The sequence below is a fragment of the Hyaena hyaena genome, unplaced genomic scaffold (genome assembly GCF_003009895.1).
Source record: "Hyaena hyaena isolate Hyena2069 unplaced genomic scaffold, ASM300989v1 scaffold_372, whole genome shotgun sequence".
Classification (NCBI taxonomy): domain Eukaryota; kingdom Metazoa; phylum Chordata; class Mammalia; order Carnivora; family Hyaenidae; genus Hyaena; species Hyaena hyaena.
In genome coordinates, this window is record NW_024081004.1 from 202604 (window position 1) to 263551 (window position 60948).

The following is a 60948-nucleotide window of genomic DNA, read 5'->3' on the forward strand; positions in this document are numbered from 1 at the left end:
ATATGTATTAACTTAAAAAAAAGTTTTTGTTAAGACGCGCCTGGGTGGCTCAGTCAGTTAAGCTTCCAACTTGGGCTCAGGTCATGATCTCACAGTCCCTATGAGTTCAAGCCCCGTGTAGGCTCTGTGCTGAGACCTCTGAGCCTGAAGCCTGCTTCAGATTCTATGTCTCCCTCTCTCTCTGCCCCTCACCTGTTCACACTCACTCTGTCTCTCAAGAATGAATAAATGTTTAACAATTAAAAACATTTTTTTTTCTTTTTGTTAAAATTTACTGTGAAACCATCTGGTTCTGGAATTTTATTTGTTGGGAGTTTTTAAATTACTGACTCAATTTCATTACTAGTAATTGTTCTGTTCAGGTTTTCTCTTCTTCCTGATTCAGTCTTGGAAGATTGTATGCTTCTAGGAATTTATCATTTTTCAAGGTTGCTCAATTGTACACAATTTTTCATAGTAGTCTCATAATTTGTGGTGTCAGTTTTAACTTCTTTCTGAATTTTGGCTTTATTTATTTGGGCCCTCTTTTTTCCTTGATGAGTCTGGCTTAAGGTTTATCAATTTTATCATTTCAAAGAAAAGTTCCTTCAGTGATTTTTTTTCTATTGTTTTTTTATCTTCATTTCTGTTCTGATCCTTATTATTTCCTTCCTTCTGCTAACTTTGGGTTTTGTTTGTTCTCCCTTTTTTCCAGTTCCTTTAGTTATAGAGTTAGACTGAGATTTTTGTTGTCTCTTGAGGTAGGCCTGTATCACATTACAAACTTTTAGAAGTGCTTTTGCTGCATCCCACAGATTTTGGAGTGTTGGGATTCCTATTTCATTTATCATTAGGTATTTTTTTATTTCCTCTTTGATTTTTTTTCATAGACTTGGTTGTTTTAGCCTCCACATGCTTCTGTTTCTTCCCCAGTTTCTTCCCTGTAATTTATACCTATGTTCATACTGCTGTGGTCAGAAAAGACACATGCTAGGATTTTAGTCTTCTTAAATGTATTGAAACTTGTTTTATAGCTTAACATGTGATCTGTTCTGTAAAATGTTCCATTTGCATTTGAAAAGAATGTGTATTGTACTGTTTTGGTATGGAAATGTTCTGTATATATCTATTAAGTCCCATATTATCTAATGTTCCATTTAAAACTACTGTTTTCTTATTGATTTTCTGTCTGGATGATCTATCCATTGATGTAAGTGCAGTGTTAAAGTCTCCTACTATTTTTGTATTACTGTCAATTTCTCCCTTTATGTCTGTTAATACTGGTTTTATGTATTAAGGTGATCCTATGTTAGATGCATAGATATTTTATAAGTGTCATGTCATCTTGTTAGATCGATCCCTTTATCATTATGTAAGGCCCTTCTTCATCTCTTGTTACAGTCTTTGTGTTAAAGTCTGTTTTGTCTGATATAAGTATTGCTACCCCAGCTGTCTTTTCATTTCCATTTGCATGGAATATCTTTTTCCATCCCTTCCCTTTCAGTCTGGTATGTCTTTTGGTCTGAAGTCTCTTTTAGGCAGCATATAGTGGTCTTTTCTTCTTTTAATTTTTATCTATTCAGCCACTCTTTCTTAATTGGTACATTTAGTCTATTTACATTTAAAGTAATTATCAATAGTTATGTAATTATTGCCATTTTGGTCATTGTTTTCTAGTTGATTATGTAGTTTCTTCTGTTGCCATCTTCCCTTGTGATTTAAGAACTTTTGTTAGTGTTATCTTTGGATTATTTTCTCTTTATTTATTTATGGTGTATTTATTTGAGGTTTTTGGTTTGTGGTTACAATGAGGTTCATGTAAAACAACCTATGTATTAGCAGTCTGTCTTAAGTTGATAGTTGCTTACATTCGAAAGCATTCTAAAAACATATTTTTACTCCCCCTGCCCATTTTGTTTTTGACATATTTTACATGTTATTATTTTGCATATCCCTAATTACTGTAGATGTAGTTGATTTTACTACTTTTGTCTTTTAGCCTTCCTCTTAGCTTTATAAATGGTTGATCCACTACCTTTGCTGTATGTTTGCTTTTACCAGTGAGATTTTTTTTCTTTCATAATTTTCTTCTAGCTATGGCCTTTTCTCTTCTACTTAAGTAAGGCCCTTTAACATATCTTCTAAGGCTAGTTTAGTGGTGAAGTATTCCTTTAGGGGCACCTGGGTAGCTCAGTTAGTTAAGTGTCCAACTCTTAGTTTTGGCTCAGGTCATTATCTCACAGTTCGTGATTTCGAGCCCTATTTTGGGCTCTGTGCTGACAGCGCAGAGCCCCTTTGGGATTCTCTCTCTCCCCCTCTCTCTCTGCCCCTCCTCTGCTTGCACTGTCTCATTCTCTCTCAAAATAAATAAATAAACTTTTTTTTTTAAAAAAAAGAATTCTTTTAACTGTTGTCCAGAAAACTTTCTCTCTCCAATTCTGAATAATAGTCTTGCCAGATAGAGTTTTAGGCTTTCTTTTTCCTTTCATCATGTAATATATTGTACCATTCTCTTCTGGTCTGCAAAGTTCCTGCTGAAAAGTCAGCTTATAATCTAATGGGGAACATAACTAGTTATTTCTCTCTTGCTGCTTTTAAGATTCTGTCTTTTAGTTTTTTAACATTTTAATTATTGTGTCTTGGTGTAGACCTCTTTCGGTTCATCATGTTTCGGGCTCTCTGTTCATCCTGGACCTGGATGTGTGTTTACTTCCCCAGGTCTGGGAAAATATATTTATAGATATAATTATATAATTACATGTTTATATTTATATATTTATATATGTATATATATAAATAAATCAGTTATTGTTTCTTCATGCAGATTTTCTGCCCTGCCTCCCTTCTCTTCTGGGACCCCTATGAAATGAATGTTCCTGTACTTAATAGTGCCTAAGAGGTCCCTTAAATTATCCTCATTAAAATTTTTTTAAATTTATGTTCAGGTTGGGTGATTTCCACACCACCATGTCTTCCAGATGCTGGTAGTACTTCTGCATAATCTAAACTGCTGTTGATTCCCTCTCCGTGTAGTTATTTATTGTTGTATTCAGCTCTGATTTTTTTTTCTTTTTAAAATTTTTATTTTTGAGAGAGTGCAAGTGGGGTAGCAGGCTCTGCTCTGACAGCAGTGAGTCCGATGTGGGGCATGAACTCACAAACTGTGAGATCATGACCTGAGCCAAAGCCAGAGCTCAACAAACTGAGCCACCCAACTACCCCAACTGGTTCTTTATATTTGTTATAGTTCTTTTTTTATTTTTGTTAAGGTTCTCACTGCATTCATCCATTTTTCTCCCAAGTTTGGTAAGTATCTTTATGACCATTACTTTGAACTCTTTATCAGTAGATTTCTTATCTGTTTCATTTAATTCTTTTTCTGAGGCTTTGTCTTGTTCTTTCATTTGAAATATATTCCTGTCTCCCCATTTGCCTATGTTTCTTTGTATTATGTAGATCAGCTGTCTCCCAATCTTGAAGGAGTAGCCTTAGTAAGATGTCCTGTAGTACTCAGAAGGGCAGTCCACCTTTATCAACAGAACTGGGCACTCCAGGGTTATCATATGTTGGGGGGTATATGCTTTCCTGTTGTGGCTAGGGCAGAACGCTGTGATCGTGCTGCTGGATAGACCTGATCCCCAGCTCGGCTGGCTTCAGCGCCCAGCTGTAGTTGCTATAGATGCACTCATGGGCTGGGCTGCTCCCCCAGGGTAAGAGCTGCTTTGGGGAGGAGCACTGGATCAGACCAAGGCCAACCCCACTGGGTATGTTTGGTGGGATGGGAGCCGTTTTGGAAGGGCACCTGCTCTGGTAAGCTGTTTGGATAGCTCAGGTCTGTAAGGGAATGCCAGTGTAGGCCAAGGCAAGCAGTGTTAGCTAGGTAGAAGCAGAAATTGTACCTGCCACTACTAGGCCAGCCATGTCCTTTATCGAAGATTAATTGACCATATAACTGTGGGTTTATTTCTGGGTTTTCTATTCTGTTCCATTGATCTATGTGTCTGTTTTTGTGCCAGTACGATACTGTTTGGATTACTACAGCTTTGTAATATAACTTGAAGTCTGGAATTGTGATTCCTTTTTAAAGGAAGCTTTGCTATCTGGGGTCTTCTGTGGTTCCATACAAACTTTAGGACTGTTTATCTAGTTCTGTTAAGAATACCATTGGTATAAGCACTGGGTGTTATATGGAAACCAACTTGACAATAAACTATTTGTTAAAAGAAAAAAAAGAATACCATTGGTATAGGGATTGCATTAAATCAGCAGATTACTTTCAGTATTATAGGCTAAAAAAAAAAGTTATTTTGACAGCGCAAGTGGGGGAGGGGCAGAGAGAGGCGGGTGCACAGAGAGAATCCCAAGCAGGTTCTTCATCAGCAGCATGGAGCCTGATGTGGGGGTCACACTCACAAACCATGAGATCATGACCTGAGCCAAAACCAAGAGTCAGATGCTTAACCAACTGAGACACCAAGGTGCCCTGGGGAATATAGACATGTTAACAGTACAATCCATGAGCATTGAATTGAATGTCTTTCCATTTCTTTGTGTCATCTTTCACGAGTGTCTTATAGTTTTCAGAGTACAGGTCTTTCACCTCCTTGGTTAAGTTTATTCCTAGGCATTCTATTAGTTTTGGTGTAATTATAAATGGAATTGTCTTAATTTCTCTTTCTGCTGCTTCATTATTAGTGTGTAAAAATGCAACAGATTTCTGTATATTGATTTTTTTATCCTGTGACTTTACTGAATTCATTTATCAGTTCTAGTATTTCTTTGGAGTCTTTAGAGGTTTTTATATATAGTATCATGTCATCTGTAAAAAGTGAAAGTTTTACCTTTTCCTTGCCAAGTTGGATGCGTTTTTTTTTTCCTTGCCTGATGGCTGTGGCTAGGACTTCCAGTACTATGTTGAATAAAGGCGGTGAGGATGGACATCTTTATCTTTTGCTGACCTTAGGGGAAAGGCTTTCAGTTTTTCCCCATTGAGTATGAGGTTTGCTGTGGGTTTTTCATATATGGCCTTTATTAAGTTGAAATATATTCCCTTTAAATCTGTGTTGAGACTTCTTATCATGAATGGATGTTGTACTATGTTTAATGCTTTTTCTGCATCTACTGAAGTGGTCCTATAGTTTTTACCCTTTCTCTTATTGATGTGATTATATGTTGATTGATTTGTGAATATTTAACCACTCTCGTTGCACCCTGGGTATAAATCTCACTTGATCATGGTGAATTTTTTAAAATGCATTGTGTTTGGTTCAGTTTATTATTTTATTGAGGATTTTTGTATCTATGTTTATCAGAGATATTGGCCTGTAGTTTTTTTTGTTTTTTGTTTTTGTGGTGCCTTTATCTACAGAATGAATTTAGAAGTTTTTCTTTTTCTCTTCTATTTTTTGGAATAGTTTGAGGAGAATAAGTATTAACTCTTTAAAAAATGTTTGGTAGAGTTGACCTATGAAGCCATCTGGTCCTGGACTTTTGTTTGTTTTGAGTCTTTTGATTACTGATTCAATTTCATTGCTGGCAATCAGTCTCTTCAAATTTTCTATTTCTTCCTGCTTCAGTTTTGGTATGTTACATGTTTTTTGGAAGGCATCCATTTGTTTTAGGTTGTCCAATTTGCTGACATCTAACTTTTCATAATATTTTCTTATAATTGTATTTCTATGGTGTTGGCTGTTTGGTTTTGTCGCTTTTTTGATGAGTCTGACTGGAGGGTTATCAATTTTGTTGATCTTTTCAAAAGTAGTTCCTGGTTTCTAATCTGTTCTATTGTTTTTTTAGTTTCCATATCATTTATTTCTACTTTGGTTTTTATGATTTCTTACCTTCTGCTGGTTTGGGGTTTTATTCTTTTTCTAGCTCCTTTAAATATAAGGTTAGATTGAGATTTTTCTGGTTTCTTGAATAGGCCTATATTGCTATAAACTTCCCTTAGAACCACTTTTTCTGCATCCCAAAGATTTTGGACTATTATGTGTTGATTTTCATTTGTTTCCATGTAACTGCATATTTCTTTGATTTCTTGCTTTTAGTAGCATGTTATTTAATCTCCATGTCTTTATGGTCTTTCCAGATTTTTTCTTGTGGTTAATTTCTACTTTTATAGCATTGTTATGAAACTAGATGAAAATATGCATGACATGACTTCAAGTCTTTTTGAATTTAAGACTTGTTTTGTGCCCTAATACGTGATCTTTTCTGGAGAATGTTCTTCGTGCATCAAGTGAATATTTTTTTGATAACTTTGGGTTAACTGGTTCTAATGATTTTATCCATAGTTTGATATTTAAAAAGTGAAATGAATGGAAATTCTTTATACTTGAAGGCTAGTAAAACAATATGATTTACTGGGACCATGAATATAAAAAAATGTGGAACATCAAAAACAGTGAAAAGTATCTGCAGAGTCTGTTCTTACAAGGTAAGTACTTTATCCTCTACTTATATAACAAGTCCTAATTCAATGTGAAACATTAGCAGTGAATGAAGTCAACAGGATACAGCAGTATCCTGGGGAAAGTGTCTTTTCCAGGTGGAAAAGCTCTGAAACATACCATCTTGGGAGAATCTGATTTTCCATTAAGGATGCTGTAAGAGTTAAGCAAACAAATGTAGTTTAAAAAAAGAAATAGTAGTTTAATTATGTTTATTCACATAGTTGCCATTAAAAGGTTAACTCATTCATAAACACATTTCTTCTATTGCAATATCCTTTGCCTCTTATCTCTTAGATAAATCCCCAACACATAGCAGAAATGTTAGAAGTTATACTGCAAATGTGGCACATTAACTATTTTTTAAACCTTTAAAATATGGCTTATGAACAATTTTACAGAGCAGGTTGCTTATTAATGTTACATATTAACAAATCTATGGTACCATTTTGGATAGAGTTGGCATTTTTGTCAAGAAGGTATTTTAAACTTCTTAGAGGAGTTTTTATGGGTGTGGAATTTCACTTCTTTAAAAAGTGTTATCTTCAGTACATCATTTTTAAATCAAGCCAGAAACTAGATCCAGCTCTGGGAAAACACTAATTTTCATTGTACACATCATGTAAACACTGCTTTGAGGGTCTGTGCAGATACTCTTAGAAAAGAAAAACAGATTCTTATTCTGAATATACATCAAAACCTAGGTTACCTTTGTATAGTAACAATTATTTAAAAATTTGACAAGAACATATTAAGTGTTGGCAAAACTAATAGCACTCAATTTGATTATACATCCTAGCTCTCAGAGAAGTTGAGCCCACTTGTCTCGAGTTCTATCAGGATAGTCTGTGTCATTCATCAACAGAGATCCAGTGTCTGACACAGTACATGGCACAAGGTAGGTGTTCAATAAATATTTCAATGTTGAACTTTTTAGCAGCAAGTAAAACAGATACAACTTTGAATAAATGGCATGAGAATACCAGTTGTCTCATGATGCATCAACAGGTGCTTTTTGTGAAAATTCTAGGATTACTTAATAATTGATAATTTCCTCTCAAACTAAAGGAAATCTCATGGGGGGGGGGGGGGGAGAAGAAAAGCCGTAACATTTTATCTCCCAAAGCTAATGTGTGAATACAGGGAATATGAGCTAAGTGAAAACTACCAGGATATTAAAAGCAAGGCAATTCCAAATAATTGTGTTTTGTATATTTATTAAAGAATCCATTTTCTGACATACCTCATAATACTAGATGGAAATATTTTTAAAAGGCTTTATCAAACTCCGAATAGAGTAAGTCTAATCAGTTCATCCTTTTAGTCACTGATTCCATGTTAGAGTTTTAAATATGGAAAGAAAATATGGAAAGAATCTATTAAGACTCAAAAGCATTTAAAAAAAACTGTCGATACCCTACTATAGCAACTGGATAATTAATACATTTGCAACAGTATCATGATTTTGTCCAGATATATGTATTTCACCAGAACTGTCAAAATTAACCTGAAAGTCAATTAAATGAAAACATCGATAATTTCAAAAATGATTGTTTGAACTTCTTAAATCAATTGAGCCATAACAACATTGTCCTCTGAAATTAGAAAATTCTAAGCACATATAAAAAACACATTTGCCTACTTCAATTAGGTCAATGTCAGGATTTATCAAAATTCTCCATCATTAAAATTTTTTAAAAATCTCAATTTTTAGGTTCTATAAAAAATATACCCTAATCAAATGATATGTGTTGGTCGGACCAATTCCACAAAGTTAGGAAAGGGAACGGAAAAAAAATCTTGTACAGTGAGATTTCAAATCCTAAATATTTAATCCTTTATTTGAGCCTACCTCTCTAAATTTAAAAAGATATCAGTACTCTTGGATACCAACTGTAAGCAATGTAGAAATTTCACTGGCATCAATTCTGATCAGTTTAGTCCATCCATTTTCTAACACAGCGAACATCTTTTTTATCCAAATCCAAAAGAAGAATGCAAATCTCACTTTCTTGGTCACCTTTGGAGCCCAGGGCCAACCAGTCTCAATAATAACCAAAATAATGTAGTTTTATGACTGGTAGTCTGTTTCTGCAGTGAACGTATTTTCCCAGTAATCAAAATTTGTCATCTGAAGAAATCATTATTCTAGAATCACAGTTCGAAGCTCATCTTCTTTATTGATCATCATTGAAGCAATTGCTCCATCATTAAACTCAAAAGAAGTACCTCCATCCACAACCATGCAGGCATCCCAACAACGAGATCGAACACATACCCTGAGCAGAAAGAAATGGCTCATTAAATGTAATGTAAAGTTTTCTTAAATTATGATTTCTTTAAAACGTTAATTTTTATTGAAACTGGCAGATCATTCAGCCCTGATTTTAAGTTGATCAAGTTGTTCTTTGTTTGAGAGAGTCACCATGTATATATCGGTAGATTATCAAAATCTCAAAATTAAGATATTCAGGATAGTTCCATTCACCCAAACATGAGAGAACAAATTAAGACTCGATGGAACTCCCATGCTTCTTCATGACAAAATATTGAGTTATTACTACTATAAGTACTAATACTGAATAAGAATATAACTATTTTCATGGATAATTTTGACTTAATTAGAAGAGGCACAAATGAACAGCTCAGTGAACACACTTGTGTAGTCATTCATCATGAAATCAGGAATCAAATGTTCCCCAGCTACCCAGAAGCTGTCTCACTGCTCTCCTCCAGTCACTACCCCTGACCCCTCCTTCCCATGCGTGCCCACTACTAATTGTACTCACCATAGTGGTATCGCTCTCTCTGTTCTTAAATTTTATATAAATGGAGGAATACATAGGTTGCTCTGTGTGTAGCTACTTTTGCTTAACAGTATGCTTGTGGGAGCGCCTAGGTGGCTCAGTCAATTAAGTGCCTGCTTCGGCTCAGGTCATGATCTCATGGTTCATGAGTTTGAGCCCCGTGTGGGCTCTGAGCTATAAGCACCTGTTCTGGATTATGTCTCCCTCTCTCTCAAAAGTAAAAAATAAACATTAAGAAAAAAAGTATGCTTGTGAAATTCATCCATGGTTATTATAATGTAGCAGTATTGAATTCACTGTGTTCATTTTCGTTGCTATATGAAAACATTTCCATGGTGTGAAAATACCAAGAATTATGTACCTCCTCTATTCATAGACGTCTGGGTTTTTTCTACTGGAAGTAGTGCTGCTATGAACATTTTTTTTTTAATTTATTTTTTTTTTAAATTTATTTCTAGGAGATAGTGAGAGAGAGACACAGTGTGCGGGGGAGGGTCAGAGAGAGAGGGAGTCACAGACTGAAACAGGCTCCAGGCTCTGAGCTGGCAGTCAGCACAGAGCCTGACGCGGGGCCCGAACCCACGAACCGCGAGATCATGACCTAAGCGAAAGTCGGACGCTTAACTGACTAAGCCACCCAGGCGCCCCTGCTATGAACATTCTTAAGCATGTCTTTTGCTGCAGACATTTGTGTGTATACATTTCTGTTGCATATATACCTAAGAGCAGAAATGCTGGGTCACTGTGTGTGCTATATTCAACTTTGGTAGGTAACTGCCAAACAATTTGCCAAACTAATCCTAAAATTGCATGTAAGTTGCAGAAGTTGCAGTTATTCCCACCTTACCAACTAGCACCTGAGCTATTCTGGTGGGTGTGTATAGTATCAGATTATGTAGTTTTAATTTGCATTTCCCACATGAATAATAAGGTCACTGATGTTTTTCATATAGTTAGCCATTTGGATACCCTCTCTGTGAAATGCCTGTCCAGGACTTTGGCAATTTGTCTACTGAGTTCCCTTTTTCTTACAAAGTTGTAGGAATCTTTAAAATATTCTGGATAGAAGTCCATTGTTGCATACATATCACTCTATGGCTTGCCTTTTTTTCCCTTAATGGTGTCTTTATTAATAAAAGTACTTAATTCTAATAAAGTTCAATTTCTCCATCTTTTGTTAATAAGTTGTTTTTATGATATGTTTGAGAAATACTGTCCAATTGCCAAAGTCATGAAGCTTATTCTGTTTATAGAAGAAAAAATTTAAATATCTTAGTATTTTCATCTAAACTGAGTATATAGATTTGTTGATTAATCAAAATTAACTCTCAAATGAATAAAAGGAGTTTCCTTTGAGTGTTTTCCCTAAAAAAAAAAACAAAACTGTATTTTCAAAAAAGAAAATATGCACACTATATAAGTAGCAATTCATAAACTGTTCTTTGCCATGAGACAGATGACTTTTTTTTCATAGTTTTTTTTTTTTTTTTGGAAAATTGGGCAGCCTTTAAAATATATAGGTTTTTTGATAACTTCCCTTCAAAAAGAAAAAGCATTCAATAGATGGGAGGAAGGGGGGTCACTTTTAGGGAAAAGCTGAAAGAAAGGAGTCCTACTCTAAAAGTTTACTGTTTTGTATGAATATTTGTCCTGCTTTTTAATCCAATAGCATATTTAAAAAAAAGAGTTGCTTTCCAGTTTCTTTTAAAGTGATAATTTAATCTTATTCTGTCTTAATATATGAAAACAACAAACCCACATCACCCAACTAAATAATTATGCCCCTTCAATTCACTTATAGTTTCTCTAAAATGGTACAATAAGTTGGGAAAGGAGAAATATTTTCTCCAGGGTGTATAGCATGACGCCTCATTAGTTCCAAAAGTCCTTTTGGAACTTTTCCTACTAGATTAAGTGTGAATGAGTGAATTTCATCATACTGAATACTTTAAAACCAAAACCCGTTTATAATTACAAGAGATGGAAGCACAGTCACAGGTCAGCCTTTGGACACTTACTTGGACGTGAAGCAGCGCTGACGACTGCTGGAGAAAACTCTGTTTGCTATTGGTTCTCGAATACTGAAAAGTATTTTTGGTTCTTCTGGACTATAAAGCAGCGATTCATTATATTCATTTGTTACTATAAAGGAAAAAAAAGTATTATTGTATTCAAAGAAAGATGGTCACTCTGAGAAGTGCAAAATGAAAACTGGATGTTATCCTATTCCCAATTTAAATGCAGGTCTGTTCCAAAGGTCACTCTGGCAGAAACTTTCTTGGAGCTCACAACACATTCCATTGAAAGAACAAAAGACCTTATAAAATGAGGATATTGTTTCAAGAGAAGGCCACCAAAGCCCCTACACATCAACTTGGGGACATACTGGGGAGTGGGCTACAAAACCAGTAATTAAACAAAAGTAGAGGAAATAACTTGGGGCATTCAAAAATGGAATTTGAGGTGCCAAGTTCCTTTCCAAAATACCATGTCACTGTGTCCACAAGTATTAATTCTCTTGATATAAAATGCGGTCTCAAAAAATTACAGGCAACACACTTTCTCTAATAAAACTCTCACTACTCAAGACATTTTTAGAAATCTTTGGGACCTGTTTTCTAACCAAGAGGCACCTGAGAGTTGGTAGGCAAAGCATAAATTGGACAAAAACAATTGTACAAGGAAACCAGGCTTGAAAGAACGTTTAGTTGAACACATTAAAACAAATTCTAAAACTGTCAGATAATTCACCTTATTTATCAAAAATTTGTTTAAATTATTTGATTCTTTGAAAAAAATCTAATTCACTCTCAAAAATTTGCTTCTCTAGGAACACACACACTCAAAATGTGCTAGTTACAGGGGCACCTGGCTGGCTCCAGTGGGTAGAGCGTGCAACTCTTGATCTTGGAGTTGTAAGAGTTTGAGCCCCACTTTGGGCACAGAGATTACCTTAAAAGAAAATAAAAGTGCTAGCTCTGAAAGAAGTTTCAGAAATGTCTGTAACAGTGACTGTACCACTGGCATTCACTATTGTTTCTGAGGACAGTCAAATCTTCAGAGGAATAACATTCATTCAGTAAAGTGGAAACATCACTGTATTTTAGGTATACCCTTAAATTAATCTACATACCTGATATAAATTTCAGTTGTTTTATATGCATTGTTTTTAAGTTAAATTATTTTTTGAATTTTATTTTGAGAGAGAGAGAGAGTGAGCATGAGAAGGGGAGTGTCAGAGGCAGAGAATCCCGAGCAAGCTCTGCACTCTCAGCTCTGAGCCTGATGCAAGCTTGAACTCATGAACTGTGAGATCATGACCTGTGCTGAAATCAAGTCAGATGCTTAACCCACTGAGCCACCCAGGCAACCCTTAAGTTATATAATGAATCAACTACTATAAATGCCTAATTTACCTTTCTTTAACACAGATTTAAAGCTAATGCTAGCTCATAAGCTATGATCGAAATAATCTTTCGATTATCTGAAAAGTTTGTTTCAGACAGCTGAAAGGGACTTCAGAGATTTAGTCCTGTTTTCAAACTGTTAAAGGCCAACCAAGTCCCCCAGTAAAGTAAGTCTGATGTGGAAATCTAAAACATACACATAAATTAACTGGCACTGTTCAAATACTTTGTGGTGTATTGCTAAATTATTTTAAAGGGAACCAATAAGAGTGAGACTATTTTGATAACTCTTAAATTCAAGTGTGTTTATGGATGCCAGCTGCAGTCTTATATTTTTCAATATCTACTTTGTGTCTGTATTTGGTTTTGGTTGTGTATGTTGAACACCATTACTTAGATAAGCAGATGCACTATGAACAAGTTTGGATTTTTTAAATAACTAGCCTTGAAAACTTAGAATACTCTTCAATTGAACAGAGACGGCAAGAAATTCTGTAGTTTGAGGTCTGTACAAATGACTCTGGTATAGGGGAGGGGACTTTAGTGAGTTAATTTCATTATGCAAACCAAAGGAATGTGTTTTCCAATTTAAGAATTTACATATTTAGAAAAGAAAAATTTGAAGAATAAATTTGAGGAATCCCCTTATGCATTGCCAATCTATCTTCAGGGTAGAAAAATGGAATCAGAGTCTTGCTCATATTTCCAGTAAGTGACTGGCTGATCTCGGATTAGAGCCCAGGCCTCAAATTCCCTCATCAGTAGTAGTCTTTCCCAACAGTGCTGGTTCTCTCAAAGGAACCCTGAAGTGACTGGGCAGGAATAGATAGGAGAAAGTTAGAAGATTTCAGTGAATGTGAAGATAAGCATTCACAGCTCAGTGAATTCCTTTTCATTCAGAGGATATTAATGGCACACGGAGTTTAGGTAAGAATTTCCCATTTGCCAGATGTGTATTTTTCTATATTTTCCTATCCCCCAGAACATGTTTGAGGTTAACAGTTTTGACACAGAGGTTATATTTCATAGTGCACAGAAATCTAATATAAAGTCCAGCTCTTTAAATATATGTAAAGGCATTCTATCAAAGGCCTGTTTGAGTCAAAAAAGTACTACTGCTTGAGTCAAAGAAGTACAATGCTTTGCTAATTAGACAAGTACACTTCATAACAACATCCTAAAGATTGATACAGAACTTGAATGAAACTGTTAGTAATTATAATCATTACTCACTGACCTTTCTCTACCAATTCTCTGTTCAGTGGAAGGCTTAAATTTCCTTGTCGTTTTGCTATTGAAAAAGGAAAGAGGGGGAATATCTTGATTAAATATTTTATGTCCTATAAGAGCTAACATTCAATAAAATATATACATTATATAGCACGTTATAATTGTAACATATAATAGCTATTCTGGTACTCACCAATATTTAAAACATCTTCCACAGCCTGTGCTGCAACTCTGTTAATATTGAATGACCTAGAAAGAGACACCACATAAGTTCTTTGTTTTCATTCTAAAAATACACTTAAAATGAAAAAGGAATTATCTGCCTAATATACAAAGAACTCTTAGAAATTATCAACAAGAGGCAACCAAAAGATGATAGCTACTTCACCCAGTTTTAAAAAGCGGGCAAAATAAACGGTTTATAGGCCTATATGAAAAAGAGTTCACTCTTACTCCTACTTAAGGAAATATAAAAAACTGATAATGTATTGAAACGGGTATATGAAAGACATTCTCATACATGATAGCATTATGGAAGTTGCAGTTGAAAGGCAATTCTTCACTATTAAAATTTTAAATGAACATATTACTCATCCTAATTTATCCTAAAATATACTTCCATCTATAGTACACAAAGACATGTACAAAGACTTACTGAAGCATTGTTTATAATAGCAAAACAACTCCTATCCTGAGGAAGCTGGTTAAATATGTTACTATATAGATATTAAAAAGCATAAAATAGAACTGTATGTGCTGATAGAGACATACAGTTAAAACAGTTAAAACCAAGGGCATTATGTAGAATATGCATTACTTTATTTATATGCAGCAATATGTATTTATGTTGGTTATGCCTGGAGATAAGTACTAAAGATACGAAATGAAAGACCAGCTTTTCATTTTAAACCCTGTTGTACTACAACATTTTTTTCATATTTATTTATTTTGAGAGAGAAAGAGCATGAGCAGGGGAGGGGCAGACATACAGAGAGAGGGAGAATCCCAAACAGAGTCTAATATGGGGCTCAAACCCACAAACTGAGATCATAGCCTGAGCTGATACCAAAGTCAAACACTTAACCAACTGAGCCACCAGGTGCCCCTGTACTATATAACATTTTTGACTTGTAAATATGCCTTTACATGATAAAACAGAAAAGATGAGAAGTCTTTACCAGTGTGATGATGCCTTGCTTAAACACTTAAGAACGAATGTCAACACAAACATGAATCACTTAAAAGTAGCTCTGTCCTTGGGTCCACAAAGGTTAAGGAAAGTGTTTTTTTGTTGTTGTTGTTTTTGTGTGTGTGTGTGTGTGTGTGTGTGTGTTTTTTAATTATTTCCAGTGATTTAGAATTCTGTTGCTGCAGAATTACACAGGCTCAGGAAATCATCTCAGTGAACAGCAGCAAGATTACCCAAACCCTATAAACATAATTCAGTGGCTCTAAACCTTTCTGAAGAGGGGGAATAATAGATACTTTTGCATATGCTCCCAACCCTATGCCCATCACATTTTGAGAAATGTGATAACATTTAGGGCATTCTCTTTTATATTAAAAATTTGGGATTGTTCATAAACCAAATCCCTATGCTAAAAAAAAAAAAATCCCAAATCTAGCCCTTGCCTATTCTATTTCTCACCATATTCTATTTTTCACCAATAAGTGTCCTGACCTTCTTACTGTTTAGCATGAGGTTCCCAATACCTATCTCATTACAATTACCGTCACACACTGCAAGGCATTTGCGGCACTATCTGGCTCATGGCAAGAACTCAATATTGAATGAAAGTATCAAATGAAAGAGATATGCATGAGTTATATTCTAATTCTTCTGAATATTCACATTAGAAGATACAGTTTCAGAATTCTGGTTTAAATTAAAAGTCACATACACATAGACCAATGGAATAGAGAACTCAAAATTGGACCCACAAATGTATGGCCAACTAATCTTTGACAAAAAAGGAAAGAATATCCAATGGAAAAAAAACAGACTCTTTAACAGATGGTGCTGGAAAAACTGAACAGCAAAGAGCAAAAGAATGAAACTAGATCACTTTCTTACACCATACACAAAAATAAACTCAAAATGGATGAAGGACCTGAATGTGAGACAGGAAACTATCAAAACCCTAGAGGAGAAAGCAGGAAACAAACCTCCTTGACCTCAAACACAGCAATTTCTTACTCGACACGTCCCCAAGGCAAGGGAATCAAGAGCAAAAATGAACTGCTGGGACCTCATCAAGATAAAGCTTCTGCACAGCAAAGAAAACAGTCAATAAAACTAATAGACAACTAAAAAAAAAAAAAAAAACAAAAAAAAAACAAAAAACTAATAGACAACTGACAGAATGGGGATAGTTGCAAATGACTTATCAGATAAAGGGCTAGTATCCAAAAGCTATAAGGAACTCACCAAACTCCACACCCAAAAAACAAATAATCCAGTGAAGAAATGGGCAGAAGATATAACACACTTCTCCAAAGAGGACATCCCGATGGCCAACAGACACATGAAATGATGCTCAACGTCCCTCATCATCAGAGAAACACAAATCAAAACACACTGAGATACCACCTCACACTGGTCAGAGTGGCGAAAATGAACAAATCGGAGGACTCTAGATGCTGGTGAGGATGTGGAGAAATGGGCACCCTCCTACACTGTTGGTGGAAATGTAAACTGGTGCAGCCCCTCTGGAAAACAGTGTGGAGCTTCCTCAAAAAATTAACAATAGAACTTCCCTATGACCCAGCAATAGCACTGCTAGGAATTTACCCAAGGGATACAGAAGTGCTGATGCATAGGGACATATGTACCCCAATGTTCATAGCAGCACTTTCAACAATAGCCAAATCATGGAAACAGCCTAAATGTCCATCAATGGACGAATGGATCAAGAAGATGTGGTTTATCTATACAATGGAATACTACATGGCAATGAGAAAGAATGAAATCTGGCCATTTGTAGCAACGTGGATGGAACTCGAGAGTATTATGCTGAGCAAAATAAGTCAGGCAGAGAAGGACAGATACCATATGTTTTCACTCATAAGTGGTACAGGAGAAATTTAACAGAGGACCATTGCGGAGGAGAAAAGAAAAAATAGTTGGGGAGAGGGAGGGAGGTAAACCATGAGAGACTCTTGAATACTGAGAAAAAACTGATGGCTGATGGCAGTGGGGGAGAGGGGAAGGGGAGTGATGGGCATGGGGGAGGGCACTTGCTGGGATGAGCACTGGGTATTATTTGGAAACCAATGTGACAATAAACTAAAAAAAAAAGTCACATAAAATGAGCCATGTTTATTAGGGTTCCAGTGAAATAAAATACTGAGGACTTAATTTTTCTTTAGGTTTTCTTTTTATCTTGAGAGAGAGCATGTGCACCAGGGAGTGCAGAGAGGTAGAGAGTGAATCCCAAAAGCAGGTTCTGTGCTTTCTGCACAGAGCCCGACATGAGGCTCAAAATCACAAATCGTGAGATCAAGACCTGAGTTGAATTTGAGAGTCAGATGCCCAACCAACTGGGCCACCCAGGCACCCCTCGAAAACTTAATTTAAGGGAACAAATGTCTTACATAGTTTGATCAAATATTCCTAGAATTATGACTTATTAGGGATACCACAAGCCAACCCAAACTAACTCCCATGAATTGGGGTTAAGACAAATTTCCTATGGTCGTAACCTGGATCTCAGCCAATTCACTCTCCCTTTAGGAGTGGTTTATATTCTACACCAAAGACAAACTACATGCCTAAGCACATATTAGCTAACACATGATGCTTTTTCCTTTGGCCTACAACCCTTACCATTCTAAGAGTTTCCATCTGAAATCAGACATAACTTCTACTAAAGACAATCAAACTGAAGACACATTGAATCTCATATCTTCTTTAGCTAGTAAAGCTTTCTCTCTTCACTTAAGAACACTTAGCCTTAATTAAGTCAGCTCAAACAACATATGAAGGAGGGGGATTGGGAAAAATCTTAAAAAAAAAACCACACAGAAATCTATGTGATTGCACTCAGTAGTACTTCGTCCAGCAAATTGTATTCCATGCTGGGGAGAGGACTGAGATGACAATGGGACAAATCAGATACAACCTGCTATGCAACATAACCCCTACATCCTACATCCTGTGGAGGAATTTTTGGAAATGCAAAATGGGATAGCTAATCCTCAAGCCGTGTGTGTGTGTGTGTGTGTGTGTGTGTGTGTGTGTGTGTGTGTTTTAAGTCCCTAAGTTTGGGGGTTTATCAGTTATAACAACTATCTTATACAAAGTCATACACTTCCATATTTCATAGTCAAAGCAAGGACTGAAAGGTACACAAAGGAAAACTTTTATCTCCCTGTATTAAAAATTAAAAGAAGAGAAAAAGAAATAAGCTATTCTATTCCTTTCTTTCCAGTGATTCCTGAGGTCTACAGAATTTAAAGCCTGTCTTCGCCATTTATTACCTACGTGGCTTTGGGAAACTTCTGAGGCTTTAGTACTCTATTAATGAAAATAAAATCACATATTTCTAGGGGCACCTGGATGGCTTAGTCAGTTAAACACCTGACTTGAGCTCAGGTCATGATCTAATGGTTTGTAAGTTTGAGCCCCGCATCAGCGCAGAGCATGCCTGGGATTCTCTCTCTCTCACTCTTCCCCTCTCTCTGCCCTTCCCCCATTCACACACATGCTCCCTTTCAAAATAAATAAACTTTAAAAAAAAAAATCACCTACTTTCAGAGTATTTTTGAAAATTTAAATAAGACAGTTGTCTCACGACAAAGAAAGAGCTTAGAAATGGTAGTTTGAGAGGCATCTGGATTGGCTGTAGGTTAAGCGTCTGACTTGGTTTCAGCTCAGGTCATGATCTTATGGTTTTGTGGGTTTGAGCCCCCCATCAGGCTCTGTAATGACAGCGTGAAGCCTGCTTGGGATTCTCTGTCTTCCTCTCTCTGCCCCTCCCTCACCTGTGCTGTCTCAGTGTCCCTCAAAATAAATTAAAAAACTTTAAAAAGCACCTGGGTGGCTCAGTCAGTTAAGTATCTGACCTCAGCTCAGGTCATGATCTCACAGTTCATGGGTTCAAGCCCCATATCAGGCTTTGTGCTGGCAGCTCAGAGGCTCGAGCCTGCTCTAAATTCTCTCTCTCTCTCTGTCCCTTCCCTGCTTGCACTCTGTCTGTGTCTCTCAATAAACGTTAAAAGAAATTAAAAAAAAAAAGAAATGGTAGTTTAATAAAAGTTATTAATGTATGGAAATATATAGCTTTCCTCAGCCCTTCTGGCCTCTAAGCTTCTCTTCTCTCCCTCCATCTTTTAAAGAGAAAAACGACAAAAGATGAATGGGAAAATGCAATCACAGCCAAAGAACAATCAGTAATGGGAAGGAGTAACGTAGAATGTTAGAAGCAAGCAAGCTGCATAGGCTGAAGAGAGAAGAGGCTGAGTAACCAAGGTGGCAGGGATAAGATACAGTTAGCGACAGAGCTCTAGACTAGAACATCAGGAAACTTTTATTAAGCAACACAGAAATGACTGAAATTCTAATCTAAGCCACATTTATTCACATCCAACATGAACACAGCTATAAAGTGTGTGGCAGAGGAGGGCAGGACTGCTTTACAAGCAAACCTAATGGCTCTTATGCTTTTTGCTCTTCTTACTACTAAAATGTTGAAAACTAAAACTCAAAATCACACATACCCCAGTGCAAAAGTCAAAAGCCTATTCACTGCTTTTAACATAACCACTATTTTACTAAGACTAGCAATTTTACCTTAATAATTCTTCAATACAACCTAGTGATACATCTTTGAACCAGGTGGCTTCTACAGACAGCTCCCCCTCTGCATTTAAAAGCTGGCAGTAAAAAAAAAAAAAAAAAAAAAAACCAAAAAACAAAAACCATTGCCTTTGTAGTCAAGCACGTCTGTGCTTTTATCCAGGTTCTGACACTAGTTGTGACCTTAAAACTTAATTGTTTATCCTTGTGAAGCCTCAATTTCTACTTTATAAAACAGGGATACTACCACTTTCTTGCAGGATTTCTATACGAATTCAAGTTGATGTATAAAAAGCACCTATTACAGTATATTCAAAGTAGCAAGGACTAAATAACTGATAGCTTATATTTAATGGATACAACAGAACCTACAGAACCATAGTCCAGAAGCTAATCTTATTTTATCTATTACATTTCCCTTCAGTTTTCAGAAAAGGAAACTTATACAAGATCACAAAGCTAGTGGTGATTTAGCCAGGACTCTCTAACTTCCAGGTCAGTACTCCTTTCAACTACACTGCTTTGCCCACTCTGGGGGTTGGGTGTTGGGGGGGCGGTGAGAATCCTGGGAAAAGAAAAGGAGAAGAATCTGGGAAACGATTTCTGATTCTCAATCCAGTTTTCACCAAGTAACACATCATATTGAGCAGAAAAGATGTTCTGATAAATTAAAGCAATTAACTAATATTTTCATTTTATGAGGGCTACAAAATAATTTTATAGCATATTAGATTAATTTTTTCAAACAATTATTGTTAAAGTCATTTTAGAAATGTGGTTGTCACTGGCCTTCAAGAAAATGAAATATTAACCAATGTTTTAAAGTAACACTTCTCATTTTTCTCCAAAGGTTTGTTTGGCTAAGACTAGGATTTTTTTCAAAAGATGTGAAGTTATTGAGTACTTATGAATGAACTGTGATGTCTGAAAATTACTTCAAAATATTATCAGACAAAAGGGAAACAAGATTGGGCATGTGTTGATAATTACTGAAACTGATTAATGGGTACATAGATATTGATTATGCTATTTTGTCTACTCTTAACATCTTTAAGTTTCTCCACAATAAAAAATCTTAAAAATACTGAAGAAATGGGAAGTAAAACTCCATTTTAAACTATCCAAACTTAAAATCACATTTTAATAAGTACTGATTTAGCTGTATTTGTAAGCATGTAGTCATTTATTTCAAAAAAAAATTGAGTATGTATTAAATACTGTGCTATACACAAAAAAATTAAAAAAACACTAGTCACCATTCCAAATACCTCAAGTTGCTTGACTCAGCTGGGTATTAGCTAATTAGAAAACTAATAATGTGGTAAGTGCTATAAAAGTGCGATGAGGAAAAAGTGCTTGGGATGTACCAAAAGGGGATTCATTATGCTGATGAAAAGAAATAGGTCCTAGTAAAGATTTCCTACAGAGAATGACCTTTGAAGACTGGATTTTTCAGCCAGAGGATGGAGGATGGAAAGTGGAAAATGTTCACGCATTCAATGCAGGAAGAAGTTGTACTGAGCAAAAACAAAAAGTCCACAGAGAATGTGGCTTGTGCTGAGAATTGCAAGTAGCCTGCAGTGTCCCCGGTGTGCTGATGGCTTAGAGGAGGGCACAATAGGCTGGTAAGGTTTCTTAGATCATATTTAAGGGTCTTACACACAGACGGAGTAATCTGGACACAGTCAGAAGTACAGCACAGAATGGAATAGTCAAATTTATCTACCTTTTAGAAATATTACCCTGTTGGCAGTATGGATGACAGCCTGAAGAATAAAGGGTGAGGCACAAAGAATACTCACTAAAAAGATGGGCCTGGACCAAACAGCAGGAGAAACTGCAGAAATAGGAGTACAGCATAGAGCGGCAGACCATACAGCAGTAGAAACCGAAAAAGGGGTGAGGACTGTGGAGGTGTGACTGGTAGGATGCAGAGACTGGTATGTGTGCAAAGGGGAGAACAGGGAGACTCAAAAGAGCAAGCAAGATTTTAAGGAGTAATGTTTTTTCTCTAGAGCATGAACTCAGGGTAACAGTGATATTATTAAGCAATAAAGGGATCACAGAAAGAAAAACTGAAGATGGTGCACCTGGGTGGCTCACTTGGTTAAGTGTCTGATTCTTGATTTGGGCTCAGGTCATGATCTCCTGGTTCCTGAGTTTAAGCAGCACATTGGCTTTGTGCTGTGGAGCCTGCTTGGGATTCTCTCTCTCTCTGCCCCTCTGCTTGCTCTCTCTCAAAATAAATAAATAAAACCTTTAAAAAAAGAAAGAAAGAAAAACTGAAGATAATAAATTTAGTTTTGACTGTGTTGAATGTTCTACTAACATTCTATTTGGTAGGTAATTTTAGAACAGGAGTATGCGCTCAGGAAAAAGTCTGGGAGGCATCCGCATGTGTGTACTAAGAAGTAGAAGCGATTATCTAGAGAGAGGTTATAGGGTAAACAAGACACAGTAGCCCAAGTTATCTCTAGTTTGGCCTCTGACGCACAAACCTCCAGGACACTCATTACTGTACTTGTTTTCATTTCTTTACTGTTATTAAAAATATTTTTCATTTAAAAACAATGAAATCCCCCAAAATATTTTCTTTTTTCTCTTTACAAACTTAGTGCAACAGACTAAATAATGACCAAATCCAGGCTACAGCTCTAATCTAAGAAGTCATGGCAGGACTTCTAGACCCAACTGATGAGTAAAGCAGAAACTGAGCCAACCAGCAAAACAACACTGGCTACCTCTTGTGTATCAGAGGCCTTAGATACACCGATATGCAGCATCAAGTAAATTACATTACTTAAAATATTTCACAAAAGTCAATAAGTAACATCCAAGTTACTCACCAGGCCTTTGATCCTGTTCCAGTACACAAATTGAGCCCTGAACTCTTCTGCTTTTCCCATGGACCATCATCAACTGAAATCTCATAGTAGGAAGCCCTAAAAATTGAGAATATAAAACTGGGTTTGCTGAATATATGGCTCATAGTAAATAAGACAAACACTGTTTCTTCAGAACTAATGAACTCTAAGTGGCCAGCTTGACTTAGACATACCTGACTTAGGCACGCACACCATGATACTAATACCAAGTGAAAAAACAAAACAAAACAAAAAAACTGCAAAATTGCATCCCTAACCTATCCATATGCTCCTTTCTATTAGTATTTCAACATTTCAAACAAAGGCTGTTTGTAGATTTTTACCTACTATTGCTTCTACTGTTTTTATGGACTCTAACACATAGAGATCCTTATTTCAGAATTGAAAAAGAAAATACCATTCTTAAGTGAGTTTCATTCTTGGTAGCCAGTCCTTGATATATCCAAATCTGTATCTAATCCTTCAAGTTACCAACAGTTTCTGCTCAACTCATGTTTTTTAAGTTACATATTAATGTGCCTTTTGAATTGACAGTAAGCCAAGAGAGATAAAATTCTAAAGAAAATTCTCAAACAGTACTCCACCAGTGGACAAAAGTAGGAATAAAATTAAAACTGTAATTTCCTTAAGGATTTCTATTTCTTAGAGTATTTCATAAATATGAAATCCAATGGGTTTTCTGACACCAGCAAAAATGACACTACACCTACATGAACATATAAATTTGTGATTATTCAAAACATTTTTGCAACACGGAAAAGCTTATTTTGTAAACTGTATCTTAAAAATAATGGTGTCATTGATCAATACTGGGTTATTTTTGTCCAGCAGATAAAAAAGTTAAACTTTTAATATAGGTTTTCCAATAATGACAATTACTAGACAGGCTTGCAAACACCAGCACTCAATGGATATTAGCTCTTATTTTAACCCTTTAAATTTCTCCTGCCAAATTCAATCTTTAAAAGTTTTACATGGTACAACTCCTTTTCATTTTTTCTCTGAAGTCACCATTCTTCAAGAAAGATAGGCCTAATATTCACATTTAATCTGTTTCATAGCTTTGTTACGTTTTCCTAGATTACTGGGAATTTTAGGCATATTAGGAGCCTATTACATTGAGACAAGCTAGTCAACTCTACATAACGGCTGCTATTATGCCAGAATCACATAGAAATAAAAGATTGATTAGAGGTAAGTGGGGATAGAAGAGAAGCAGAACTGGAGAGGAAGAAAAGTATAGTCAGGTGAGAGGTGTTGAGCCCAAAACGATGAGCAAATTTAGTGTCATTCTCACATGCAGGTTTATCAAGATTAGTCAACTCAGAATTTTTGTTTCAGGGAAATTATTTTTTTTAAGGCAGCAATAAAACTCACAGTCCCTTTAGAGTGGGTATACTTCTTCTTAAATTCTCCACTGCTACAGCCCAAGAATAAGACATTCTAGGTTAGAACAAATAGAAAAGAAAAAAAAATTGGGCTTTTAAAATGTTCTTATAAGAACATTATAAATGAGGCAGGAATAATATTGCTGCACTTTATATTTTCCAAGCAAAGCACTTAAGTTCTCAGGGCATAGTGAAGCCTCAATACAGGACCTGGAATCAGAAATACTGGGTTTTATATGACAGTTCTAATGCTAACTAATTAATCAAATGACCATGGGCAAGTCCATTTGAACTCTTCAAATCTCAATTTTTTCACTGATAATTACAACTACCCTGCTCACAGGGTTGCTATGAGTGTTTAAGGTGTTTAATACACACTGCCTGACACACAGCAGGCATCTAGTAAGTGTTCATTTTCTTTCTGCCTAAGGGTCTATGTCATAGACTCTTTAAAAATAAGTTCTAATATCTCCAATAGTGAAAACTTTTTCAATAGCATGAGAAGTGAAACCACTACTCTCCTTATCTTAGTAAGGATATAAGGCGAGGCTCAAAGAACACAAAAAGAAGCAGCATCAGACATTATTTAGGAGATAAACCAACCAAACCATTGCTGCCACAGAAAACAACAACATTCAATCTAAAATCTAATGGGACTTCACTGAATTCCCAAAAGTCTGTCAACTGATCCCAGTTTTTCTCCTTTTATAAGTTACTTAATTTTTAGTAAGTACAAATTATAAAGCAACACTAGTAGAAGCTCTCAAAAGTTATAACTTTTAAAATATACAAACCAAATAACATAAGCCATTAAATGGCCTCTTTAGAATAAACATAAACTTACAAAACATTTTTACCTTTGTCATCTATTACTTTTTATTTAAGTATAATTAACAGTGTTCTGTTACTTGCAGGTGTACAATACGATTCAATTGTATACATCTCAGAGCTCATCAAGACAAGTGCTCTCTTCATCCCCTCTATCTCTTTCACCTATCACCCCTCCCCTCTGGCAATCACCAGTTTGTTCTCTGTATTTAAGAGTCTGTGTCTTTTTTCTTTTTTTTCCCCTATCTGTTCATTTGTTTTGCTTCTTAAAATCCACATTATCAGTGAAATCACATGGTAATTGTCTTTCTCTAACGGACTTATTTCGCTTAGCAGAACACCCTCTAGGTCCATCAGCGCTGTCACAAACGGCTTTGTTTGTCATCTGTTTAATGTAGCTCTCTTCAATTTCATTTAAAGTTGTTGCTCTCTGCCTTCTGTTTTTAGTAATCATGACTAAATTATATCACTAATAACAGTTACATTTTCTGCCTTATCACATAAAAGTATCCACTATCATTTCCATATTGCTTCAAACTTGATATATAGCAAAATAAAAAAATCTTATGTATAGTGTAAGTCTTATTACTATGTTAAAATAAGTATATTTACACTTTTAAGTTCTGTAAAGAATGTATTTTTAGGATTCCTTTCAAGAATAAATTTTACTTTTAATACTTGTAAAAATTATATATTTTACCACCCTCCATAAGATCCTTAGTGACTCGCATGTCACACAGAGAGGTACACAAAATATTTTTACTGAATAAATTTAAAATTACATTAATGAAAATAATTATAACTGAAAAAGATTATTCAAAGCATGTGGCTGGATCAGGCTTTGTTCTTTTCAGTACTACCTGAGTTAATCATTGGCTAAACAGGGATCTCTTTTTTTAATTAAGACAAACATTTCTCATAATTAAACTTATGAAAAAAAAGAACAAACAGAATTCCAGAATACATGGAACTCTCAGTAAAGTAGGCAATCAACTAGATGACCTTCAGAGGGTCACATCGTTCTGGTAGCGGCAAAGTGGGACAGATTCCTTTCTAATTTTCCACTCCTAATTTATTCACATCTAGAAAAATTAGAAGGCACATTCTAAATGACAATGAAGAGTTAAATTAACTTTACATTATGGCAGTCATTTTGTAACTGGTAACTAACATCACACAAAAAGTTTTGAAAAAATATTCTCACAATTTAAGCCTAAGTTACATACAACACCCACAAAACAGATTTCATCAGTAATAAAATACTATTATTTTTATACTAACGAGGAACTTTATTAATCTTAATATTTGCTAATAATGGTTACAAATCTTAAATTGTCAATATACTTGACATATGATGTTGCATGAGGGATACAATTACCACCAAGTAGTATTCCTGCCAAACATGTTTAGCATGAATCTTATCAAACAGAGAAAAAAAAAATCATACAAATCTAAAACACGGGATATCCTGCAAACCAATTAGCTTAGACTATTCCAAAATATTAATATCATGAATGAAAAAACAGTGGTGGGATTAAGGAACTGTTCTTAATTTAATTCTAAAAGGCCATGATGGCCAATGCAATGCATAATCCTTAACTAGATCCTGGATAAAAATAAGCAAACAAATCTGACTTAAGGGATACTTTTAAAATAATTAGTAGGGAAGTTTCAATATGGACTGTATATAAAAGTAGACTGCAAATTCCTAACAACTGCAAATTGTATGCCTTGTATATCATTCTCTTAAACATTTATAAAGCCACCTAAATGATAGATTAAAGGCTCTGCAGTAATGGGACCTAAATAACTTTTGTTTAACCTAGGGTTTCACAAACTTTTTTGGTTATAGAACCTTCTTTCCCCTTAACACATATTATAAATGTGTCAAAGGGTTTTGGAAATATTTCATTTAATAATTCGCTTCTACTACTACTACCACATTAATTATTCACAATTCTTAGGTTCTAGAAATTGAATAAACATTAAATTCCAAACTCAAGATCACAGGTTTAAAAGTACCTGGATGATAGACTCTCCCCAATGAAGACTTCATTTAGTGCCCTCACTGGCAAAAGCTGGGGTCCTGAAGCCTCAGGTCCTGAAGGAAATGAAAAAAGTATATATTCAAGACAACTTGTTTAAATCTTAGAAATGTCAGGATTTAAATTTTAGAAGACATTAAAATATATGTTCATATTGCTTCAATATAATCCATACTTTAACATTATCAACATATAATTTAAATATCTTATTTAAAGTGTTCATAATAGGGGTCCTGGATGGCTCAGTCAGTTCAGCATCCAACTTCGGCTCAGGTCATGATCTCACGGCTTGTGGGTTCAGGCCCCGTGTCAGCTCTGTGCTGACACAGTGGAGTCTGCCTCAGATTCTCTCTCTGCCCCTCTCTGCCCCTCCAATTTCTCTCTCTCTCTCCATCTAAATGAATGAATGAATATTTTTAAAAAGATAAAAACTANCTGGGTGGCTCAATCGCTTAAGTGTCTGACTTCAGCTCAAGTCATGATCTCACAGTCCGGTGGGTTCAAGGCCTGCATCAGGCTCTGTGCTGACAGCTTAGAGCCTGGCAACTGCTTTAGATTCTGTGTCTCCCTCTCTCTTTGTCCCTCCCCTACTTGTGGCTCGGTCTTGCTCTGTGTCTCAAAAATAAATAAATGTGAAAAAAAAATTATAAAAAAAAAAATCAATGAAAACATTAAAAAATAAAGTATTCATAATAGGAACCTCAAAGTCACCTAACATAACTGCAATGAAGCCTCCATCTCTCCAAAATAAGCCTTAATTCTTCTTGAAACAAATTTTCAAGACCAAGAAAATATATATATATATATACATATATTTATTCTTCTCATAAGATTTTTGTTGTCACACTTAATTTTTCTCTAAAACCTTCAGAGGTAGAAATGTTCAAGTCCTTCCATAGGAGAGCCATTTTGGATTTAAGCAGCAAATTACACTAATAGCTCATATTGGAAACCAAATCAGTTATGTATTGGAGATCAGATTTTTTTTCTTTAAGTAGAAAACCGCAAGAGTGTTTTTAGCAAATATAGCAGTAGAGGAACACTGCCACATCTCCTTCCATGACTTCTTAAAAATGTCATCCTGTCTTTTTTATTCTGTAAGGCTGTATGCACAGTTTCGGTAATCTGCCTTGATGATATTTAAACCTCGCTCCATCACAAAATCCTCCAAAGGATTCCCACTGCTTTCTGGATTAAAATTGTAATTGTCACCTTCAAAAGGTTTCTTTTACTTTTTATCTTTTATCAGTCTCCCAACTAGAAATGCCAACCTCATCTTCTCAATGTCACCAAAAGCAGATTCATTGTACCCAATTCCCACTTGTGGCACAAGTTCCCTTTTCTGTCTCCTCCATACTTTCTCCTAAGTCAAAGCTTAAAAGCCCACCCTGACTGTGGTAACTAGCCTCTTACACGGTCCCCGGTGATTCCTGCCTCCAGGCATTCACACTCTAGCATAGTAACTCTCTGATACCATACTAGGTTTGATCTATGTGACCAAATATGGTATGACAGAAGTGATGGTATGACACTTAAGAGATATGGTTTAAAAAGACACCCTGGCTTCCTTCTACCTCAGCCTCTTTCCTCAGATCACTTGGCTCCTGGGTGACTGTGGGGCATGGGGGGGAGATTTCATGAGCAGTCCAATAAAGAGGCCAATGTAGTAAGGAACTGAAGCCACTTGCTAACAGCCATGTGAGGAGCTGGGAAGCACATCTGCCAGTCCCAGTCATGTCTTCAGATACTGCTGTCCTGGCTGACAGCTTGATCCTCCTCCCAAGAGACTCTAAACTAGAACTCACAAGCTAAGCTGTTCCTGGATTCTTGACCTTCACAATTTCTGTGAAATCATAAATATTTGTGTTTTAAGATGCTAAATTTGGGGGTGATTCATTATGCACAATAAATATCTAATATGCACTAAACACTTGATATACTAATAAAATTTCCCCCACTGTCACCAACACAACCACTGATCTAATATTCTTCTAACTTGCTAGCCTATTATATTCCTCTGTTTACATGTTTATTAGACATTAATTACATGTATCTCATTTCTTTTGGATTTAACAGTCTACAGGGGACCCAACTATTCTTTCACATATAACAAGTTGCCATACAATGCCAAAGACCATATGAAAACTTGTTATCTGATTAAACTGTATAAAGGGCTAAAAATGATCAGCTCAATCTCATAGCTGAAGAAACTTTACATAAAAAGGTATATTAAAAAATTTGATATGTTTAATCAAATTTGCCCTAAAGATTATAAAACCTAACTTTTTAAACTGTCTTAATTTGGTACTAGATCATTCTCACACATGTCAAAATTTAACAGTTTTACAAATGTAAAAAACTAAATTTTATTCTTTAAATTATTTTTCTTTACATAAGGTAATTCATTTTTTTAAATGTTTCTTTATTTTTGAGGTAGGAGGTGGACAGAGTGCAAGCAGGGGAGGGACAGAGAGAGAGGGAGACAGAATTTGAGGCAAGCTCCAGGCTCTGAGCTGTCAGCACAGAGACCAACACAGGGCTCAAACTCACAGGCTGCAAGATCATGACCTGCCTGAGCTGAAGTCGGACACTTAACCGATCGAGCCACCCAGGTGCCTCCAAATAAGATAATTCCTCATGTAATTTGTTCTACTTCTCCCCACAGATTTTCTCAAATGCCAAACTAACAGTAGGTACTCACTAAATATTACTAATAAATCTGATATCTCACCAAACTATAACCATTTATTTTATATAGTCTTGACTTTCTGTCTCTATTCCCATTTTTCCCTATCCAAATTTTCCTTTCCATATTGCACTGTTATTATGTGTACTTGGTGAATTTCACCTGAAACCCTTTGACAAACAAGGAAGAAAATAAAGATTGCTTCAAGTCTCATTAATCATCTTAATTCTGCCTATATTTTCTTACATGCTCATTGACTACCACCAATTACCTAACATTACCTAACCAATAAAACTGTACATTTATAACTTACTTCAACAGGACATGGGAATGACAATTTTCTATCCAAATTGATTATATGATTATAAATTTATAAATGATTATAAAATTATCTATATGATATGTAAAATTAACTATAATGATTATAAAATTATAATTTGTATTTTTAAATAAAGAATTGTTATATTAGTGACAGGGACTGCTACATGTGCAATTCTCTTACACCACCATGCTGCTGGACTACCTAGGTCTAGTTGCATTGGGTACACCCAAGGGACTAGTAACGGCCAATGAAATATGAGGAAAAGCAGTGTTAAAGCCTGGCTCCTAAAACCTGCCTTAAGATACTCTCTGCTCTATCTTCTTACCATAAGCTACAGAGGATCCAACAGAAAACTCAAGAGGCCTTAGAAGATGGTAGGAGGTGCTGTTTGAAATTTCTTAAACACCCAGTTGACAGTGACATGAACTAGAAATGAGCTTTCATTATGTTAAGCCACAGAGATTCTGGGATTATTTATCAAATAATCTATCAAATTATTTATCAAAAATCAATTCATTTATCCAAATTAATACACCTAGACTTGCAAATAAGTTACTTATGTGATGGGAATTTTTAAAAATAATAATATACCAACCCTACCTTCCCTTGAACATATTTTTTTTTTTTTTGATGTTTATTTTTGAGAGAGAGACAGCATGAGAGGGGAGGGACAGAGAGAGAGGGAGACACAGAATCCAAAGCAGGCTCCAGGCTCTGAGCTGTCAGCACAGAGCCTGACACGGGGCTCGAACTCACAAACCATGAGATCATGACCTGAACCAAAGTCAGACGCTTACCGACTGAGCCACCCCGGTGCTCTGAACATATCCTTTACTAACTCATACATAAATACAACCCAGTAAAAGGATAGATTTTTTTTTAACCTGAAAAGTTAAAAAAACAAATGAAAAACAAAAACACTAGAATTTTTTTCTCTGTAATCTTTTGCTTAAATTAGAAAGCTAGGGGAGCCTAGGTGGTTCAGTCAGTTGAGCATATGACTCTTGATTTTGGTTCAGGTCACGATCCCAGAATCATGAGATTAAGCCCTGCATAGAGCTCTGTGCTGAGTGTGGAGCTTGCTTGGGATTCTCTCTCTCTCTCCCCCCCCCCCTCCCCCCCCCCCCCCCCCCCCCCGCTTAGCTCGTTCTCTCTAAAAAAATTTTTTTTAAATTTGCAACAACGTGCATGGAACTAGAGGGTATTATGCTAAACGAAATAAGTCAGTGAGAGAAAGACAAGTATATGATTTCACTTGTGCAATTTGAGAAACTCGACAGATGAACATAGAGGATGGGAAGGAAAAATAAGATAAAAACAGAAAGGGAGGCAAACCATAAGAGACTCTTAAATACACAGAGCAAACTGAAGATTGTTGGAGGGGAGGAGGGTGGGGGGATGGGCTAAATGGGTGATGGGCATTAAGAAGGGCACTTTTTGGGATGAGCACTGAGTGTCCTATGTAAGAGATGAATCACTAGGTTCTACTCCTGAAGCCAAGCCTATACTGTGTGTTAATTTGAATTTAAATTTTGAAAATTAAAATACATAAATATATTATTAGAAAACTAAATCCAGGATAAAACATGTTAGCATACTTATAATCTCAAATCTATTCCTGTATTTCAAAATTCCTAATGGCAGCTTCCTCAGAAATGTTCCCTACCAACTTGCTAAGAATTTAAATAGAAAAAAATGAGATACAATTTGAAATCTTCCTAAATTTTTTCTCGTAAAATAAAGCTATCAAAAAAACCTCACAAAAATCCTTCTAAAATTATGCTTAGACACAGTAAATATTATATAATTGCTTCTAATAAAAATAATTATTACAATAAGCACAGTAATTTCCAGTGTTACTATTGAGAAATCTGAAACTATTCTGATTCCAGATTCTTTATACAGAAAGGTACCTACTTCAGCCATAATCACCACCACCTCTCTGGAAGCTTCAGGAGCTTTGTTTCATCCCTAATAGTCTGACATACCTTGGTTTGAAATCTTTTACCATTAGTTATGCAAAGTACTTGTGAGTCCTTTCAATCAAAGAATGGTTCCTACATTTTGAGAAATTTTCTTGTATTACCTAATTTTGAATGTTTTCTCTTCTTTTTATGGAAATACGTTAATCAGATGTGAACATACTGGATGTTACTTAGTTAATAACTATGTGATTTTGTTTCTATACATATTAATTAGTTTTACAAACTAAGTAAACAGTAAATCTGAGACAGGAATCCGAGCAATGAATCTCTGAATACCAATCTATAGCTTTCCTATTATGCAGCTGGTGAATTTCAGAGCCAAATCTTGAACATCTCTGGTGGTAGCAATAACTTCTTTTGGTGAGGGATAAAGTAAAACTTCTAGCTAAAAATTTAAAATCTTACTGGAGTCTTTCAAAGACAGTAATAGGAATCCATAGGCATACTGATTTTGGGGAGGGGGAGCATCTTTAAAAGAGGACAAGAACACACAGTTTAAGAACATTTTAATGCATATAAAGCTATAAATCAGCATGGGTGTGCCTTGGGGGCCCAACTGGTTAAATATCCCACTCTTGATTTGGGCTCAGGTCACAATGTCATGGTTTTGTGTGTTCAAGTCTTATGTTGGGCTCTGTGTGCTGAGCTGGGAGCCTGACTGAGAGTCTTCCCTCTCTTTACCCCTCCCCTGCTTGTGCTCTCTCTCCCTCTCTCAAAATAAATAAGCTGAAAAAGAAAAAAAAAAAAAACCCAAAGCTATAAATCACCATGAAAAACTCTGAAAACAATGACCATAAATAAACATCAGGTACCATGACAAGACAGAGAAAGCAGATATTTAAAGGTAGCTTTTCCTGGTAAGTTTAGCCAAGAAATGAAACACAGCACAAAAAAAAAAAATCATTTCCTAGAGTCCATAGATATTTAGTATATCTCTTGGGATCTTCTTATATCATAAAATCTTAGTTACTAGAAAAAATAGGAAAATATGGTAAAATTATAATTCACAAATTAACTCACAATTGAGAATTCACCTGAATACTTATGACAAAAAGCTACATTATCACCTTATGTTAATATTCTCTTAGCAGCTTACAAGAGATTGAAACACAAACCTTAAGGCTAAAATGCAAAATTTCCCAACAAAAAGGTTTTAATCAATAACCATAACTGTGGTAAATACATTTAAATACAACTATACAAATGTAGAATTATTATGAAATCTACAGATTAGCTCATTTTATTTCTACTGCTTTTCCTTTTTGACATTTCAAAGATTAAGGCCAAGAATACATCCTTAAACATCAACTAGTCTTTTAGACATTTGTAATCCTTCCATAAACAAGTTTCCAATCCTAGAAAACATTTCTTCTGGAAATATGCTTATTTCTTATTTCAGTACCTAGTCATTAAATTTTACACCTATAGTAGCTCACTGTATTTTCTTAAGTACGGTCAGTGGCACTAAAATCCTCAAATAATTATAAATGATTACTTCTAGAAATTAGGAATCAAAGGAACTCTACGTTAAATATTGCTCCAAACACATCTAATTCCCAATCCACCTACTTTCATCATGAACTCTTTCAATGTTGAAGGCTCTGCTATGTTGATTCAAACTCAGCTGCTGTTCGTGAAGATCCACGGGAACAGGGTTTATGCCTGTCCCTTCAAGGTACAACCTGATTCGCTGCCTCCATAACCACCTTAGAAGAGTGAGGAAAAGGAAATTATGTTAACACAGAATAAAGTATTTTTAAAATTAGACATTATAATTTCACCAAATTAAATTAAAAAATTAAAAATTAAATTTAAAAATCAATATTAAAACTAGTTATTCCACAAACAAATTATACCAGAAACACCTAAAACCCACAGTTTCCTATTCAAAGACAAATTTAGAGATTTAGTTCTCTTTTTAATTATAACAGAAATATCTAATGTATTTATACAAAATCTCACACATAACTTGAATTAAAGTCAAATTCTTTATCATATAGCCATTAAATCTAAGATAATGAGTTAGATATAGTTGTATTTTGTTCATACAAAAACATAACATGCAAAAATAAAGTACCCTGAAATTAACATAATATTGTGTTATGTTGGTCAGATAGACAAAACTCCCTCCCCTAAAGTTCTGTAATGATTTTATAAGAAAAAAGAAATCAATGACAAATATTGTAACATTTAAGATTATACCTAAAACTTAAATACTTTTGATAAAAGAAAAAAAATCCGGTATAATTGATTTTGAAACCAAAAACTGATGTATCAAAAAGCCAGTGGGACCGATTTTGATAGATTAGCATATAAAAATATACTCTCACTTGGTAGCTATAAACTGGTCATTTGTAGAGGTGCCGAAGTTCAGAAATGAATAGAAACTGGAATCATTACTAATGATTCCAGGAAGATTTAATACAATTTCACAAAAACTGGAGAAAAAGCTTTCTCCAACAATAAAAATCTAGTCCAAATCAGGAAATAAAAAGTAGTCCAACTTGGCTCGCTCTACTATCATCACCAACCCCATCTCAGCTCGTCCCCTCACCCTTCTCTTTTCAGGACAGCCTGGCTACTGAACAGAGTAAGTGAAAGAAATAGGAGAAAACACCCCCCTGATTAAGATACACTTAATATGTAAAATAAAGATACCAGGAACCTCAGCACAGTGGAGTAAATCCTCCCTCAGCCATTCCAGATGGGGAATAAGGATTAAAAAAAAAAAAATCAGAATTTGAACACTTAATTTTAGCCAATAGTTTTAACTATCTACCCAACTGCTAAGAACACAGAACAAGGTTAAGAAAGTAGAAACGTGGTCTCTATCTCACTGATGGAGAAAACCCCTCCACATGCAATTATATTATAGGCCAAGGGCATTCGTCAGGGTTTCTAGACAGTTCCAGCTGGACTAGAAGAAAATAAGGTAGAAGTGTTTGTGACTCAGCTAATTTATTAATTTGTATGGCTGCTGTGGTAACTACAGGCTAAGCCAAATATTATCTAACTTGTTCGGTTTAATAGCATTTCTAATGGCACATATTTATTAAGATTATTTATAAAACAATTGTAAAAAATTCCTACCTGAACTCACCACGATAGAACTTCTGTAAGGCTTCTGGAAAGGAATGTGTGTATCGAACAGGAAGACATAAATGACCCTCAGAGCTTTAAGAGGTTTGGAGTGGTATAAAGGGAAGAAAAAAGGAAAAAAAAAACCAAAAACACTTAATTCAAAACTACAAAATATTAGACATATTTTGTAACTACAAAAATTAGACATAAAATTTTGTAAATTTTTATTCTACACTTCATTTTTTTGCTACAAAGTTTTCTGTATTTTTAATAAGACAAAAAGACCAAACAGAAAGACCAAAATGATTTTACATACAGCTTTAATGCCATGATACACAAATCTACTTAAGTTTCCACATTATAGTGAAACTAAAAATAATAGCAAATTTGCCATGATTGATTACCCTACAAAATTATCTGATGGTATAGTGGTGTTTGCATCCTACTTTTAAATTATTTAAGTATTGGGGTGCCTGGGTGGCTCAGTCGGTTAAGTGTCCAACTATGGCTCAGGTCATGATCTCACGGTTTGTAGGTTTGAGCCCCACATTGGGCTCTGTGCTGACAGCTCAGGGTCTGGAGCCTGCTTTGGATTCTGTGTCTCCCTCTCTTTCTGCCCCTCCCCTACTCATACTCTGTCTCTCTCTGTCTCAAAAATAAATAAACTATGGGGCACCTGGGTGGCTTAGTCGGTTAAGCGTCCGACTTTCGCTTAGGTCATGATCTCGCGGTTCGTGGGTTTGAGCCCCGCGTCAGGCTCTGTGCTGACAGCCAGCTCAGAGCCTGGAGCCTGTTTCAGAGTCTGTGTCTCCCTCTCTCTCTGACCCTCCCCTGCTCATGCTGTCTCTCTCTCTCTCTCCTAGAAATAAATAAAAATTAAAAATAAATAAATAAATAAACTATAAAAAAAATAAATTATGTATGTATTAACTTTAGCCACGTCATTTTGGCATCAGCTTCCTCATCTCTAAAAGGGTGAGAACCACCAATCTCAAAAGGTTATTCTGAGGAATCAAACTATTTATGTGAAAGTGAACCATAAATCTCTTCTAAATATCATTTAAGATATTCCAAGTCATAAAGAGAAATCATAAAGCTTAATCCAAAGCAATCCTTCATGTATTCAAAAAAATATAGAAGGATGAACTCCTTTCAAGAGTTAAGAGCTTGATGTATGGGGCACCTCAGTGGCTCCGTTGGTTGAACATCTGATTTTGGCTCAGGTCATGATCTCGTGGTTCATGAGTTGGAGCCCTACATCAGGTTCTGTGCTGATACCTCGGAGCCTAGAGCCTGCTTTAGATTCTATGTCTCCCTCTCTCTTTGTCCCTCTCCCATTTGCACTCTGTCTCTTCTTCTAAAAAATATAAACATTTTTAAAAAAAAGAGCTTGATGTAGAAGACAAATTTTTTTTTCTAAAAAATTGCAAATCACAAAGTGTTAAGATTGCCTACAGTTGCTGTGGGAAGATGAGAGAATATGGCAACTAACATGGGAAAAGGTGTCCATAAAGCTCAATCATCAACTACATGATGCGTTGATCTTGAAAGAAATATTGAAAGTAGGCTTTGCAAAACAAACTCTTCATCATAATATTAACTTTTAAGCCTAAAGAGCAGAGAAAAAGGTTTTTACAAAGTTGTGACTAGTAATTTTCTTTATCTGAGAGGGTCAACACTGAAATTAAGAAACTTAAGCAAAGCCTAAGTTTTTTAATTTTTATATTCCCTGCAACACTTTACACAGTGCTAAGTATATAACAAGGTATCAACAATCACTGGGTAGAACAATGCCTGCTAGGGTCAACTACAGGTCTAAAAAATCCTAGAGAGAACAATCTCTCATGAGGTTATAGTCTGATAGAAGCTAGGGCTGTCAGCATCTGAAGGTCTGACTTGGCCAGAAGGATTCATTTTCAGTGTGGCTCACCCACAGGGCTGGTAAATTGTGTGAGCTACTGGTAAGATGCCTCAATTGTTCTCCATGTGAGCCTCTCTGTAGGGCTGCTTGACTATCTTCACATCATGCTGGCTGTCTTACCTCAGAATGAATCCAAAAAACCAAAGCAGAAGTTGGAATACCATTTATGACCTGGCTTTGGAATCCACACACTGTCATACCATATTCCACAGGCCAGCCCCGATTTAATACAGAAGGGGATAGGGAACCACATAAAGGTGTAAATGCTAGGCAGCTACCTTGTAGGCTAGCTTCTACATGCCTTCCATTCTATTTTAACTATTAAGCATTCAAATGTCATAATTATTTAAAAGCTCAGTAGATGGAGTGCAGAATACAAACATATATACTTCAGTTTGTCTCAAGTTATATACTTAATTTAGATGAGTCCATGTGAGTGAACCATATTAGAAGGGTAACGTCCAGCCCAAGTCAAGCCTCTAGGTGCCTGCAACTCCAGCTGACATCTAACTATAACCTTAGGAGGAGAGATCTCAAGCCAAACCACTCACCCAAGCCAGTCCTGAATTCTAGATACACAGAAACCAGGAGAGATAATAAATGATTTTTACTGCTTAAGCCTTTAAGTTTGGTGTGATTTGTTATGCAGCATTTGATAACTAATAGAGGAAAGAAAATTTAAGTTGAATATTAACTTCAGGGATTATTTAAGGCTTGTGAGTCACCATAGTGCTTAAGAAAAAGGAATCAGGCAACCTGAATTACCGAACCAGCTGGGAGGCTGGAAGAGACCAGAAGAGAAACCTGAGGACTTCTAAAGCCTATTATTCTAGGTAGAAATTAGAAAAGCAGTAGTGTCTGCTTACCAGTTTCAAAATCTCCACAAGCTTATGACTATTAAACCAGGTTTTTAAAGGAAAATATGTTTCAACAAACTATATGAAATGTGATCACTAAAGAATCTCTTAATGATATAAAATGCCAGAAGAATTTCTAAAATATACATGCATCAACACTGAAAGCAGTAAAAAAAAAAATTACTGAACCAATGATCTCAATAACTTATGCTCAAGAAATATTTCCTCAGCTAGACTGGGGTCCTAGCCTTATTCCCTAAAAGTATGTAATCATTCATTTCAAAGGTTTACTGTCTATCCGCTATGTATACTACTATAAAAGCAATGGAGAAATTAAAATACAAGGTCCTATACTCAAGAAATTTATAGTCTAATGGAAGAGACAAACAACCAAGCAGAAAACAATATGAAGGGATAAGCACTCACCACAGGGAATTGTATAGTTAGAGCCCACAAGATGCACCACAGTCTTGAATAAACAAGTATATAACGACACAACTGAGGAAGTGGTACAAGGGCATTCTGGGCCAAAGCACACACTAAGACATGAAAAGAATATAGGCCTTTTGAAGAACTTTTTACTTCTTTCAAATCCTACTGTCTTAAATATCAACAAAGCTCAACAGAGGAAAAGCCTCTACCCATGGTGTCAGCAGATGCTCAGATCGAACATTTGCACTTAAGAACAGTCTTCAGAGTGGGCAGTAGAGGAACTCGGTGAGGATGGTTAAAGATACAAACTTCCACTTGTAAGGCGGTAAGTACTGGGGATGTAACGGACAACATGATGCCTATAGTTAACACTGCTGTATAGTATATTTGAAAGCTATTAAGAGAGTAGATCCTAAGAGTTCTCACCACACAAAAAAACCCCACTTTTCAGGTCTATATGAGAAGATAAATGTTAACTAAGTTTACTGTAGTAATCATTTCACATGATGTGTAAGTTATTATGCAGTACACCTTAAATTTATGCAGTCTGTATGTGAATTATATCTCAACAAAACTGGGAGAAAATATGCAATTCAAAAAAAAAAAAAATAAGAACCAGACTTAGAAAGAATCATAGGCTGTTCCTAGAGGTCTTCAGTTTTTTTTGTTTTTTGTTTTTTACTGATGAGCATACAGTAAATGAGGATAAATTAAACTAAAAAAGAAAATAGGCAATAGATGAAAGATCATACTATTATACTAAGGAATTTGCAATGTATCCATAGGTCATGAGGAAAGCCTAAAAGATTTTAATTGAGGAGTGAATACAATATTTGCACTTTGGAAGAACATGAAGACAAAGTGTCATGGATGGGTTGGAAAGAGCAAGACTGGAAGCTACTGCAGTAATTTAAACAAGAAACTATAAAGGCCTACGCGATGTTCAGCAGCAGTGAGGATGGCAAGAGATGGACTCAACGGTAAAATCCCAAGAACTCAGAACTAGATCCACAGACCAATGTGGTAAGGTGTTGGCGGAGATAGATGGGGAGGGACAGGTGGTCACAGCTTTAGCACAAGTTATGATTGTATTCATCAAGTATGGTAGAAGAGGGAAAAAGGAAATAGGTTCATCTGCAGGCATGTTACTTTTTTTTTTTTTTTTTTTTTTTTAAGCAGGAGCCATGCCCAATGTGGGGCTTAACTCACTATCCTGAGATTAAGAGTCACGTGGGGCACCTGGGTGGCTCAGTCAGTTAAGCATCCAACTCTTGATTTCAGCTCAGGTCATGATCTCACCGTTTTTGAGTTCAAGCCCCATGTCAGGCCAGGCTCCGCACCATCAGTGCTCACGATTCTCTATCTCCCTGTTTCCCTTCTTCCCTCCTTCTCTTTCAGTCTCTCTTTCAAAAATAAACAAACATTAAAAAAAAAAAGTCACATGCTCTACGGACTGAGCCAGCCAAGCACTCAGATGTTACATTTTTAATGCCATTGGATATATTCCAGTAGAGGGTATTTATGGCTAGAATAGCATGAAGAGAGAGAAAAGTAACAGGAGAAAAGGACACAGAAAAATCAGGGACCAGAAAATGTAGAGTCTTGTATTAAGGAGACCACCTGTTCCAGATTGCCTGGGACTGACAATTTTCCCAGGACATAGAATTTTTGGTGCTAAAACTAGAAAAGTCCTTGGCAAACCAGGATAAGTTGTCACCCTAGCCAGAATAAAGAATTAGGTTGTATTCTGAGTCAGATGGGAAGCCACCATATGATCTGGAGCAGAGAAGTCACATAGTATTATCAAACTTTCATAAAATGATCACTCTGGCTGCAGTGAGAAGAGAATATAAATAAGGATAAGAGTAGAAGTAAGATCAATGTTAGATATAAATATTTTGGAGTCCAGGATCTAAGATCAATCACAAACATTAATCCGTTATTCTGGAGACAGTATAGAGAGTGAAAGAGAGAAAGATGGCCCAGAGGATAATATATTAAAAACACTATTATTTAAGCAGTCACTAAAACATAACAGCCTTCAAAAGATACAAAGAAGTAGCCATCAGGATAGGAAGAAGAACCCATCAGGACAGAAAGAAGTGGCGGGGAGGGGGTGCACAGTGGTCATAAAGCCAAAGACGTACAGATGCAACAAAGGAGAAGTTAGCACCGAAAATTTCCCAGAAATCATGTAAGACAAGGACTAAAATGTCCAGTAAGCTCAGTAACCAGGACATCACTAGGAAGACAAAAGGAATGTCAGTGAACTGGTGGGGGCAAATCCAGAAAAGATAGCAAAGGTTTAAAAATAACCGAAGTAGGGGTGCCTGGGTGGCTCAGTCAGTTAAGCGTCTGACTTCAGCTCAGGTCATGATCTCACAGTTTGTGAGTTTCAGCCCTGCGTCGGGCTCTGTGCTGACAGCTCAGAACCTAGAGCCTGCTTCGGATTCTGTGTCTCCCCCTCTCTGCCCCTCCCCTGCTCATGCTGTCTCTGTTTCTCAATAATAAATGAATGTTTAAAAAAAATGTTTTTAAAAATAACTGAAGTAAGTGGAGGTACCAAGCTTGGGGGTAAAGAGGAAGAAAAAGAATAAGAGAGACACAGGATAAAGGATTTATTAAATTTTCTTAAAAGAGTACAGTATTGAACAAGTTTTTAGCCTAAGAGGAACCATGTGCAAAGGGAGATAGGGAAAGAAAGGGAATAACAGAACAAGGTTTTGTTTTAAGCCAGGGAAAAGGTAAAGAAGTACTAATCCAGTGACTTCCATTTCCTCTATCAGGTAAGGGAGGAGGCTAATACTGACAGAGGAAGGATAGGGAAAGCAACGAGAGTGTACAAGTCAAATAGCATTGAGGAAGCCACCACAGAGAATGGGGAAGAGAGAGGACCTGAGCTACATAGAAAGTTTTGGGTCCAGTTCTAAGTGCTAGAAACTACAAACCTGTGGGGCACCTGGGTGGTTCAGTCAGTAAAACGTCCAACTTTGGCTCAGGTCATGATCTCATGATTAGTGGGCTTGATCCCCACATCGAGCTCTGTGCTGACAGCTACCTCAGAGCTTGGGGCCTGTTTCAGATTCTGTATCTCCCTCTCTCTCTGACCCTCCCCTGGCTCATGCTTTCTCTCTCTCTCAGGTATTTAAAAAAGAAAAAAAACATAAAAAAAAAGAAAGAATCTACAAACTGGAAGTAACTATGGACCCAAACTAGGCCACCAGGCTTAAGTTTCTATTTTTCCCCAGATGGCCTCAGCAGTACTAATGGAGGAATAAAAAGGATGACAGATGAAGGATTGAGCAGAAAGACAATGTACAAAATATTTAAGAAATTTGTAAAGAAAGTGAATGAAATGAGGGAAAATTAATTGAAGAAAATAGAGGGGTTCAATGCACTGAAAACCAAAGGGCAGACATAGCTGGACTGAGGGAATAAGACTACTGTTAAACATGGGAGACTGTGGACAATAAACTATTTGTAAAAAAAAAACAAAAAAACAAAAAGACATAGGAGACTGTGTTCAGAGTGGAATTAAGATTTGCAAGATGGGGCAGTTCTGGATGATCATAAAGTCCAGGTATGGTCTTGGAAAGAAAAAAAATTAGTGACAGCAGGGTTTGGTCTTTTCCTTTAATTGATGAAGTCACACAAAATCAGTGGAGGTATAATCAGGAATGTAGATGAGAGACATAAGGAAAGGTAGAAGAGGGGACATTAACTCATCCCTCTTCAGCAATACTGAAGGTTGCCAATACTGACCTAGGTCAAGGGCTCAGGTCTATCCTGCCACATATCCTACTCCCAGACTACCTGGGAAATCAAATTTAAGGACTTGTCCATTCCATATTATAATTTTCTACCACCAATGACAGTTAAATGTATACATATTTCTCATGCCTGAGCTATAAATAAGAGCTAGGTTCTTGGTAACAATTACAAAGAAGAAAATTGTACTAAAGGTAGAAATAAAGTCTACATACCTGGATTTCATCTCCAAAATGTTTTTGGAATATGGTTCTAACATTCATGATAACAAAGAGCAGCGATGCTTCCACTTAAACATCATGCACCGCAGTAAACTCTCTGTAGCTATAGAGCACAGCAATGTGATCATGGTAAAGGAAGTATAAAGACCTTCCCAAATTTAAGATTTATCAGAAATAGATACTGTGCAAAGCAAAGCATAACTGTATGTACCCCCCCCCCCCCCCCACACACACCAATCAAACAGAATGTGTTCTTCCTTACCGTTCTGGATCAGTGTTTACTCCAATAACTGGTTTAAGTCTGTCCAGGACTTTACTTGCCGCTAGAAGCATTGTGCCATCACCTGCATAACCAGATTTGTTACAAAACTAGCTTTTAACATCATTCTTAACAAAAGTACTTTTAACAATCTCCCTCCCACCCCAGCCTGTTGACCACCACAGGTGACTCCACTTCCTTTCTATCCACTATCCCTAACCCAGGATTTGTCAACAGTGGCAATACTGACATTTAGGCCAGATAATTCTTTGTTGTGGAGGGCTGTCCTGTGCATAACCGGATGTTCAGAAGTATCTATGGCTTCTACCTGCTAGATGCCCAGCAGTAGCCCCCACATGGGAACTGCTGCTCTAATCCTAACACAGCTATTAGTCAGTTCTTTTTCCTTCTGTCACAAAATCAATCCAAACTCATAAATTCTTTTAATGAGAATATATACAACAAGGTGTTCAGTGTAGGTTTTTGTAACAAATGCTATCAACTTAAAGCTTTAGAAAGAATGTTCACTAACTTAATACAGCTCAGAAAAAAATAGGTGTAGGTATATTAGAGTCAGAGTGGGATGAAATGTATCTAATCTTGTTAAACAATTTCAACTTTTTCTTTTTTTAAGACTAGTATAACTAGGGGCACCTGGGTGGCTCAGTCTGTAGGCATACAACTTTGGCTCAGATCATGATCTCACGCTTCTTGAGTTTGAGCCCCGCATCCGGCTCTATGCTAACAGCTCAGAGCCTGTAGCCTGCTTCAGTTTCTGTGTCTCCTTCTCACTCTGCCCCTCTGCCACTCATGCTCTGTCTTTCTCTGTCTCTCAATAATAGATAAATGTTAAAGAAAATTTTAAAAAGACTAGTGTAACTAAACCAAAATACAGTTACAACTCATTCTTTGAATCATATTTGAAGTTAAATGCACACCTTCAATATACACAGAACCTCACAATAACATCATTCACTAAAAAAAGTAAACTGTTATATACGGATCTTTTTAAATCTTATCCTAAAAATCCAAAAAATGCATCCTTTGTAGGATTCTGAAGCCTTCATTACAGCTAGACCACAGGGTATCTGGAAACATATACTGAAGAGCATTTCTTCTTCCAATATCTTTCCCTCTGTAAGTCTATTACCTCCTGCAGCTATGACAGCATCTGCCCATCGAACAATTTCTTCATCATATTCTCTCCTCTTGACTAGACGGACCTCAATTCCCTCATTCCTAAGATAAGAAAGTAAAGGTTACATAAAATTTCCACTAATAACATAAAGGATGTTTTCTAAGAGGCAGATTATTACAATGATGTAAAATAAACAAATTAGTTTTATAAACAAATTTATGTGTAGCTTTGCAAGTTTAGCTTCAGTTTCATTTAATTACAAATAGCCAATTAACTATGGTAAGTCAAGAAGCACATGAGTAAACCGAAAGTTAAGGATGATCCCAAATCTCTACGTGCTTTAAAAACATCTTGTTACAGTCCCTGACAAATAGCAATACTGATAAATGAGAATTTCATTTTCTCTATTCCTGATGCTAAAATTCATTAATATAAAAATGGCCTAGAAGAGTCACCTCTTGAGAGACTTTTGTTTAATTATGAAACAAAATAGTCATTACTTTAAATCCAAAATATTCATTCAGTTGTCAGACACTGAAACAGTGACTAAAATACTTTCTACTTTGCATGTTCTCACACTGATTCTCTTATATACATATAAACTTATTCACTGCATTAATTGAATTAACTGAAGTTCCTATAATATTTAGAAATTCAAAGAATATTTTAGTGAACACCCATATCATCTAGTATGCTATTTAATAAAACATTACATACACAGTTGAAGTATAATGTATACAGAATTATTTCCATAGAAAAGGCACTTCTCAGACCAAATATTAACTAAAAATCTAAGAAATGTCCAAGGCACATTAAAAATTTCCTTAGAAACACTACAATGTCAACTCCATTAACCATGATAAAATTTTCCGAAAATTATTTTATAATGGCAATCTTTACTTAAAATCTCAGGATCATCTGCTAATAAAAATAAAAATTAGAAGTCCTGGATACAAAGGCCCATCCAAGATCCAATCCCACTGACTTACCGTAAACTATCTAGAATGTGCTCTACATTTTTAGTGTGAATATGATGCCGTTCAAGCAGTCCACTGTAGCTAGAGCCTTTCAATGCAAGCTATATCAAAAGAAAACAAACTGTGTCTTATTACATGGCATATATTACACATTATAAGATCTCTCTTTAAACAATAGAGATGATTCTACGTAAAACAATGATTTTTTTTTTTTAAGGCACATTTGTAGGACTATAAGTTTAAACTGAACTAGAAAGTCTGACTTCAGAAAATCATAATTTGGTTTCAATAACAAATATAGCATTAAGTTTCTTGAATCATGTAGTTAACAAGATCTCAAAATTTGCCTATTTGGGGTGCCTGAGTGGCTCCATCGGTTATGCATCCGACTTCAGCTCAGGTCACAATCTGTTTGTGAGTTCAAGCCCCACATCAGGCTCTGTGCTTACAGCTTAGAGCCTGGAGCCTGCATCAGTTCCTGTGTCTCCCTCTCCCTTCCCTATCCCTCCTACCCCTGCTTGTGAGCTCTCTCTCTCTCAAAAATAAATAAGCATTAAAAATTTTTTTGATTTTACAATTAATTTTTAAATAGATTTTTAACACATTGCATATGGCTATTTGAAGACTAAAGATAAACTAATATTTTAGAAGTTAAATGACCTTTGCTCCACTTGGATTTGCAGCTCTCTTCTGTTCAGATTTATGAACTTTATTTGGAATTTACCCCACACAATGCAAAGGGCTGGTTAGCTCACTGAAATTGGGTAACATTTAGATATAAAGACATATATCATTCAAGAAGATCTTTCCTAGTCCATTGGAGTGACATTTTATAATATCACTACCTTACCACTAATATTCTCGTTTTAAAATATATGTCTTCTAAATAAAGTAAAAGTAAATAAAGTATTAATGTTGAGAAAGAAGTATAGAAATATCTTCAATAAACATCCACTTAATCAAGTAGGAAATTTGTCCAGTAGAGTGAATGCCAGAATTAAAAAGTATATTGTGGGGCACCTGAGTGTCTCAGTCAGTTAAGCATCAGACCAGCTCAGGTCATGATCTTGTGGTTCACTGGTTTAAGCCTTGCGTCAGGCTCTGTGCTGACAACTTGGGGCCTGCAGCCTGCTTCAGATTCTGTCTCCCTCTCTCTCTCTGCCCCTGCCCCACTCACACTCTGTATCTCTCAAAAATAAACATTAATAAAAAAATTTTTATGAGCATATTGTTTCCTTCTCTAACTTCCTTTACACCTTGCCTCTTTTATGATACAGAATCAGTTTTTCTTTCTTTTTTCTTTTTTTAGAAAGAGAAGGTCATTATTTCTTTTCTTTTTTTTTTTTTAATTTTTATTTATTTCCAGGAGAGAGAGAGAGAGAGAGACAGCATGAGCAGGGGAGGGTCAGAGAGAGAGGGAGTCACAGACTGAAACAGACTCCAGGCCCCGAGCTGGCAGTCAGCACAGAGCCCGACGCGGGGCTCGAACCCACGAACCGCGAGATCATGACCTAAGCGAAAGTCGGACGCCTAACCGACTAAGCAACCCAGGCGCCCCCAGAATCAGTTTTTCAAGTATGTGACCAAAACACAATTTTAAATATATTCTTTTGCTTTAAATCATTACTGAATTATAAAATAAAACCACATTTTAGATAGCATTCTTAATATTTTACTTTTTTAAAAAGTTATAAAAATAATACAACCTGGAAGATACATAAAATTAGATTTGCACATAATCTTATTATCCCAGGATTAAGGTTTATGTCAATATTTTGATATCTACCTTTCCAGTCTTCTGTTTATGAATACAGGGTAAGAGTTTCAGAATAGTTTTGTCCTCACTCTATAATCTAAAGAGAAACGTATGCTCCTCAAAAGAAGAGTTAAGGACACATCTGGCTATTTGAAAATCAGAACATAATGTTAACTCACAAAGATACACTAGATCTGATAACCTATACAGCACTTTAATGTCCAGACATAAGGTTCATATTTAGACAGAGCATATCAACATCAAAAATTTTTTAAGGAAAGCAGTAACCAAGGTAATTAAAATAATCCTTCATTTACTTTAATAAAAAATCAACATAAAACAGGTTTGAAAAACTTTTAAGAGTAGGATGTCTGGATATGGATAAACACAGTATTAACATTCAGATTATTATCATTACCCAAGTGCAAATTAACTAAAACTGTACTAACCACCTCTCAGTGAGTATGGATCACAGTGCTTTTCATCTCTACTCTCTCCCTGGGGATCTCTGGTTTCAAGGCTTTCTGGGAGAGATCTGTATGCAAAGGACTCCCAATTGCTAACCCGGCCTCTCTACGGGGCTCTGAATAAATGTACCCAACAGTGTATGTGACATCTTTCTCTGGATATCTAACAGGCATCTCAAGCCTTTGGCTTTTCTAGCAGACTAGTTACCATGGTATGTTATTTTGTTATAGTAATTACCTCTCATGACCCTATTTCAAGAGTGAACACTCTACACAGCTAGAAATTAAGCTCTAAATAATTACATTCATTAATTCAAATATTTGAGTGCCTACTACTGAATTCATTTAAACATTAGCTGAGCTCAATTAAATGTATTTAATAGGGCAATGAAAGCTGCCAAGGACAATGAAAATTCAAATGTATGTAAATCTATTAGAACAGTTTTGTCAAATGTACTGCTTCTAACCTGCTATAAATAAAACTCAAGGGTAACTGCCCCTCACTTGCCTGTCCAGATTTTTATCTTATGTTCCAATTTTTGGTTTGGACAATAAAGAACATGCGTCCAGGAATACAGGACATATTCTACTGTATGGTAACCGTAAACTTCAGTCTGGTGGTTCAGCTTTGTGCTTACTTCCTGGCTCTCAGAAAACTCCAGAAAAATGAGATTACTTAGCATTTAAGTATTAGGAAACTTTGGTTTGAGATGGTGAAGGGGGTTTGAATTTGTGGAGAAAATAATTTTGGAACACTAACAAAAAACTTCAAGTTTTCCATTACTTTAATAAATTTGGCTAGCAACACTAAAATTCCTAAATTTCCAAACCTAAATACAAAGTTCATTTAGCATCAGAATACTTAATATTGAGGCAGAAAAGGGTCATTTCATAAATTCTGTTTCCACTCAAATATCTTCTTGTGAACTAATTCTCTAAGAACTCATGCTCAATACATTTATTTAGAAAATACAAGTTCTTAATTATTTTCTTTAATGATCTAGATGGCTGGGATAGTAAGGTTCATTAAAATGGACTGGCTAAACTAAGCAGATACAAAGCATTATAAAATGCCTGAATAAAATAATCAATTAGAAAGTCTTGGGGCACCTGAGTGGCTCAGTCAGTTAAGCATCCAATTTTGGCTTTAGTCATGGTCTCCCGTTTCACCGCTTGGAGTCCGCATCAGGCTCTGCACTAATGGTGCAGAGCCTGCTTGGGATTCTCTCTCTCCCTCTCTGTCTCTGCCCCTTCCCCATTTGCTCTCTCTTTCTCTCTCTCTGTCTCTCAAAATAAATCAACAAACTTAAAACAATAAAATAAATAAAATAATTTAAAAAATTTAAAAAATAAAGTTAAAAAAAAGTCTTAAATTACCACTCAACTGCCTCTTAGAGTTTTAAAGTTTTCTTTTATACTTGTAGGCTAGTAAGAATTTCTAGCTATCGCTCTGAATATAACAAGCCTTCAAAGATTAAAAAACACACTTTAATCAAACAAAATCACGAACACAAAGTCTATGTCTTATAGTTAAGCAATTAGAGAAATTACTGAAATTTAGAACACATTCAAATTCTGCAATGCTATACCACGGGTATTAGTAACAAAGTTTTAATATTTTTTCTCCCCCCCCCAAAAAAAAACCCCACCAAAACCCTTCTGTTAGTTCTTAATCTGCATTAAAAAAATTTTTTTAAAGATTATTCACCAGAATATTTGGAAAAAGCAGTGTGAATTTAAAAGATCTATAGGGGTGCCTAGGCTTAGTCAGTTAAGCATCCAACTCTTGATTTCAGCTCAGGTCATGATCTCATGGCTCAGATGGGGAGTTTGAGCCCCGTGTCAGGCTCTGTGTTGACAGCACGGAGACTGCTTGGGATTCTCTCTCTCCCTCTCTGTCCCTCCCCTGCTCACTCTCTCTCTCTCAAAATAAACAAACAGGAAAAAAGTTAAAAAAAAAAAAAAAAAAAAAGGACTTATAGTCCGACACATTTCAGTACAAGCAAAGAGAGTTTCTCCTACAAAATTTCCAAAAGCTAACATCACTTCTCCCCAAGTAGCCTGGAAGTTAAAATACAACAAAGCATGAAAGGAAAAAAGGATTCTAAACCAACAAAAATTTGCCCACATTAAAGTTAGATGTGATAGGCTATTTCCTAAATGATCCAACCACTTTTAATAAAGTATCATAGATATTTTTTACTTGACCAAAACTGAGTTTATTACAAAACAAATTTTTAATACTTGTTTTACTAGTCCGTTGAATGTTACTACTTTGTACTCTCCAATAATTCACAGGATTATATAATAATAATTCAGTAAGGGAAGGATATATGTCTTTTTAAATTTAATGCAAAAGAAATATACAAACTTTTGGAGACAATGACCTATTTGGTACATAAACTCACTCAGCATAGTTTAAGCACTCTTAAAAAGCATACCCACTGAACTAAATGGTACAGTTAATTCAAAACTGCCTTAAAATGATAAGAGACACCTAGTCAACAATGAGAAAGTAAACTATTCCACCTCGCATGATCAGGCCTGGTACAGTGAACCCTAAATACTTCTCCGGCTCTATCTGGCATTTATCTTGGATCATTTCAGTTTCACTTAGCCTTTCTCCCAGGCACTCACCTTTACTTTCCCCATCATTCTTTTCCTACTTCTGCCTTCCTCTTTTTATTCTGTTTACATACTCCCTTATATGTTGGGATTGTTCAAGCTTCCATCTCTGACTTTCTTATCGGCTCTCACTTCGTGTTTTTTGTTACCTCCCCACTCTAGGACTTGATGTCCCAAGTGTACCCTGGTAACTATGAAATATATACGGTTAGCTCATACCTTTCTCTTAAGTTTTAGGGTCAAAATTTCAATGTCTGCATTTATATGCCCCCCATTGGTAGATCAGGTACCTTTCTCCAAAATCATCTAAATCTGATTACATATTCCTCCTTCAAATTTCCTCCTCTCAGTCCCATATACCAGTTAATAATACTTACAGTTATATAAACAACAGAATAAATGCAGGTGTCCCCTCTAATTCTTCCCTCACACTCAATCTCCACTGTCAGTCAGTGGTGAAGAACAGCAATCATACCTGTAAACTGTTCTCCAATCTGTCCTTCACAGTCATGCTGCCACTGCCTGAGTTCTGAACAACATCAGCTCTTATCTGGCCTCACGCAATAGCCTGCCTCCAGAATTTCTAACTGCTTTAGTCTTTAAAAGTCTTTATTTCCCAGTCCTCCAACCTAACCATTGCCACCAGAAGCCTGCTTTCATACTGGTCCCAGTATGAAAAGTCTCAGAAAAACTGACCCTTGGGGCGCCTGGGTGGCTTAGTCGGTTAAGCGTCCGACTTTCGCTTGGGTCATGATCTCGCGGTTCGTGGGTTCAAGCCCCGCGTCGGGCTCTGTGCTGACTGCCAGCTCAGAGCCTGGAGCCTGTTTCAGAGTCTGTGACTCCCTCTCTCTCTGACCCTCCCCTGCTCATGCTGTCTCTCTCTCTCTCTCTCTCTCTCTCTCCTAGAAATAAATAAAAACATTAAAAAAATTTTAGAAAAAAAAAAAAACAGAAAAACTGACCCTCCACTCCTCTTGTGGGGAAAGAGGAAAGGACTGACAGTTGTATTCTATTGCTAAAAAAGACTGAAAATGACTAGGACATAAAGCCAACTCCTGCACATGACATTTAATACCCTGATAAGGTCCAGCCTACCTGTTTAGCTTCTATATACTTACTCTTGAACAAAGATTTTTGAACTGCCCTTAAAATGTCTGTCACATCAATCTATTGATCACAACCAGCACTGGTATTAAGAAAAAATAAATTCTACTACATGCAACTGCTCAATTGTTTCAGGTTACCTTTTATTTCAAATACGAGTATATGTACTTAGGCATGATGTAAAATTTTTCTGACTGTGGATTACAGTCAAAAACATTTATGTTCTTTTGGTTGGCAAAGATTAACTTCTCCACTGTCTCATTAGTGCTGTTCTCTACCCTTCACATATAAATTCTTCCTTATTCTTTAATATTTAATTAAAATATATCCTAAACTTAAAGGACCTCATTTCACTCTCATCATATTGGCAAAAATGATAAAGTCCACCAAATGCTAATGAGAACATGAGGTATCATGGATATAGATGTTCAAAGCTTATGGAAATATTATTTGTACTTCTAATTGCATTTTTTAATAGTAGAAAAACTGGAATCAACCTCATTATCCAAACAATGTAATACTCGACAGCACTTAAAAGAAATTAACATATATCAATAGAGGTAAGTTTCAAAACCAACTGAATTAAGAAAAGCAAATTTCTAAACAATAGGTATACAATCTAAAAAATATACTATTGATGTAACTTTAAGACACACAAAACAATATCCTAATTTTTACTGACATGGTCACATTAATAAATGTATAACATGCATGAAAAAGACATATGTACATATATGTTTAACAACTTCAAGCTAGTGGTTACCTCTAGGGACACAGGAAGAGGAAAAATTGGAAGGATGGGACTTTAGTTATAACACTTCCTTTAAAAATATCTCAAGCATTGGGGCGCCTGGATGGCTCAGTTGGTTAAGCGACCGACTTCAGCTCAAGTCATAATCTGGGAGTTTGTGAGTTTGAGCCCCAGGAGAGCTCTGTCCTGACAGCTCAGTGCCTGGAGCCTATTTTGGATTCTGTGTCTTCCTCTCTCTCTCTGCCCCTCCCCTGCTCACACTCTTTCTCTCAAAAATAAACATTAAAAAAGATTTTTTTTAGGTATCTCAAGCAAATGTGGCAAAATATTAGTATCTGTTAAGTTGGGTATACAGGTGTCTATTGTGAAAGTTTTCTATGTGGTAAAAATATTTCATAACTGAAAGCCAAAATTTAAGAAGATTACTAGCAAGTCTACTTAAAAGTTGAAAAAATGCAAAGGTCATCTTTTTCCTTTTCATTCTTGCCCTTCCCCAAATTACTCCCTCACTTCTCTGTATTCCCATTGAGCACTTATAAACAGATATAACACAATTCAATATATTTTTTCCATACATTTGGGAACCCTTTTTTTTATTCACATGTGGTTCCCCAGGACTTAGCAGGATGTCCAGTACTTAGCAAGTTCTGAACGAATGGGTAACACTTCAAAAAATTTAAGTTAACCAACAAACTTCATGCATGTTGGCAACAGTGACACTATAAGTATTTTTAAAGATCATAATTTTTATAATTAGCTTCTCCATTACAAAAATACTTTTTTTTTTTTTTTTTAAGAGAGAGAGTGCAACAAGGGAGAGGGGCAGAGGGAGAGAGCAAGAATCTTAAGCAGGTTCCATACTCAGCACAGAACCCAACACAGGACTCGATCCCACAACCCTGGGATCAAGACCTGAGCCAAAATCAACATTCAACTGAGCCACCAAAGTGCCCTATAAAACTACTTCTTAGAAGAAAGTAAAAAATTCAAAACTATTACTTCCTCTAAGAAGTAATAAAAAAAAAAAAAAACTACACGAGCAAGAGTTTAATTAAATAAATCTTCAGTTATTTTAGTGGTCTGTTTTATAAAGGAACCTATTTTGAAGTGATCAAATCAGTACCATCGTAGGTATGAAATTTAATAATGGTGCTATTTATATAACGATCATTATTGTGGCTGAAAAATCATAATTATGCTGCTTTAAATTATGTAAATTATAGATTAATTTGCTCTTCCTAAAAATTATGTAAACAAGGAAAAGCAGACATTATTATACCGATTTCAAAGTCAAAGAGGCTGATAAAGAGAGAGAGATTAGGTTACTTGATCCAGTTTACAAAGCTAATAGATTGGTGCCAGTATCCAAACTCAGATCTCTTGCTCTCAATCCAGGACTTGTCCACTAGAAACTTCTGAGATCTCTATATTAACTACAGATTTCACCCCTCCATGAGAACTAAATACTCATTAGGGCACTAAGCCTCAATTTTATGATCAAGTTACATAGGCCAGGAACTATTCTGTTCCTCTATCCTAATTCTACCAACTTTTAATTAGGAAGAAAGCCAATTGATTATCTTCTCCTTGAATGCAAATGTCTTATGGAGGTTGGTCATTTCCTGCACAATCCACATCATATATAATGAACTTTCCTAAGGCATGAAATAACTAGCACATTTGGTGGTATTTTGAAATACAGATTTCTGTTATGTATTACAAAGATTAGTGATAGTGAAAAATAAAGTTAACTTATACTTTACTAGCTAAGAAGATATTAATGTGCATTGATAAACACTTTTTACTCAAAACTTAATTAATATAATTAAAAAACACAGGAAAAGTAATCACAGTAAAAAATTATGTGATTTACACTCTCATGGCTGGCCACATAGTTGTAGTTTTTAAAACCTCTCCCAAGTAATCCTGATACAGAAAAGGCTGAAAATCAGGGCTCTAAAGCACATTGGTCAATGATTATGTTAATGGTGGAATTTCAGCTACTGTTAATACTCAACCCTTTTACATCTTTCTGGGTCTCCTATTTAACGACAAATATTTATGGAAAGGAGCATGCCGTAAGCCTTGTATCACACAAAATCTGACACGTTTTTCTTTCCCCCTCCCAAAATCCCATGGTCAAATAAAAATCCTGTTTTGTTTAGGCTCATGTTTCTCAAACATATTTAACACATGAAGCCTCTTTTAGGAACCTCATGTTGGCAACCTCTATCTTAAGATTTCAGCGGCTACCATCTTTTGGAACAATAATAGCTGGAAATAAGGCCGTGGACTGGAAGCATCCAAGAGAACTAAAAATAATTTTTAAAAAGTCAAACATTTTACTACCTTCTTTGGTGGGGACGGGAAGGTGGAGAGGATGATGAATAATATGCAGTCCTTGCCCTGAAATCTAGAGAAGAAAATAATCAGATTATACTCGAGGGTGGAAAGCTCTAATATGGAAGTATTGGGAAGATACAGTGAATGAATACCTAATACAACCTTCCTGGCCAAAGACGGGCACAGCAAGGTTACAAAGGAAGGCTTCCTTTCAGAGGAATGTCTGAAGCTTGACCTCAAAGGAATTTGGTTAGAGGAAGAGAGGAATTTCAAAGCAAAAGAGGCTGCAGAGGAAAAGACACTAACAGATGCAAATCAAACCACCCTGAAATGCCATTTTTTTCACCTCCCAGCTTGGTAAGAACCCAAAATGTGATAAACTTCTTGTGGAAGTAACAGCAACTTTCATCTATTGCTGGTGAAGGAATACATTGGTACAGCCTCAAATGGGGAGAAATTTAGCAATACCCATTAAAATTTCAAACATACATGCCTTTTGACTCAGCAGTTCCACTTTTACGTGTTTATCTTAGAGCTTCATTCACACATACATAAATTAACACAAATGTTATTATAGAATGTATTTTAATGTTTATTTTTGGAGGGGGGAGGGGAGGAATGGGAGGGGGGAGGGAGAGCATCACTGGAATGCATGTAAGCAAGGGAGGGGTAGAGAGAGAGGGACAGAAGACCCAAAGCAGGCTCCCACTGACAGCAGTGAGACCATTGTGGGGCTTGAACTCATGAATCTGAGATCAAGACCTGAACTGAAATCAGAAGCTTAACAGAATGTATTTTATTAAGACATATGCACACAATGGACTACCACACATACTATTTTAAAGAAAGAACAAGGTGCAGAATAGCTTAAATAGTATGTTATCACTAAGTAAAAAGGGATAGGACAAAGAAAAATAGTATTTCATTGTGTTGATTTGTATGTATAGATTATTTCTGGAAGGAAACACAAGACACTGTCTACTTCCAGGGACAAAAACGGAGTACCCAGTAACAGGAATAAGGGAAAGACTTTTCATTGTATACCCTTCTGTAGCTTTTACATTTTGAACCATTTTAATGCACTACTAATACATAAATACATAAAATGAAATCAGCACAGCACCTAATGAAAATTAAATGTTTGAAATTAATGGAAAATGAAGTTCAAGACAAAAACTGATTAGAAATGTAGCTCAAAAGGTATACAGGAGCCAGTTCATGAAGGGCCTTGTCTGGCATACTAAGTAAGGATCATGAAGGCTCCCACAGTGGAGTGTTTCTCAAAGTGTGATCTGGGGACCATGTGGAAACCTGGAGAGCTTACTAAAAATGAAGACCCCTGGACAGAGCCAGCAACATTAGGGCATGGTTCAGAAAGGCAGAGTCTGGAGTCTCCACAAACTGAATCAGAATCTTGGGGGTGCTAAGGTTAAGGCATCTGCATTTTAACAAACTTCCTAGGTGACTGTACAGGTTATGGGGAGCTTTTGAGAAGTTCTAAGCAGAGGAGTAAATTGACCAGATGTACACTTTAGATAGACCACTCTGGTGCCTGTATCTGAAAGATTTGAGAGGAGTGAGATTCTGTTAGAAGGCCCTGGAAGTATTCCAGATGTTATTTAATTTGATAAATATTCATATACACTACACTCATTGCACACCATGTGGCAAAAGTATTACCTGCCCAAGAACTACAACCTAAGCTACACCATTATTTGCAGGAAACACTGTTAAGGGAAACAAAATCCGAGGTGCTAGGATTCCGAAATATGCTAGGAAGGTAATCCAGTAATTGAGGGACTGCTAAATAAAATTATTCTATCCCATTATAAAGATAATAAAAAAAATTAGGGGTACCTGGGTAGCTAAGTTGGTAAGTGTCCAACTCTTGGTTTTGGCTCAAGTCATGATCTCACAGTTCCTGGAGAACAGAGCCAGCTTGAGATGGTCTCTTTCCCTCTCTCTCTGCCCCTCCTGTGCTTATGCATGCACACACACGAACCCACACAAGCACCAAACTTTAAATAAATACATAAATACATAAATAAATAAAAAATGGCAACCATTAAAGGGGGCTGCGGTGGAGGGAGAAAAGGGTGGAAATTCTTCATTCATTACTTGGTATATATTAAAATAGTTTTCAATAGGGGTGCCACAGTGGCTCAGTCGGTTAAGCTCAGGTCATGATCTCATGGTTTGTGGGTTTGAGCCCCGTGTCGGGCTCTGTGCTGAGAGCTAGCTCAGAGCCTGGAGCCTGTTTCGGATTCTGTGACTCCTTCTCTCTCTGACCCTCCCCTGCTCACACACTCTCTCTCAGAAATAAATAAAACATTAAAAAAAAATAGTTTTCAATAAAACCTTCTCTTTGGCCAATAAGCCATGTTTACAATGTCAAAACCCTTTTCCAATCAGCTTTGATTCATCTAAAGATCTAATTTGTTAAGTGTCCTGGACCCTATAAATAAAAGTTCCACATCTGCCAACAGCTATATCTCTTATGATATAATTAAATTGTAATAATAGTTTAATTATTTCTTGCAAGATAATGAGCCAGTAGAGGTAAAATCCTTCACTAGAAATTCACAGGAAACATAATTACAAGAATTAAAAATAAAGCAATACCACCAATATGAAAGAGTAACTGAAAGTCAGACTTTAAGCATGAAAGATGGAACTCTATTTTGTACATGCTTTATCAACTAAGAAGTATTTCCTCTACTTGTTGAAGTTTCTATGAAGTCAGAAAACCATGAGGCTTTGGGGTATAAAATTATTCTGGCAATCCATCCTTCATCTTCTATTTGCAATTTAACAAATAACCTAACAGAGACCTATTCTGCAATAAATCTACCACCCCCACAACAAAAGAGAACCCTCTAGTATAAAACTTCACGTCACTGTGACACCGCAGACACCAGAGTTATGGTGCCAGAGACCAAAGTAAGCACATGGCCACTTTCTTTTATACTCAGCTCACATTATTCATATATCTTCGTATCTTTTACTCCAGCAAAACAGCAAACAATATTAGCCAGCTTATCAGTCCTACTACAGAGTCCCAATTTAGAACAACTTTAAACAGCCCCATATTCTTCAACTCCATCTACTGCTATTCCATTCTGAATACTGGTTTTAATGTAAATGGTAAACTCAAATCAGTAAGGAACTAATCCAATATAATGTAACTGAAATGACAATCATGACAATTTCACTGCCTTGCGATCACAAAACCACGTGTTCTACATTACAGAATTTTTAACTCTAAGTTTTCTTATCCCAAACAGCATTACCTAGCAATAGACAAATATTTACCTATTAGAGATTTCTCTTTAGATACTCAGAGTGGGTACACTAGCTACTTCAATTTCTAAAGACTTACTGATCTGCCAGCATTTAAAAGTTTTGATTAGTGGCAATCTAGTTCAGAGGTCCCATAATTAATTCAGAGGACACTCATTTTCTTGAGGCCTTGAAAAATTATCCAGAGTTTCAAAATACCGGCACTAAAAAGAGCCTTTAGAGGCTATCTAGTTCAACCCATTGTTTCACATGAACCTAGTGAAAGCACTTAGAAAACCTGACAGTCCTACAAAAAGGTATCATTTTCACACATGAGGCCCAGAGAAGTTCAAGACTGTTGGGAAGTAAACCATACAAACTGGGCCTATAACCCCAAGCTCCTAACCCCCAATCGCACACTCCAAACATGCCAATGGAGTGTACTATTTTAAACTGCTGTGAGAGGCTTTCATAAAATTGTATAGGAAACATCTTTATACATATATTTGAAAATTTCAAAAAAGCAGATCTTGCAAAACTGGGAGTACAATCCAAGTGACACACCTCTTTCCCAAAACAGAAACAATGGGCTTGCTTCTCACATTATTGTTCCCTGCATCATCTGTAACTTCACTCCCTGACAAAACATAACCACTCCAACTTCCTACTCAAAGTAATTGATTTACTCTTTTTAAATGATACAACTGTCTTCTATAAATTGCTACATCTTCAAACACTAAAACAGAGAAAACACCTGCACCTAGAACTTCCATCAAAGGAAAGCAGGGACCGTTCTCAATTAACTCACTGAGGAATCAAGAAGTTTAATGCTGGAAACAGACTCGGTACTTAGGCAGAGATGATTTACAATTTCATTTTGATACCTCTGCAATATACTACGAAAAAATCTGAAGATTACAAACTATACCAGAAGTTTAAAACAAGTTCTCCACTCTTGTACAGAATACTACAAGATTATGGTTATAGGCATCTAACTCCAGAGCCTTTTTGGTGCACAGCTCAACAATTAGAGATTTCCATACTGTTCATGGTAGCATCTTCACTCCCCTTTTCCTAAAGTTGGTGGCTAGGGAGCATGGGATCAGAAGTTCCAAAAGCAGAGGGAAGAGAGAAGACATTCAGGGCTTTTTTCTTGGATGGATTTATATACTTCTGCAAGCATGTTAGTATCCGTACCAAATATAGTCTCTTGTGGAGATACTGCTATGGTTATAGACGTAGGCTCTTTATTTCATAATTGCCACGTTTACCTGCCTTCGGTCTTTCCCTTTCTACTTAATAACACAACGTTCAAAGTCAAATTTTCTCCCTTGCTAACCTCTGAACTCAAAACACATGTGCTTTTAAAACAAACTGCTAGAACCTTGTCTGACGACCACGTTCCATCACGGAAAAGGCTCACCCAGACCGGCTTTCTGGAGTATCCCAGGCCTTGGAGTCCTGCAGAGTAAAAGGGGGTGTGTCCGCGGTACCTTCGCCCTCTCTCCCACCGCCCGCAGCGGCGCCCCCGGACCCCTTTTCTCGGGGAGGCTTGGGGAGCGGTTTCCAAAGCGTCCAGACCTCAACCACCGGCCCACCTTTCTCAGGGCTGTTGTTGCTATTCCCCAAAGGGAGAACGGGGAGAGGGGCTGGCGAGCGCACAAATGAATCCCCAAACCCTTCCCACTGGGAACCCCTGGGGAGTCTCTGCAGTTACAGTGACCCTCCTCTCTCTCTCTCTCTCTCTCTCAAAACGCACAAACACAGAGGGCGGGGGTCTACAAGCGAAGCCAAAGGGAGCGGAGGGCAGCGAGCGGGGAAGGCAGGGCATCTATGGCGCCGGGGAAGAAGGGTCGTCCCGGGAGGTCTAGCCACACCACAAAGCGGGGGCCGAGCCCACACACAACGGCGGGGGCCGCTGGGACCCACCAGCTGCTTCAGGTCCTCCTCCGAGAGCTCCGCGTAACGGTACCGCTGCTGCTCGAACTCGTACCGGGTGGTTTTGGCCACCACCACCACCCGCGAGGGGCGGAAGCCGCCTTCAGGGCGGCTGCCACAGCCCGCCAGCTCGCGCGGCTGCCCCTGCCCCAGGTGTCGCCGGCCGCCGCCGTCACCGCAGAGCCGCGGCCGCGCGGCGGGGCCTCCCGCGCCCGGCCCCCTCAGCACCGCCGCCCGGCCGCCTGCCACACGCCGACAGCTGCCCAGCAGGAAGCCTCGGTAGCAAGTCATCCTCCGCCTGCCGGGGCTGCAGGCCCGGGCTCCCGCCACCAGCAGTGCGCGCCGCCCGCGCAGCCCCGGCCTCTAACTCCGCGCCGGGCGGGCAGAGGTTAAGTGCACAACAGTGCGTGGCCCGCGCCGCGAGGGGGACGTGCCCAGACGTTGACCCGGGCGGGGAAAGCCTGGCAACGGGGAGGAGGGAAAGCCTGAACGAGAGAATGGTGGGCGGGGAAGAGCCAGAGGCCTCGGGGCGGTGGGTTTTGTTTGTGTGTATCCGTTTCCATCCACGCCTGCGCAGTGGCCGCTACGACGCCCAGGGGCCGACCTCCAGCTCCACCCTCTTCCCTGGGTGGGCACCAGACCCACACGCCCGCCCCCAACTCTGTGAGCCAATCAGAGCCCGCTGCGGTTTCGGAGCCTGAGGCGCTGCGGGGATTGGCTGCGGCCAGAAAATGGGCTGGAACTCTATTTGGCGATAGAGCTGCCTTAGGAATCCAGCTGGAACCGGTCTGATGCGGCACGGGGGACTGCGGGTGGGGTTTCCAGCGCCTGGAGAGGGAGCAGGTGCCTGGAGGCACCTCCTCGCCTGGGCCTCATTATTGCCCGCGACCAGACCATATAAAACTCTTTCATCATGGCGTAGAAGACTGCATTCTTTATTGCTTCGTTCAACCAAGTCTAGTCAAATGGCCGATCAGACCAAGCCTAGGCTGGGGGCCGAGGAAACTGACCTAGGACCATGTGCACAATTTGTGGGTCTACTGCAAAATGAAAGTCAGAGCTTCTTGTGCAGAAATTATTAAGACTTTCAAGACAGCGGTAAGCTGGTTGCCAGGTCCATCTAAGCCTGGCTCCTGTGGAACTGCGCAAGTCACAGCCTCTGCTGTAACCAAAGAACTCTCCTGTCCAAAGGGGGACAGGTAGCATTTGAGGAAATTGGAAGATAGTGGGTAGAGGAATCTGGACAAGTGAAGCATTTCTGGGTGGGGAGAGAAGGTTGAGAAAGTAGCTGGGACAAGAGGGAAAGCTTAAGAATGTTAGTATTTTCGACTTTATTCTATTGGCAGTTGCTAGCCTTTTGAAAGCTTTTAAGTGGAAAGAAGTGAGTTCTGAAAACAGTGTTTGAGGCCTGTTGATCTGGCTTGCGACTGCTGTGTGGATTGGGAAGCAAAAGACACTGTTGGAAGAGTTAACCCACGGCCCTGGTTGAGGTAGTGGTAACGGAAGCGGAAGAAAACCGCTCCCATTGTGAGGGGAGAGTCAAATGGCAGTCCAAACCCTACTGTTACCCCTTCTGCTCCTGCTTTGGCTCCCTCTTGGCTTCTTTATAGTCCTAGCGCTATCAATCACTAGTCTCTGGACTTTGGGAAGGTTACTAACTCTTTCTGGGCCTCAGATTCCTCATCGATAAAATGAGGATGTTGAACTAGAGTGGCACCAAGGTTTCATCGAGCCCAAGTTGATTCTGAATCTGGACTCTTCCTTTTCAGCTAGCCGCCAGCACCACCATTTATTCATGGGTTCACTGAGTATTTATGGAGTCCCTACTGTGTGCCACGTACTATATTATTAGGAAATACACAGCAGAGTCTGATAGAGGTCTACTTTTAAAGTATTTTTTAATGTTTATTTATTTTTGAGAGAGAGTGCATGAGCAGCGGAGGATCAGAGACAGAGAGAGACAGAATCTGAAACAGGCTCCAGGCTCAGCTGTAAGCACAGAGCTCAATGCGGGGCTTGAACCCACAAACCACAAAATCATGACCTGAGCTAAAGTCAGACATTGAACTGAGACATCTAGGTGCCCCAAAGTATTTTTTAAATGTTTATTTATTTTTTTTTTTTTGAGAGAGAAAGCATATGGGAGAGGCAGAGAGTGAGAAAGAGCATCTCAAGCAGGCTTTGCGCTGTCAGCACAGAGCCCAACATGGGGCTCACACTCAC

At 37.0% G+C, this 60948-nt stretch overlaps 1 protein-coding gene across 2 annotated transcripts; it reads right to left on the minus strand.

Moving 5' to 3' along the window:
* Positions 1–6609: 6609 nt before the first annotated feature.
* NADK2 (NAD kinase 2, mitochondrial) lies at positions 6610–59601 on the minus strand. 2 transcript variants are annotated; one of them, XM_039250532.1, is made up of 12 exons: positions 58717–59601; positions 44475–44563; positions 43498–43586; positions 42351–42432; positions 34899–34982; positions 33378–33514; positions 26793–26871; positions 22516–22611; positions 14066–14121; positions 13880–13933; positions 11254–11377; positions 6610–8707 (listed from the first exon to the last, which is right to left on the minus strand). In XM_039250532.1, the coding sequence occupies exons 1-12, from the start codon at positions 59014–59016 to the stop codon at positions 8572–8574; spliced, it is 1326 nt and encodes a 441-aa protein (XP_039106463.1). In that variant the 5' UTR covers positions 59017–59601; the 3' UTR covers positions 6610–8571. The 2 variants fall into 2 exon arrangements, with proteins under 2 accessions (XP_039106463.1, XP_039106464.1); XM_039250533.1 differs by lacking the exon at positions 58717–59601 and adding an exon at positions 53515–53533 and having other exon boundaries at positions 6626–8707.
* Between the last annotated feature and the right edge of the window lie 1347 nt (positions 59602–60948).

Coding starts and splice junctions, on each gene's coding strand:
- NADK2 (XM_039250532.1), bottom strand. CDS start 59,016: ATGACTTGCTACCGAGGCTTCCTGCTGGGCAGCTGTCGGCGTGTGGCA. Junction 14,122..22,515: donor GGAACAGGATCAAAGGCCTG/GTGAGTAACTTG, acceptor GTCTCTTTCTAG/GTCATTCAATATTAACAGAG. Junction 8,708..11,253: donor CAGCGCTGCTTCACGTCCAA/GTAAGTGTCCAA, acceptor CTTTCTGCTCAG/GGTATGTGTTCGATCTCGTT.